The sequence below is a fragment of the Vombatus ursinus genome, unplaced genomic scaffold (genome assembly GCF_900497805.2).
Source record: "Vombatus ursinus unplaced genomic scaffold, bare-nosed wombat genome assembly UNPS02014779.1, whole genome shotgun sequence".
In the NCBI taxonomy this organism is placed as follows: domain Eukaryota; kingdom Metazoa; phylum Chordata; class Mammalia; order Diprotodontia; family Vombatidae; genus Vombatus; species Vombatus ursinus.
Genome location: NW_020954557.1, coordinates 37,581,309 through 37,645,755, shown reverse-complemented (window position 1 = coordinate 37,645,755; position 64,447 = coordinate 37,581,309). Strand labels below are relative to the sequence as shown.

At 37.4% G+C, this 64,447-nt stretch overlaps 1 protein-coding gene across 3 annotated transcripts; it reads left to right on the top strand.

Annotated features, from left to right (window-relative positions):
• Window positions 1–4,818: 4,818 nt before the first annotated feature.
• On the top strand, window positions 4,819–24,959 carry RBM45 (RNA binding motif protein 45). 3 transcript variants are annotated; one of them, XR_003569443.1, is made up of 11 exons: window positions 4,819–5,200; window positions 8,626–8,748; window positions 9,118–9,244; window positions 10,207–10,329; window positions 12,038–12,217; window positions 19,492–19,621; window positions 19,821–19,914; window positions 20,188–20,351; window positions 21,256–21,456; window positions 24,498–24,579; window positions 24,703–24,959. XR_003569443.1 is itself a non-coding variant. In XM_027866195.1 (10 exons), the coding sequence occupies exons 1-9, from the start codon at window positions 4,901–4,903 to the stop codon at window positions 21,446–21,448; spliced, it is 1,434 nt and encodes a 477-aa protein (XP_027721996.1). In that variant the 5' UTR covers window positions 4,821–4,900; the 3' UTR covers window positions 21,449–21,456; window positions 24,703–24,959. The 3 variants fall into 3 exon arrangements, 2 of the variants coding, with proteins under 2 accessions (XP_027721996.1, XP_027721997.1); XM_027866195.1 differs by lacking the exon at window positions 24,498–24,579 and having other exon boundaries at window positions 4,821–5,200; XM_027866196.1 differs by lacking the exon at window positions 24,498–24,579 and having other exon boundaries at window positions 4,822–5,200; window positions 12,041–12,217.
• Window positions 24,960–64,447: the final 39,488 nt, after the last annotated feature.

Genomic DNA, 64,447 nt, shown 5'->3' with positions numbered 1-64,447 from the left:
TCTCTCTCTCTCTCTCTCTCTCTCTCTCTCTCTCCCCACCCCCCCCCAATACGGATAGCACTGTTTCTTCATGAATCCTTTGGAACTGTTCATTGTGTTGATCAGAGTTCCTAAATCTTTTAAAGTTGATTATCTTTACAATATTGTTGTTGTATAAATTGTTTTCCTAGTTCTTCTTGTTTCACTTTGCATCAGTTCATACAAACTTGTCATGTTTTTCTGAAACTCTTCCCTTCATCATTTCTTACAGCACTTATGGTTTCTTATACCACATCATTTCTTATATTATTTCATCACATTTGTATACCATAACTGATTTAGACATTCCTTAATTGATGGGCACACACTTTTTCTAATTCTTTGCTACCACAGAAAGAGCTGCTATAAATATTTTTGCACATATGGGTCCTTTTCCTCTTTCTTTTATTTCTTTGAAGTACAGAACTATAGCACAGTTTATAGCACACTTTTAACTGGGTTAAAGGGTATGCACAGTTTAATAGTGTTTTTGCTCCACATATAGTCAATGGTCAACAAACATATATAATTGCCTACTATGTGCCAAGTACCAAGCTAAGCTTTGGCAAAACAAATATGAAAAAGACAGGCCCTGCCCTCAAGGAGTTTATGATCTAATGAGTAAAGGCAACACAAAAAACAAAGCTGAAAAGTGGGTGGACATGGGACGTGATGGAAAGTCAAAGAAATCTAAAATGAATGTTGCAGGATGAGAAATGAGATGTCTGAGGATGTCCATTCATCTTCAACTTGTCTCATTAGGAACTGAGTTCCTTAAGTCTAATAAAATGATGATGATGATGGCAATGATGATGATGACAGTCTTTTTATATATGATAACAATCATTTATAGTTTACCAACTGGACTTGATGAAATGACTTTTATAGGTTACCTTGAGGCATTCTTCATCCTATCTCTTGTATTCTTTCTATATCACTAAAAGGACTAATTTATGCCTCAAAAGCAGGTCATCTTTATCACTCCTATGGCATAGCCTGCATCTTTTAAGGTTATCAGGCCCCCTTTCTTTGTTTATTCCCTATGCTTTCAAGGACTGTCTCCCACTTATACAAACTCTCCCATAAAAGATGCAAGTTATTATTCATCCATTATTGCTTATATTGTGCAACTGTGCATGGATAAGAGTTGGAGCAGCAATCAACTGTCTCTTCCTCTTAATATGTGGCTGACCTGACTCTCTGACCACACAGTTCTGGTGACATGAGTTTCCAATATAATTGAGATTTTTGAAAATATAGAAATAGACTTAATTTCTTAGTATTTTATAGTTGGAGGGAACCTTAGAGATCAAATATTTTGTTTCAGATTTTCCCTAAGCAGCATTTAAGGGTTCTGTTTATATATTTTAAGCCCCCAAATATCCCATGTTGAATTAGTTTGGGAAACTTTAATAAAAGAAATCAGAGACTACTTTGTATGACTTCTTAATGCATTTTCTGGGTTGAATTGTGGTTACAGATTTTTTAAAGCAATCTTTCACTTAGCTCATAAAAAATTAATTCATAGCCAATCTAAAACCCTCTCATACACATTAGTTTTTAAAACAATTCATTGTGGATTTGTAAAAAGAAAAATACACAAAACATATGCTTTTAAAATTACACATATTCTCCAGCAGAGGTCACTAGCATATGTGTCAATTTACTCAGTATTTCTTTTCATTTGTATCTAGGGTTAGGGAAAAGATTTATGGATATGTTATTTTTTCTTTCATTAAGTAGATCACAGATCTTCAGAGCCTATCTCTTTCCCACCTTCCAGTCCTCTCATTCCTTACTTCCTGCCACATATGGGATTCTTTGATCCAGTGGCATCAGCCTCTTTGCTGTTCCATAAATAAGACCCTCCATCTCTCTGCTATATGTGTTTTCTATGTCTGTCCCCCATGATCGGAATGCTCTCCCTCCTCATTTCCACCTACTGCTTTCCCTGGTCTCCTTTAAGTCGCAACTAAAATTCCATCTTCTGCAGGAAACTTTCCCTAACTCCTTAATTCTAGTTCATTCCCTCTCAATTATTTCCTATTTATTATCCTATACATCATTTGCTTGAACATATTTGTTTACTTGTTCTCTCCCATTAGATTGTGAGCCCCTCCTTGAGGGCAGGGATTGTCTTTTGCCTTTTTTTTGTATCCCCAATGCTCAGCATAGTGCCTAGCACATAGTGTTGTTGTTGTCTGCCTGTTTTGAAAGAGGACTAATGACAGCACAGGATGATGTCTTAACTTGTACATGAATTGGATTTAAGTGAGGCAGAGTTACACAAAGTCATCAGCCTCACTCTCTCTTCCAGAGTCACTGAAATCGAGCAGCAGATCAAAAGTCAGGATGGCTGACTGTGGACCTGGATGCAGTGGGTGACCTTGGCATCTTTGATGTCTGACTAAGCTCTAGTCTAAGCACTCCACAGCGCCTGCTTCAGCCACCTTCATGGCCCACTGGAACAAATTGTTTCCATCCACCATTTCACCAGGGAAAGTCTATCCATACTTAGGGTAGACATCCCCCTAAATCACTGATGGGTTAAGGCCTTTTGGTTACACTCAGGTTTCATTTAATCATTCAGCATTGGACTAACTTTTACAAAGGAATATTTACTTCAAAAATATAGCAAGAACAAACATACAAACATTCCCTCCCAACGCCTGGTGGCACAATCCTCCTATAGTACCTCAGTCTAGGAGGAGGGAAAGATGAAGAAGAGGCTTATAGTTCCTGAATTAGCCCAGTTCCTAAACTCAAGCCCAAAGCCTTCAGTTCTGGATCCTGCTGAGCTGAGTCCCTACTCCTCTCCTCAGGGCATCACTGCTGGGCTGGCTGCAACACCAGCTCTAGGTTCATATACCCCTAGAACTACATGGTTCAAGCTCCAGGAGCAGATTAGAGATTCCATTCCCAGGACCTACCACAGAAAATAATTAAATGAAAAGTCAAAAGACCATCCCATTGGCTACATAGCCTGGGGATGAGAGGAAGTGGGAAGGAAGGAGGTCTGAGGACCCTCCCCTATTACTGTATGATCTCATTGATCATGAGTGAAGGATTCACCTTCACCCTTAGACACAAATGCAGCAATAGCCACCACAAGTGCAGTCAAGTATTTAAAAGATGCAAGCAGTTCTGGCCATTGGAAGGGAAAAAAAACTCCCAACCACATGGTAAGTCAACACAAAATGTTTATGAGTACTCTAGTCCTCCAGGTTCCCAAGGCAGGTCCAATATCTTCCATACGGATGGTGCAGCCTTAGCAAATAGACTCATACTTAATTGTCTCACAGTTTTGTGACATGTTTTGAAGACCTTATATATTCAGTAGTTGTTTATATAATGAAAAACTTCATTAGAAATAAGAATTCTGAGTAGGAAGGTGGTAGAATAAGGCAGGAAACCACTTGGCTCTCCCAAATCCCCCTGCAAATATGAAATATGATATATGGAACCATGTATTGTATAGTTTCACACATTTATCCATGTCAAATGTTGGCCTTCTCTAGTGTGGGGTTGGGAGGGAGGGAGGGAAAGATCTTGGAACTCAAATGGAACAAATATACATATACATACATACTATATATATATATATATTTAAAGAAATAGGGGTCCTGAAGTTATTGATTGACAGGGTAAGGCAGAACAAGCCTACTCTGTAATTGCATTGGCTTGCATTAATAATGACAAATGCTTATTTAGGTCAGTAAAACAACCTAACAACCTTCATATCCATGGAAATCTCTATTAGCAAAAGTCTATGCTTGGTTTACTCATGCATGAATATGCTTCAACGGATTCATGATCTCATTCATGTGAATTTACTTGTGTCTGCTCATCCTGTCAATCAGGTGATCATTTTTTAAGGGCCTACTAATTGAAGGCACTGTTTTAGGTCCTAGGGATATAGGTGTAGAAGCATATTTTTAAAAATTTAAGTTCAACTAGAAATATTAAGAAATAATATTTTTCTGATTAAAAAAGAAATTATTTTTAGACTTTTCCCTTTAGGAAAATGATTAGAAAAAAAGCTAAGTCTTTTCTTAGGGAAACGAATTGAGTGATAACCAAGGAGCTCACAATCCAATGAGGAGATGACCAGGAAGTAGCATAGAGGACTGATTCTGGGCAAGATGTAGGAAAAGGGGTTACAGCCCACTGTCCTGATGATTGGATTTAATCAGTGGTTGTCCCCACTTCCCCACTCCACCCTACCTCTGCTTTGGGTCATGAAGTCTGGGGCTCTAGATGCAAATGTGAGCAGTGAAACACACTACCTGTCTGACCTCGGTTAGGCAAGTCACTTTCTTGAAATCAGGGACCCTTACCCCTAAAGATAGAGGAGGAGATGGTCCCTCGTGGTCCTTCCAGCTCTAAATCCTTTAGGGGCAGTCCACTGGTTTTATGACTGCAGAGGGATAGTGGTGGCCAAAGTGGAAATAGGGAGGTAGACTTTTTAGGGTCATCCAGGCCGGAGATCCTGTGGGAGGTGCTATCAGGCAGAACAATGCCAAGGCTCTCCATCGTTTCCAACAAGCTGGACAGATCCAGTAGGCGACCTGGAGGCCCCACGTGGACAGCGCCCGGCACCGCGAGGGGCGGCCGGGAGGGGGCGGGCTGAGTGAAGGCTCCTCCTCCTCCCGCCCTCGAGGGGGCGCAGCACCCCCGCCGCTCCCGGAAGCCGCTCTGGGCGGCAGCGGCAGTGGCAGCAACGGCCGAGCCGAGGAGCTTTGTCTTTCCGGAAGTGTCCGGCTGAGCCCAGCAACGGCGGCTGACGGCCGTAGGTATCCAGGGTGAGGGGAGAGTAACGGCCACGGCGGCGACCACGGAGATCGAAAGGGACTGGTGGTGTTCGGGCGGCGTTTGGGGCGCCATGGACGAAGCCAGCAGCTGTGGCAGCGGGGGCGGCTTCCGCCCCGGGGTGGACAGCCTGGACGAGCCGCCCAACAGCCGCATCTTCCTGGTGATCAGCAAGTACACTCCGGAGTCGGTGCTGAGGGAGCGCTTCTCGCCCTTCGGGGAGATCCAGGACATCTGGGTGGTGCGGGACAAGCACACCAAGGAGTCCAAGGGCATCGCCTTCGTCAAGTTCGCCCGCAGCTCGCAGGCCTGCAGGGCCATGGAGGAGATGCACGGACAGTGCCTCAGCCCCAGCGACTCCAAGCCCATCAAGGTGCCGCTCTGAGAGGGAAGGAGGGGGCGAGGAGGGAGGCCGCCCATCGCCGGTGCCGCCGGTGCTCCCCGGGAGCCCGGGGGGGAGGCGGGGAGCTCAGAGGCCGCCCTGCCCCTGCCGCCTCCCCGAACCTGCCCCTGCCTCTGCCTTTCTCCTTCCCCTTCCCCTACCACTGGTATTGCCCCTTCCTCTTCCTCCTTGCCTCTGTCCCTGCCTCTGCCCCTTCTCCTGCCTCCACCTTTCTCCTTTCTCCTTTCCTTTCCTGCCTCTGCCCATTCTACATTCCAGGCAGCTTTGGCAGATGACAGTAGTGGGCTGGCCGTTCTTATTCAGTAGATGCTGTGCCTTCTTTGGGCACTAGTCGACCCTGAGGTCTTCTGTGACCCCAGCAGATCTTTGTTGAAACTGTTTGCCCATAGGCAAAAGTGAATAATTGTGATTCCCACCCACACCCCTCACTTTCTTACTCTCAAGCCTCCTGACAATTTTGTGCATTGAAATTGTGGCCTGGTAGTGTAAGTCATTTTTTTGTAGGGGGGACAAAAGTAGCAAATTTGACACGTGGTATTTGACAATAGTCAAATCATACCCATTTTTTTTAGCCCCAAGGTAAGGCAATTCCTTGGTGTCCTGAGCCCTTCTCACCTTTGGGGGGGGGGAATTCCAAAGCAATTGTCATAATTTTTTATTGTTCTGGAATCTTTCAGATTTTTACGTCATTCCTCTGAAAAAGTGGAAGGTCAGGGAAAACGTGGCAGCTCTAAGGGTTTGATTATTATGGCTAGAGAACAAGTCCTATGTTAACAGAGTGGCTCCAAATTATGATCAGGTAGTTATTGTTTACTTAGTGTACACCAGTGGTATTAACTTTGGCCTCACCAGTTACTGGTGGTCAGGATTTTGGTCAGGCCAAACTTTCTCAGTTTCCAATGCTCTTCTCATAATTTCTCATCTGAGAAATTGCAAATGCTGAAAGCCACCCTTTACCAACTTTGCAGAAATTTCTGTTATAGTGTCAGTCAAGCATTTAATAAGTGGTGCTGTATGTAATGGTACTGTGCTAAATCTGTGGATACAGATAAAGACAGAAAATAATCTGCATTCAGAAGTATCTTTCATTCTAGTGGAAAACATGTAAATATTGAGATACTTAGGGGCTACACACACACCTCGATATAAAATATCTGAAGATTATCCAAAATGGAATCATATGTAATATATTATTTGTATTAAATTAGAAGTTTTCTAAATTAAATGCGTTTTCTTTCCCCATTCTCCAGGTTCTTACGTTTTTGACATGTTAACTGTGAATCTTAACATGCAGTTATAAATGGATAAGAACCTTTTTGTGTGTGTCATGGACCCCTTTGGCAGTCTGGTGAAACCTATGTGCTGCTTCTCAGAATAATGCTTTGAAATGCATAAAATAAAACCGATAGAATGAGGTTAAGAACCTCTGGTCCTGACCTTTGGTGTCCTTCACATGACTCTTCCTCTCTCCCAAAAGACAGGAGCCTGAAATCCCATTGGAAGATGTGGGTAGAAATAGGTATGGTAGAAGAACAAAATCTAGGATCAGTCTTGGTAATTGTTAGAGAGGTTCAGTGACAACTGTCAAAAACAAGATGAAATTGAGAGTAATAAAAGATCAAACAGTGGACAGTAGAGTTCCAGATTGAGTTGTCTCTGTGACACCTGGGGAAACCAGAGGTAGAGCTATCTACCTACAGTGGCTAGAGTAGAAATAAAAGCCATTTGTGAAGGAAACTAGGACACTATCTCCCCAGGTTTGTCTTTAAGAAGAAGCAAGGAGACTAGTGAGTTCAGAGAGGCTAGGCCTAAGGTCTGGTCCTTTGATCTGCGTAGGTCAGCAGATGAAAATTATGAACCTAAGACAGATATTTGGAGAACAAGAACTCAGTAAAATATTTATTGAGCACGTACTCTCTGCAAAACACTATGTTAAATGCTGAAGAAGGTAAAAAGAAAATTAAAACTTTCCATGTCATTGGAGTTTACAGTTAACAGTAATACTAATAACTTAAAATTATGTAGTGCTTTACAGTTAGTAAAAACAGCCTATATTTTTTATTTGCTTCTCAAACAACCCTGATTGTTAAATCACATAAGTGCCTTAGACTTTCTCCTTTACAAATATAGAAGCTAAAACTCAGATTAAGTCACTTGCCTAGGTAAGAGCTAAACTTGAATCCAGGTCTTCTAACCACAAGTCCAGTGCTCTTTCCACAACACATACCAAGCTGCATTTTCTAGGATGATCATATCCATTTCTTTGATGACATCCTTTATACTTCTTCTCTTGTTGTTTCTTGTTTGTAATAATGGTGTTGCAGTGTACTTATGCCTATCTTGCAGTTTTAGTCATTGAAATCTGTTAAGAAATTTGCTGTGTTGGTATTACTGGTTGTTAAATTAAAAATTATCTGTCGAATTAAAAATTAGGAGCTTAATAGGATTGTTGCTAATCAGTTTAAGTTTTAGGAATCTTTAAAACTGGCTCTTATTCAGCACCACTACAGTCTGATAAGCATATATATATATATATATATTCTATGACCATTTATCACTTTTTTAGTTGATGAAACTATGCAAAGAAAAAGTGGCAACAGAATATAGAAATCTACAAATGCTGTTTCCAGTGATAATTTTATTAGTTTGTAAAGATTTCCATTGAGAATTGATGAGAACCTACCAAATTTCATTACGTTAATCAAATACATATGTCATTACTTCAGAGATCTGTGATTTCATTGATGTGTGTACTCATTTCATTAATAAAAAGCATAATCCCTTTTTGACTTAGTGGGTGATAATACTAATAGTTTATATAGTGCTTTAAGGTTTGCAAAATGCTTTACTTGTAATATCTCATTTAATTCTCAAAACAGCCCTATGAAGTACGTAATGTTAAATATTATTTTCATTTTACACTTGAGGAAACTGTCTGAGAGAAGCTAAGTGACTTGTCTAGGGTCCTACAACTAGTAGGTGTTCAAGACAGAATTCGAACCTTGACTCTGAGTCCACTGCTCTCTCTATCTATTATACTATACAGCCTGAAGGATTGCTGTAGCTGAAAAATTCATCATCCTTTGGTCAGACTAGTTATCAGCTAGTTTATGGTACAGAAAAAGCAAATAGTCAGACAGCCTTTACAGTATTTTTAGAACAGTCCTTTTTGGTACCCATCAGAACTTACATTCCAGTGGTATTGCCTTTGAGAATCTAGGGTCACCTCAACACCACAAGGAAGCATCACATTAGGACATTAGTGGATTAGAACTACGTTAATATTTATTTTGTACTATAGAACTTTAGGAGAAAACATAATAATCATAAAAGTACTGGGGATCTAGAAAAGGTCATGGACTAGTTTTTCATATTTAACTAAATCTCTTTCTTAGGTTTTCATTGCCCAGGCAAGATCATCTGGGAGCCACCGGGATGTAGAAGATGAAGAACTTACAAGAATCTTTGTTATGATACCAAAATCATACACGGAAGAAGATCTAAGGGATAAATTTAAGGTATTTTTAGTCAGCGTCTTTAATAAACTCATTTTCCAAAATTTGCTTATTTTGTTATTTAATATTCAGAGTAGAAGTTGTTAAAAATATTATAGGAAATATTCCAAAACCTTTTATATTCCTACTACATATACTATATTATTAGCAATAATATATTAATAGTAGTTACAATAATATATCATTTCCTAGTGTTTCCTAGCACTACATTCTATAATAATGTAGTTATGAACTCTAATTTCCATATCTGTCCAAGCAATTGGCATGATTACATTTCAGTCTTAATTTTCTCCAAAGGTCTAAGCTGTTGACGTTAAATTTTTAATATACACTTTGATTGTACATGCCGTTTTTGTTTTTTAAATCTTTTAGGTCTATGGAGACATTGAGTATTGCAGCATTATTAAGAATAAAAGCACTGGAGAAAGTAAAGGTTTGGGCTATGTAAGATACTTAAAGCCATCACAAGCTGCCCAGGCCATAGAAAACTGTGATCGAAGTAAGAATGTTTGATTAATACTTTTACTTTTGAAGATCTATCCGTGTTTGTTTTTTTAAGAACAACTCTCAATTCTGGTTTCACTTCGAATTTGACCTTAATCTAAGTAGTTGGGTTTTAGATATATAGAGCCCTGAGATGGACATTTTTCAGATCAATCTGCTAATAATTTTCTTTGACAACAATGTCCTAAAAACAAAAATGTCAGGACAACTGTTATGATAGATAAAATGATAATAGCATTAACTTATTTTTGAAAGTATTTATGTAGAGAAGAAAACAAGTCAGAGTTTTGTGGGCTTGGAAAAATCAGGCTGTTTTATTTCTTTGTATTAAAGACGTATCTTTGTGGACACAGTATTCATAAGTAAATTGTATTTGATAGTGTCTAGTTCCAAAATAGCTCATAGCTGAAGTAAAAGAATTCCCCTCTCCCCGCCCAAAAAAAGAAAAAAAAAGATGGTTAAGTATGTAGAGTCAAACATAAGTTAGGGGTTTTATAAGGGAAAAAATGTTATGTAAACAGTAAAGTTCTATGAAAATGTGAGGGGGTTGTTTCTAGTAGTTAAAGAATTAGGTAGTTTAGTGAGATGCAGCAGGTATATAACCTTTAAATTCTATTTCTGACATTAGTATATGCTAAGAGGCAAAGTGGTGTGGTTGATAGAACCTTATAGTTAGATAAATCTGATTCAGATTCTGACTCTAGCATATACTAGCTTTCCTTTGAGTGCTATTGGTAACTCAAATACTAAATTCCAGATGATGTGTCAGTTTGTATCGATGAAGAGAATTTTCATGTCAGGAGTTCCCAGGACATTAGAAGTTGATACCAACAAGGGACACACACACACACACACACACACACACACACACACACACACACACACTTTAGAATGGAGCACTGGTGGAACAGATAACCATTTATGTGAAACTGAAAATGTTTGAGCTATCTTTTTCAGGTTTTAGAGCAATCTTGGCTGAACCTAAAAATAAAGCATCTGAATCTTCTGAACAAGATTATTATAGTAGTATGAGGCAGGAGGCATTGGGACATGAACATAGAGTAAATATGTTTCCTTTTGGTAAGTAGTACTACTTTTTATGATAATATGAGTGATTATACCTTTGAAAAAACATATTTTATAGACAGTCTGTCCATGAATAAGAATTGTATAGGATGGGCAGACAGTTGTGATCTGCATCCTTGGATATAATACTCATATTGTAGCGAGATCACAAATTCTCTGTAGTTTTTGACTGTGTAAACAATCTCTAATCTGAGAGGTGAATGAAAATTAAAGGTGAAGTTGAAAAAAAATTTTAATATAAACCTAACAATCATCAAACATTTCAGTTGACAAGAACATAAAAAGATGATTGTATATGAAGCTGTGAGCTTTTATATACCATTTTCAAAAGTGTTTTAAATTTAACAGAGTAGTAACAATATTGCCTTCTTTGTGTCCCCTTCTAAACTTTTTCTTCTGTGTATCTTAAAAATATTTTAATGACTCTATTTCCTTTTTCTTTCATTATCCACTAAATCACCCTTCCTTATAACCAATAAGTATAGTTAGAACACATTGGCCATGTCTGAAAATGTTATGTCTCATTCTGCACCTGTAGTTCATCACCTCTCTGTCAAGAGGCAAGAGACAGGCTTCATTTTCAAAGTTGTTTTTCTTTACATTATTGTGGTCATCATATAAATTGTTCTATTTCTGCTCATTTCAGCCTGCATGAGTTGATACAAATCCTTTCAGGTTTCTCTGAATCCTTCATTATTTCTTATAACACAAAAATAACCCATTATATTCATGTACTATGATTTATTTGACCATTCCCTAGTTGATGAGCACTCACTTTGTTTCCAGACCTTTGCTATAACAACAACCCCCCAAAATGCTATTGCAAATATCTTTTTATCTATGGGTCCATTCCCTCTGTCTTTAACCTCGGTAGACAATATATTTAGCAATGGTTCAAAGAGTCTCCACTGTACAGTTTAGTTACTCTTTGGACATAGTTTCACAATAGCTGGACAAATTCATAACTTCCAAAAGCATATCAGTATTGTATAGCTTCTCCAAAGATTGCTGTTTTTATTAAAAAGTAAAGGTTTAGAAACAGCACTTATAGATGGTTAGGGCATTGTAGAACTTGCTGCCTCAGACACATCGTACCCACATTCACCTGCTCCTTGATGTGCTCAACATAGTGGAAGCAATCTGTCAGTCTTGAACATCTGCCTCATGAATATACTGTCTTTGGATTTGAATCAGAGAAAGGTTTTTGGAGGACAGGCAGAAGAATGGCTAGTGAGTAAGAATTCTGAGTCCCCAGAAGTTTGGGGAATATATTTTCCCAACTGAAATTCATGGAAGAGTATGAAGTTTTCTAAACTATACTTATATATCATTGAATAAACTAAACACATTCTCTGCTTATATTGCTCTGTGTAGTGAAGAGCTTTCTGTCTCTTGTTGTTGGTCTCTTATTACTGCAAGCAAGAGAACAAACCTAGAGGTGTTCCAAACAATCGAAATTATTTTTATACTTGCATGTTTTAAATTCTTTAGAGGACTCATTTTATTTTAAGGCTTATGTATATTCCATATGACGCCATTTATGTGGGACACTACATAGCATCCCAATCTCACATGACTACTTTTATTTAAGAAGTCTATCATTATATACCAGTTTTATTTTCTTGTACCTAAAACTTTAAGGATGTTTTAAATTAATAAGTGAACAAAAATTTGATAACTTATATTTGTTATTTTGTTGGAGAAGAACAGCCAGAATTTCCCTGTTTTGAAAAGAATGATATCCGAGGCCAAGAGACCATCTCCAAACGCTTGTCAGTGGTGTCACGCGTTCCTTTCACACAAGAGCAGCTCTACAGCATTTTTGATATAGTCCCAGGCTTGGAATATTGTGAAGTCCAACGAGATCCTTACTCTAACTATGGTAAAAATAATTTCTAATTTTCTTTCTTAATTAAGCTCTTATTCTGTTTAAAAATAACTTCCTATAATTGTTCCTTTTGTGATCAATTTTTTTAATGACCACATGACAGGATTTGGAGTTTCTCTTTCTCTGAGTTTTAGAAATATCGTATTGACCTTGATTCCCTGTAAAAGAAGCTTCATTATGTTGTCATCCATATTAATCAAGCAAATAAGAATTATATAAACCTTATATATAGTCATTTCTTTAAAAAAAAGAATTACATAAATCTTATGAAGCAGAGCTTCATATTTGTAACTATGAAACAAAAAAAATCTCAGTGCCTAACTTGTAAATATCCCTACCCAATTGAAAGTAGTCAGGTGAACCCTGGGCCAAATTGTGTTGTCTGAAAAGTCTGTCTTCATTCCTAGCTTCTAACTCTTGCCAGCTTCTCCCTATTTCTCCCACCCTACCTCTTGTAGCTTATTTCAGATCCCAGTGACTCCCTCTTCTCTTTATTCTCTTCTTGAATCAAAACAGGAAAAGATCTGATAAGTTTTTTGGACTTTTTGAAGGATTGTTTTTAGTTTAATTGGAATTAAATCACACTGGATTATTACCTTAACCAGGCATTTGCCTTTTAAATATTGGGAATTGATTATCTGATTGTGGAATGATTTCCTTTGACAAGGGGAAAAAAATACTCAATACTCTTTCAGTCTTGAGGTAATACTGATCTTGTCCTTTTAGGGTGACAGGTCAGACAAGCATAGTCCCTAGTCACCCACACAAGCCATCTTTGGTCTAAGTCTACTAGAATTCTACTAAGAAGAACTGCTAGGGTTGGAGTCTGTATCCTGTCATCATTGATTTTTTTTTTTTCCAGGGCCTGAATCTGTTTTTGCCTATCATAAAAGAAAGAAAGTAGTCTTATAGGTACAGTAACCCTATCTGCTCTGACTGAGTACAAATTGGGTCACACTTTAAACCTTAACACAACTTCAGTTCTCTTTTCCCTTTTCCCCAAAATTTCTAAATACCTATTTTAAGTTTTCTGACATTTGATGTTTTTAATTAGGAAATCATTGTTTCTCCCTTTTATCACTGTATAGCAATAACAATAATAATAACTATAGTAACAAAAATAATATATTAAGGTTTGAAAAGTACTTTACATACAGTATCTCACTTGATCCTTCTAACAGTCCTGTTAGGTAGGTACTATAAATGGTACTGTTCCCACTTTACGGATGAAGAAACTGACACTCAGAGATGTTAAATGACTTGCTCATACTAACAAGTATCAGAGGTTGCATTTGAGCTTATGTCAAGTCCCACTCTTTTCCACTGTACTGTATTGCTACTATATCCCGTATGGATCCTTTTGCCTCCTATGTTGTTTCTGTCTCTGATTATGAAGTTTCTGACAAAGTTTACCATTGAAATATGGCCTCTTCATTAACAGAGTTATTGCTATATATTTAGAATCCTGTTTTAACTAACTTAACAGGACATCAAAATTTCTGACTTAGGCTTAATGTAAGGAAAAACTTCCTAACAATTAGAACTATCCAAAAATGGAATGGGCTGCTTCAGGAGGTAGTGGGTTTCTTCATTGGAGGTCTTCAAGTAAGGACTGGATGACCACTTGTTGGGTATGTTGTAGACAGGATTCTTTTTCACCTATGGTTGAACTAGATGACCATTGGCATCCTTTCCAATCTGAATTACATTGAAATGGTGATCTTTTCCTAGATGGTAGAAAAGGAAATATTACAGCAGAGTATCTTCCTCTAGTGCATGGGCATAGTCATCTCAAAAACAGATAAAGAAGAAAGGTAACTGCTAATTGGACACTAACTCTGAACAAAACCCCACAACTAGTTGGTGAAATGAAAATGAGGATGACGTAGGGACAGCAGTTGTGTCATGCTAGAGTTTGTCATAGCCAAGGAGGCAAATAAATGCTGGGCACAGTCAGTCATGAGCTCTGGACTTCACAAAAAGAGAGTAAAAATAGATGTTATGCCATTGCCAGAGATTCTGAAAGGGAAAGTTATTCAAGAGAGGTAGAAGGCTCACAAAGACAAAAAACTGGTAATATGATTCTGACTGAGCCATATAAAGCAAAGAAGAGGCCTTTAAAGTAACCACATTAGTTTCACAGGGAACTCTCTGATGGACTCATGCTGAAAAAGAACACCTGGTAAAGCTAGAAACTGGTATGTAGCCAAGAAAAAATAAAGAAGAGTGGCACATACTTCTGACAGTACTGTTAGAAAGGTTAAAGCTAACCAATGGAGAATGAAAAAATGTTAAGAACAAAAAGAGATTTTTTTTTTGAAAGGTCTGTTCAAGACAAAAAGAAGATGGGATATATGGTGCAGGTAGTGTGATGTCAACCACCACTAGTTAAAAAGTGAGCACTCAATGAATTTCGTTAACAGTTTTCTCAGTTGAGAAAAATGATCCTCAGACTGGAAAGAGTAGGACAAATATGATTAAGAAGGAATCAAAGCTAAATATAGATTTAGCATATTTGATTCCAGCAGCTTTGAACTCAGATCTCCGAACTTGGACAGATTGTACCATAAGGAAGTAGTAATGGCTAATATTAATGTAGTGCTTTATAATAAATCATTTTCCAAGGATCATCTTATTTGATTCTCACAACATCATTATAAGGTATGCAATGCAAATACTATTTTACACAGGATGAAACTTGAGGCTGGGTTACTAGAAAAGCACAGCTATTAAATAGCAAGGGTAGACCTTGAACTAAGCCTTCAAATTGAGTCCAGTACTTCACTGTGCTGCCTCTCCCCGCAAGAACTTGTAGCTAGGAGCACTAAACTGCTGACTGTGTGACCTTGGAGAAACTGTGTAGAAAGGAGAACTTTCTAGAAGACATTTGCCTTGATTTTCACAAATTAGAAGAAAGTAGATTTTGTAAATGAAAGGCCAATATTCCTGACATTTAAGAGAGATGATTTTTGAGCAGCTTAGGGAAGCAGTAACTTCTTTTCTTCTTTTACTAAGCAGTATCATTTTTTTATAGGGATACTAGATTGGCAGATCAAGAGAATAGTATAAACCAGGGGTGGGGAACCTCTGACCTGGAGGCCACATGTGGCCCTCTAGGTCCTCAAGTGCAGCCCTTTGACTAAATCCAAACTTCACAGTACAAATTCCCTCAATAAAAGGATTGTTTTGTAAAATTTGGATTCAGTCGAAAGGCTGCACCCAAGGACCTAGAAGGCCACATGTGGCCTCGAAGCCACAGGTTTCCCACCCCTAAACATATTCTCTGAATGTGAGCAAGACATTTGGCAAAACCTTATGATATTCTTGTGGACAAGATGAAAAAATATAGCTTAGATGAATTTGTAACTGGATCACTGTAACTCCCCAAAGTGTTGTTTTATAGAACAAATATCAATGTGGGATAGTGTCTCTTTATCTCCAATTCTTACTTTCCTTTAGGGCTCAGTTCTGGTGCTACCTCCTCTGTGAAGCCTTCCCTGATCTCCTCTCCCTCTCTTTCCCTATTGTTAATGCTTTCTCCTGCTTCAAATCACCTTGTATTTACTTATTTGTGTCCATGTTGTATCACTGCAGTACAATGTGTGCAATTTAATATTGGGGATTATTTTTTTCTTGTCTCTGTATCCACAGCACCTAGCATAGTGCTATGCACATACTAAGTGCCTAATGAATGTTAATTGAATTGAATTGAAAGGTAGATGAATAAGTATGGTGTAGTAGAAAGAGCATTGGACTTGAAGGTAGACCCAGATTCAAATGTAGGCACTCTTAACTAGCTGAGCACGAGGAAGGTCTTTCCTGCTGAGCTTCGGTTTCTTCATCTGCAAAATAGAAATAATATTTGCACTACCAACCTCAGATGGTTATTGCTTTGCAAAACAAAGTACTATAAAATGTTAACTGTTGAGTGTCCTTTAAGAAATGATTATGCAAAAACCCAATCTTATGCAGATAAAATGTGAGTAATTTAAAATTTTTATTTTACAACAGAATTTAACATAGATTTCCTTAAAACAGCTAATTCCAAGTGTGTTTAAAATAAACATCAAAACCAGATGTTATTGTTAATTTTTTAGGAATGTAATTTACTAACAGTATACAAAGTGGCTTGCTTCTCAGTTATTGCTGTAAACTTGCCTCATACTAAGGCTAATGTTTTCTCTAATTTTTTTCTTAAGTTATAAGCAGAAAGCCATGGTAAATGTGCAACAAACTAAGATGAATGAGCATATGTGGACAGTTTAGTTAGTAGCTTATGGCTCTGCTTTTAATCCAAGCTTCCAAAAGCAGATGCTTCTCACCAGATAGGATTCAGTCAAGATACTATTGGGCCAGAGATGGCTTTTCCACAATTGGATTCTCAAGGAAAAGCTACATATTTCCTTAGACAAAAAGAGACCTGGGACTGATGACATGAAGTAGTTAAAATCCAACCTCCTTGATTATATTAGAACTAAAAAAGACATTTGATGTTATTTAGTCTTTTTTTTTCCTTAATAGGTGAAGAAATTGGAGAACAAAGGTTTGTGACTTACTTGAGGCCATATAAACTAATTTAGTAGCAGAATCAGGAGTTGATTTTCTCTCTCCAATTCTCCTGATTTTCAGTTCATTATTCTTTTTACTATATTGGCCTAATCAGTCAACATAAACCATAGAAACCATAAAGTCTGTGGAACTTATACTATAAACCAAATGAAATTGATGGTGTCTTAAGAACAGTGGAAAAATTGACACCTCAGGAGGTTCAGATAAATATCTTATTTCTCTGCCCTTACTGCTACCATTCACCTTCCATTTCCAAAGATGCCTCAGGTGCAAGGGAGCTAAAAACTAGACGGATGAAAAGTGCATTTCAGGGCAGGAATTAAAAGGCCACATTTCTGTTTGGAGGAAACAAATCTAGGCCTTGAGATGTGGCAATAATTTCTGAGGTATGCTAGGGATAGGGTTAGAGGGTAGAGTGGAGCTTACCAAAGCCAAAAAAAAAAAATGTATTTTGTGACCTATCATTTAATGTGTAATTGAGACACAGGTAATTATCCTTCCTACCCTCTAAGTTGTCAAATAATCACTCTTCCTGGAATTCTGTTTATAGCTTCATTTGGGATAATAAAATCTTGTGAAGTGCAGGAGCCTTGAAGTTCTATCAGTAGAGTGTATCATATTGCTTTATTACAAATACCTAGCCTAAGTCAGTTCTGTTGAATGATTGAAGGTGTGTAAGCTTAGTGGGTAGAGTGCTAGACTTTAAGTCAGGAAAACCAGAGTTCAAATTCTGCCTCAGGTGCTATAATAGCTAGCTCTGGGAACTTTGCTGACTCTCTTAACTACTCTTAGACGGTTTCCTCATCTTTGAAATAGGGATGATAATAGCACCTACCTTAAAGGTTTGTTCTGAGGATCAAATAAGATGCTTATATAATGCCCTTCGAATCATAAGATCATAAATTTAGAACTAGAAGCGATTTGAGAAGCCATTAAGTCCAGCCCCCTCATTTTCTGGATGAGAAAACAAGCTGATAAAGTTAAGTGATTTGTCTGGAGTCATACAATTAGTATGTATCAGAGGCAGTATTTGAATACAAGTCTTCCTAACACCGAGTTCAGCACTCTGTCCACAATACAACCTTACATAGCTGCCTTCAAGTATAAATTTGGTGTGATAATGATAGGGGAAGTGGTATTGCTGGAGTATTGAGTGATCATTTTAAAGCATGTGCAGTGTGGGGGAAGTTATGAGGGCACGGGAAAAGAGGGTTCTGGGAGAGGAGCAAATAAAGCTCGAAAAGTGGCAAAGAATGTCTAAAATTTTTGTGAAGGACTAGTACTGTACTGTTCCATTTTCTCAGATACTAAATATGAAATAACTTAACTTTGAAAGCAGGACCCAAGAGAAGATGGTTTCACAACCATATATGCCCATGTCCAGTCCTTGAAAACCCAGAGTTGAGCTTTTCTAGTCCACCCAGGGTCCAGCTCTATGGAGTAGGAATTTGCCTTTGTCCCCAGACCTGCTGCTTGACCCCATATCAGAAACTTTCTTTCCTGCTCCAAAGTTGATGAGAGCCTGGGTAAGGCTTCATACCAGTGGCTGAATTAACAGGCAAGCAAAAGGTGTGTGGAGTGAGGGTTTTACACAGCTAAGCTTTATTAATTGAGTGGGGAGTGGGATATGATTAGTTATTTTTTTTAATGTTTTGTAGTTTCCCTACTTTGGATTAGGTTTGGATAGTAGATATGGTTGTAAATGATAGAATATTAGTTCAGTCAATGAAGGTGGTTTCCTGAAAGCATTTATATTTCTTTACCACTGAGGATGGATTGAGAGGAAATAGACTTAGGATATAGTAATAGGTATGAACATTAGCTGGGGAAAATTCTTAAATAGAGTAACAACACCCTAAGGAACAAGGTGGAAAATTTTCCTTCCCTAAAAATGTTTAATAAGAAAATAAGCACTCTTCTGTCTCAGATACTGCAGGTAGTATCTATTAATCTAAATAACCTTTTTACAGTACAGATGTTTTAATCTGACTTGATCATATTACCCAGATCTAACCCAGATCTACAAACTGCTTAAGTTGGCTCATTTAACTGTTAGCTTTCAAGGTGACTACATCTTTCTCTTTTTTTTTCTTTTTTTAAGTTCCTTTTTTATTATGAGCTTAACATAGATCAACAAATATGAAATTTCAATATACAAAGAATAGAAAAATAAAACAACTTCTCTTCCATACAATTCTAAATGTATGTTAAATTTAACACAATAGTAACAGAATCATCCTGCCTGTCTAGTTCTCCCTTCCGAGCTTTCTTCTGTTCTTTTCTTTGTATTTTCTAAAATGTTTCATTGATTTTTTCTTTTTTTTTTTAAATATAAACATCACTACACACCCATTCCCCCCACAGCTCTTTCATCACCCTTCAGATCAAAATAGAAAATAACTACTTTTTTCAAATTTGTTATTCCTAGTTAGTTTTTATCCTTCTCTTCTTAACTAAGGAAGAATACTATAAACCTTATTGGTGAAAAGCCGTAGTAAACTTCATGTAAGCAGACTGGCAGGATGAAGCCGTTTGCAACCAATTAGGCTTTCCTTTTGTAAGTATCAATAAAATGGGAAATATTAAATCTGTCAACTCTAGATATCATGATGGATCTGTTCAGTAAGGGCTTTTTAACAATTATGTTTTTCAACAAATTTTTCATTTAGGTTTTGTGTGTATTTTCTGCTTTATTAAAGGTCATGGAGTGGTTCAATATTTTAACGTAGCATCAGCTATATATGCAAAATACAAGCTACATGGATTTCAGTACCCTCCTGGAAATCGGATAGGTGTCTCTTTCCTTGATGATGGAAGCAATGGAACAGAGTAAGTAATATTCAATGTATGGCTGAGACAGAGTTTTGAATTTATCCGAGGGAAAATAGGAAAAATTTTAAACATATACCTAAACATCTCAAGTTTGACTATTTCATAGAAAAATAAAATAATAGCGTTGCTTACTAATCATATTATTACAATTTCTCTAATAACATTGTGTGACTGACATCAGGCGTTACATTTTCAGCCTCCTTAGAAAAATGGCAACCCAGATGGTCGCTGCACAGCTTGCATCAATGGTGTGGAATAACCCTGGTCAACAACAATTTCTGGCATCTTTGGTAAGGAGATATGTTGCCTGTTTTCTTCTTTCTTCACACATCAAGAAACTAGAAGAAAATTGTTTTAAGAGTCACCTTGACTTGCATTACATTTGTTACCTTTTAAAGACAGTTAGCAGAGTTGTAACCCAGAAAAACATCCAAGGTAATAAAGGCGCTATCAGAAGGCATGGGTAAAATTTTAGCAGCATCTCTTTTTATTAAAAATCCTCTCTGACTGAAATCACAGCCTTCCAGTTCACTATCATTTTCTCATTATGCACTTCTCAACAGCAATTTGGAGGAAGTTCTGGGTCTCAGTTGCCTCAAATTCAGACAGATATTGTGCTTCCATCATGTAAAAAGAAAGCCCCGCCTGAAACTGCTGTGAAGGAAAGACTTTTTATTGTGTTTAATCCTCATCCCTTACCTTTGGACATACTGGAGGATATATTCTGGTAAGACTTCAGTTCTATAGGGTCATGATCAATAATAAATAAGGATTAAACGTGAAAATATTTAAGTATTGGGTATTTTGTTACCCAATAAGCTCACAGTGTTGAAAATTCCCCATTGTTATATCAACGAATCAAATACAATTATTTCTTCTAAGAACCTTTCCTTATATTACCTCTCTCAGAAACCTCTGCCTTTTTGCCTATTCCCTTTCTATGTTTTGATCCTATATTCCTGTAATTCTGTATTCCCACGGAATTAACTTTTCTTTTGTTTCTGAGTTGTTCATAGAGTTGTCTTTAAAAGTTAGAACCTAGAAATAATTGACCAGTACTTTGACCTGGGGTGAACCTGTACTGTTTTTCTGTTATTGTAACATGTTTAATTGTATATGTATAATAATTATATAATTATAATGTATAATTAATTTAACAGGTGATTATTGAGCACTTCCTGTGCTAAGTGCAGTGATGGGCACTTGGAGGATACAAAAGAAGCTTGTAAAGCTGCCCCTACCCTTAAGGAGCTTACAGTCTCATTGGGAAAACCCGACACAATCATGCTAACTCTAAGAGATATGCTAAATTAGGTGCTAACAGAGGACATGATTTCTGTGCTTTCAGAACCTTTGATAACACAGAGAAATTTTTAAGGGACACTTTTGAGGTCCTTTGGTAATTTAATTGTGTGTACTTTTGATATTTAATCCTTTCCTTTCTTTTCAGTGGCCATTAGTAATGAATTAAGGTATATAAAAGGTTTGGTAAGGAGCCATACAAAAGATTAGGTTTCAGGAATGTTAACAAAAGTATTTTAACATTATTTAAACTAATTAGAGTAATTTTAGGCTCCTTTTACAACAGCTTTATTTACATGTTTCACTTAAAAGAGCTTATTTTGTTTCAGTCGTTTTGGGAATCTGATTGAAGTCTACCTTGTATCAGGAAAAAATGTGGGGTATGCCAAGTATGCAGATAGAACAAGTGCTAATGATGCCATAGCTACTTTACATGGAAAAATTTTGAATGGCGTCAGGCTTAAAGTTATGTTGGCAGATTCACCCAGAGAAGAATCTAACAAAAGGCAAAGAACGTATTGATCATACAGGTAAGTACTTTGTAGTCTGTGACTAAATATCGACTAAATAGTAAAACAAAAACATGTGCTAGCACTTTAATTATGAACTTTGTTTTTAGGGATTTAGAAGTTGGCATTACCAAAAAAACACTTCCGGCTGAAATTTGGCTGATAAAGTCACAGCCCAGTTGGATAATCTTGACAGTACATTTTCTAAAAATAAAACTTTTAAAAAATCGTTTTAAAAAGTATGCTGGCTTGATGCCTTTTGCCCTTCTGTAACTCAAAAACAAATTCAATCTAGAAAATTAGAACTAAGCATATTGTTTTATTTGTGTGTTTTTTAATAAAAAAAACCTCTTACATTACAACTTGACCTTTTTCTTTTGTGCTTACATAAACTTTTAAGTTTCTACAAAATTTTAGCACACAGAATTCATGTCCTTGCTTATTAAATGAGACATTATAATAGTCCTGTTGAAACAATTTGTTTCTCATTAATCAAGTACCTAAAAATAAGACTGGATAAGAATATTTTGAAACAATTAAGCTTTTTTAACATTGGTACCAAAACGAGTGTAAGTATGTATGTGGTCATAGGTTTATACCTTCATCTTTTAAAACTGCCCATGTGTCCTCTGAAAGGCAACCAGTGTACATTAAGAAAACTGCAATGCAATGAACCAACTTCAGTAGGTGCATAAGGATTCTTAAATGAATATTTAAGACAAAAGTTGACTTAACAACTTACCAAAAGCTATTTTTCTTTAAATAATATTGTATGTATCAGAAAAGGAAATTTGAGTTTTATTCATAGTAAACTATTATTTTTGTCCATTAATAGTAGGAGATTAATTTTTAATTTCATCGTGTGTGAGTGGTTGTATCCCTACCATTCCTGAATGTGTGAAAGATTTTTGGTTTTAAGACAGATCTTTGACAGCTTTGCATTTTCTTTTTTTTTTTTTTTTAATTTGTTGCCCAAACAATGGACTTTACAGCTTTTTAGATCTAGAGTAAGGGGCAGGTAGGTGGCTCAGTGAGTAGAGCTCCAGCCATGGAGTCAGGAGGACCTGAGTTCAAATTCTGCCTCAAACACTTGACACTTACTAGCTGTTTGATCCTGGGCAAGTCACTTAACCCCCATTGCCTCATTTAAAAAAAAAGAAAAAGGAAAAAAAAATTCCTCAAAGATCTAGAGTAGACAGAGAACTCACTGTCCTCACAGCCCACACAGAGATTATTATCACCACTCTATCCTTTCCTGTGTCTTGTCGCCACAGGTACAATAGCAACATTATAAGAAGTACCTTGAATCCAATTTGAAGTCACCAGTTTGAAACGAGTTGCTTGTTATATTATTTTATTTTTAACTAGTTATGAGAAAAAAGGATTCTATAGATTTGAGATGTATTCTATTTTGCTCCAAGTAATTATTTTTAAAATGAGGAAGTTAGCAAAGTGAGCAATATCTATTTTGCCCATCATGACCTTTGTTTGAGGACCATTATACATTTTACTCAACGACAGAGATTAGAGACAATGTGTTATAACAACGTTTTAACATTTTTGTCTTTTGAGACCTTAAATGTTAGGTGAAAATAAATTGTTTAAATGATTTTAACCCTTCATTTCTATAGTAAAAAAATTCTCAAAATACCATACCAGTATTATTTTTAAGAACAAAATATCAAGGACAGTTATTTTTAAATTTGTTAAAATTATAATAGCTTATTTTTGTAATAGTATATAAAATGTGTTGCCTTTAATTGCAAATATTTTAATATGTTTAAAAAAGTTGGTTTCTGCTTTTGTCTAAAGATCCTTAAGAAAAGAAAAGTAAGAATATAAAAAGCCTGACTTCACAGTTTAAAAAGGCAGGTATTTTTAAAATCTCTGTATAAAAGAAGAAAATTTTTATTTAGCTTTGAATTATTTTTTTTTTAAATCATGCTTGTGGCTCAGGTTTTTTCCCTGTTGTTTTCTCAGTGGAGGAGAATGGAGTCAATTGAAACTCCTGTCTCATCCAGGAACCAATTAGTAAAAAATTATATGAGGTACAAGTGATCAGAAGAGTCAGATACTGAGATGTACAGTTACTAAAGATGTAATAACACACCTTTTTGCTTGGTTGCCAAGCTCTGCCTAGAGTTATAAGCTTTTGATGCTATTTTTTGCTCTTAAGAATAAGTTACATTCTTTTTCCTGCATTAGAAGAATTTTACATTCTTCAAGATGAGTGGCCATAAAACTTAAGCCTTTTACCTTCCCCGTCATTGAAGCATTGCACATATCCAAGGCAAGGACGGAATGGCTTAGGGATTGATTGAAATTGTGGTGATATGAATGGGAAAATTTTGGCTATGATTTATTCTTGTTTTTAAGATCTTCTAGCTGCACCATGTACCCTACCTTGATCAGCTAAAAGGTGATTTTTTATAACCTTTTACCTACTGCGCCCTTCACCATGGACATCTCAAGGGAAATCTTAGTAGGCTCATGAACGATTTTAGCCTAATTAGAAATACAATAAAATTGTATGAAAGCATTCTTCAATTTTCTTGAAGTGTTTTTGTTTCCTTTCTTAATGTAAAAAAAGGCACAGACAGACATAAATAAGTCAGTAAAGGTTGGCTCATCTTTATGGAACATCTTTAGCATTAAATAAGCTTCTCTAAGGAAATAGGAGCAAGGATTATCCTATATTAATTCAGCATCTGGTTTATTAATTTTTTTTAAAACATACTAAAAGCAGTTGGATCCATTTTAAGGGTAAGAGGACCCCTAACACAAAAGCCACCTTCTCTCTGCTACAGGAAAATGGAATTACTCACTTAAAGGATGGAAATTAAAATTTTCTTAGAGCATTTTTCACTTAGAAATGTGAAACAGCTCTTTAATTTTTCTTTTGCAAATATTGAATGAAGGATGTGTAAAATTGTTTTGTTGGGGATTCAGGATTTCTATCGACTTTTAAATACAGTGAAAGAACTCATTTTTCTTTTGAACCTGACCATCTAAAATATTACTGAACTTTGATTCTGTAGTAATCCACAGCCTTTTCCCTTCAGAAATTCAGTGCCCTGCTCTTGTTTATTACCTTTCTGACCTCTCACTTTGGCTTCACTTGTTTGGGTTCCATCTAGTTTTCAGGTAAGCAGATAAACAGATCCATTAAAATACAGTTACATTTAGGTAATGATAGGAATACTAAATAAATGAGCTGTTTGCCTTTCAGGTGATGATTTTCATACTTGTGTTGTGTTCTTTCTACAGAACAGATACTAAATATTGACATAACCCTCAGCTGACTGACTGAAAAATGTGACTGGACGCACTCCCTGTGGACAGTTGACAGCTTTTTTTGTATAATTTGCTAGTTTGTGCACAACGTTGTCTTGTTGGGGGGAGCAGAGTTTGCAGATATGTATTTTAAATCCACCCATTTATGCTAAAAGTAATACAGTAGTTGTTTGAAGAGAAATGTGTTTTGTTATGTTTAGAAGAAATAAAGTTTTCTTTGTTTCACTAAATCATGCCTTATTAATGTGGAAATGATAATGAATGGAGAAAAATAAAGAAGGCAGTATTTAGGGTTTAACAGAATGAATTCATCTTGTGGTCACAGAAAAATAGTTGCCTGCTCAAGTACTTTAAACTGACTTTGAGGACAGGAACCCAAAATATGTATCAATAGAAATATATCTATACTAAATTTTTAAGACCTTTCCAGGATTTGTTACTATTTATATGAAGTTATTTTGTTTACAGACTAACTGTACCAAAAGTGAAATAATCAAGTTACTTATAGGTTGAAATAAATAATTTGGAGGGCATTTTTCCCAAGTTAAAATGGAAATTTGATGAATACTGCAAAAAAAACCTTGCCACATTATATATTATAGTTATTTCAAAAAATAGATTTAACAGAAATTCATTTTAAACAGATTTAATGAATTTTAAACAGCAATTTTAAAATTGCTATTTTTTAAGTATTTTGCTTATACTCAGATGTAAATAAGTAGATTGGATGGTTTGGCAGCTACCTAACTATACCACATTAAATTATGTGACCTCTAAAGATGTATCTTATCCTTTGTAATTATAGAATCTAGAAAATTTTTAACTAAAAAGTTATTAAGGAAATTTAATAAATTATTTACATTACCCAATTTATTGAACTAAATGGACTAATAGACCAGAAATTTTATTAAAACTTAATTACATAAATTGGGGGGAAAATAAAATTATTAAAAAAAAATTTTTTAAACTTGATTACATATTAAACAGAATTGTGCACCTGAACTGACCCATAGTAGCTAGATCATTGCTGGTCTCAGAGTCAGGAAGATCTGTGCTCGAATCAAAGATCTAACACCAACTGTGTGTGTGGCCATGGTCAAGCCATTTACCCTCTCTCAGACTTGTATGGGGAATCTATAAATTGAAGGGTAACATCTTCAGCGGATTTCAGTGCTAGCACTTTGCAAACTTAAAGTACTGTTGAAATGTTCATTATAAGTCACATGTTTTTAAAGAAATAACTAGTTCTTCTCACAAATATAAATTTTCAATCACAGACATGCATAAAGTCTAAGAAGTCCAATATATTGGGAATTATGTGGATTTAAGGTTATATCACAGGGGTAAAAATGTCAATAAGACTTTTTTTTTTCCTTAGATATACCCCTGTTAAGGACTGGGCTGCTTTTCAGAATTAAACTTTAATTTTTTTTATGAACCTAATACATTAAGGGGCATAGATGCCACTTAATCATTTCATTACATTTTCTAGGTCCTGAATTAAACTATGATTAGTGAAATATTCAATCTTTGAACCTAATAAAAATACTTCATATTTGAAGAATAAAAAAATCTTTGTAATATCATAGTTTTAGCTAGGAATATTTAAAGAAAAAAAGATACTATCTTTTGAAACTTGTCTGCTTCATACTCCCTAAACCAGTGTCAGGTCTGATATAGATGTGCTTTATTGTGGACCAAAATGGTTACAAGAACCCATAGCCAAAGGTGATGGAAGACCACTTGTATATATTTTTCACACATGCCTAGTCTTGTCTTATTTTATTGTGTCTCAGTGTATTACATAAGAAAATAACTGTTTTCCTTGGCTTTGTCAGAGGAGTACAAGCTTTGCCATGGCAGGTTCTACCATCCTGGAGAGGTTCTGAGTGTGGTCCCAGTGACAAACTGAGTTTGCTGTCCAAAAACCACCTGTCTAAGAGTAGAGAGGTTATCACCCACCAGTAAGTTGTCCATGTGAATGAGTCAAATAAAAAGACTAGATAATACAAGGACAGAAAAGGATTACTTAATATTTTCTGTTAACACCCACAATGTACGCTTCTCAGTATCTGTTTCTCCTTTATTAAAGGGCATATTTAGTTAAAATAACATCTTTTTAAGAAAACTCCATATTACAGAAGAAAAGAAAGTGTGCATAATGATAATCATTTGCATGAATGTAGTGCTTTCAGGTTGGCAAGGTACTTTGTTCTTAACTCTGTGAGATAGGTTTTGGTTTTAGTTCTATGATTCCATTGATGTAGGCAACTCCCCTGTGAGAAATTCCCATCACTAATGCTGATTGGCTGCTGTTTAGTAATTGATAATATTGGATATTATTATTATAATAATAGATAATATTAGAATTGCCTAGGGTGCTGAGAAGTTAAGGTGTTTGGGGTCAGGCAGTCAGGATGTGTCAGAATGACTTTGAACCTGGGTGGTTTTGATTCCAAGACTAGCTATCGATCTGTTATGCAGCTCTGCTTCTCTCCTGAGTTATAGATGTTGTAATATCCTCTTTTCATGGAAGAGGAAACTAAGGCTCAGGGAAGTCAGGTGACTTACCTGTGCTCACACAGTAGGTGTCAGAGGAAGGAACACTGTACAACTGTGGTCTTCTGACAATAAGTCAAGTGCTCTTTATTATGCTATGCTACCTCCAGTTAAGGCATTTCTCCTAACAAACTGACAGATACTCAAATATTTTAGGACTGTCTACCTACTTTTGGCTTTTATTGAAGCACATATGTGATGTTTTATATATTTAAAAATTGGATTAATATATAATTGTGTTGATTGGAAAGCTGTACCTTGAAAGGTAAAAAGTTTCCATGGAAGGTGTTTGTTCAGAAGAATGACTTGAATTTTGTTTTATTCACTGTAACATGTTTCTTCATGAATAAGAAATCCAAAATTTAAAAAAAGAAGCATTCTAAAAGACTATGATATCCCTTGAGTATACTGAGCCATATTAATACATAAAAATTCACATTTCTAAAAATCTTGATGTGGTTTTAAAAAAAAATTCTTTCGTCACTTCTAAATATATTTATAAAACATTATATAATTTAATGCTGTTTCTAAAAAGTTTTAGAATATTCTCTTATATCATTTTTTTATCTTCCTATTATATCACCTGACTTCTGTCTCACCTCAAGATATGTGTTTGTTGTTATTCAGTCATGTCCAACTCTTCATGATCCCATTTGGAGTTTTCTTGGCAAAGATACTGGAGTGCTTTGCCATTTCCTTCTCCAGCTCATTTTACAGATGAGGAACTGAGGAAACGGGGTTAAGTGACTTGCCCAGGGTCACACAGTTAGCAAGTGTCTGAGGCCAGATTTGAACTCAGGTATTCCTGACTCCAGACTCTATCCACTGGGTAACTTCTTTTCATTCTTCATGGGCAGAGTATACTGAGAAAATTAAACTGCTGATTGATATTAGGTACTATGGGTTAGTGTTGTGGAATAAGGTTCTTTAAAAGAGAAATAAAGACAGTGAAGGAAATGTCCCTTTTTAAAAAAGCATTCACCTTTGAATAATTGCTTTTACTCATTACTTATTCATCTGTTTACACTTTTCAGAAAATAATCCTAAGAAAATAGGTTCTTGAAAGGAGCTATTGTCTATTAACATCCATATGCAACATCTACTAGAACAAATGATATGTGCAAATGACAACCTTTTAATGGAAGTTTTTTATGGAGATCTGTTGAACAAACAGTAAGCATCCATAACTAAGCAGTCTTTTTTTAGTTGTATTGATATATAGACATAGCAAAATTACGGCTATAGAAAGTGGGAGTAAAGGAAATTGGCTAATGATTTAAATTTACTCAAATTATTATTATTTTCTCTGCAGCAATAGCACTCCCTCAAATCCAGTGAACTTTTAGAAATAATATGTTTCAGATTTTTTTTTGTTTAGATTAAAAGGAAAAATTTTTATTGGCCCAGGTTTAACTGACTTAAAGTTATTCAAAGCAGTTTTTAATTCTGTGTTTTAAGACAACGTGGCATTTTATGTATAGTTGCAGATTGTTCCAGGATAGTGTAATGTAAGGATTGCAGACCATTTCTTACCTTGCTTAGAGCTGTGTAAGTTTCAATATATTGCATATTAGCATAAGATTAGTGTAAGTAGGAATTTTGGGGAAGTTTTGTGGAAGCCACAGATTAAACTCAAAGGCCAGCAGATGACCCAGAGCCTATGACCAACCAAATAACCCAAATTTTATAATAAGGTGATGTAAAAACCCCATAAAAGAAAAAAGTCAGCCTGGTAGTCTGGTATGAAGGGAAAGCCAAAAAATTTTACACAGATTATCCAGATCACAGGGGTGCTATGCCCCTAACCCTCACAACGTGGAAGGGATAACTGTAGTCAGTGTTTGATAAAAGGAGTACCGATGCTGATGGAATAATAGATTCTTGGAAGATCAAAATAATTCATCCTATATTACTTAAAGAATTCATAGAAGAGTTCCAAACTAGATTAATGGTGTTTATTGGTACAAACAGAAACTTACAACCTAGCAGCCTTACCTGCCTACACTGTGTTTAGTTGTGTGATGCTAATTTGCTCTTATTTGTTTTGAAATAAGATCACTTCATTGCTGACAGGAAATAAGTTTATTCTGCCCTATATGCATAGAAAAGTTCTTAAAAATAAAGAATTATTACAGTTTTCCCCCCTGATTTGGTCCCTTGTTTTTTTGTTTGAAGGTTCAAATACATAAAAACCTGATGGGAAAATGGAAATGTGTAGTTTTCCCACTAGGTGGTGCCAAGTAATTGTCACTCAAAAACATCTAAGTGTGGGAGGGAGAGAATTTGGAATCCAAAGTTTTCAAAACAAATGTTAAAAATTGTTTTTACATGCAACTGGAAAATAAGATACACAGGCAGTGGGGTATAGAAATCTATCCAGCCCTACTGGAAAATAGATAAGGGAGGAGATAAAGGGGGCGGTGATAGAAGGGAGAGCAGATCAGGGGAAGGGTATTCAGAATGCATGCTGGCCTGGGGTGGAGGGAGGATAGACTTGGGGAGAAAATTTGGAACTCAAGATCTTGTGGAAGTGAATGTTGAAAACTAAAAATAAGTAAATTAATTAAAAAAAAAAACATCTAAGTGTAGCACTAAGTTATTTGAGGCAGCTGGCAGTCTGGCTATATAGTGCTACAGTTTGAATTAGCAGTCCAGTATCTAGGTTTTACAATATTTGACGTTGCCCCACAACACTTTCCCTAGGAATATCCTGGTTCTCTGGCTGTACTAGGAGTTCTTTTACTTTAAATAATTCTTGAAACAAATGGGACATTGGAAACCATTCATAATCTAGATTTTTTTTTCCCATAGAATTTGGCCTCTATTCTTTCTGCAGTTTAGTTTGAATGTAAATGAAGTGCACAAAGAATGAAGGAAGTCTGCATCTGCTTCAAGGGAGACAACACTGCTTATATAGTAGAAAGAGCAAAAGTCTATGAGTCAGAAGATTTGGGTTCAAGTCCTGACTGACACTTCTTAGCTCTGTGACCCTAGGTGAATCGCCTTTCCTCTCCATAGCTATGCTTATTTATAAAGTGATCATTAAACTTGCATTACCTACCTCACAGGTTTGTGAAGAAAACTTTATATAAATGAACTATTAAAGCAAAAAGAATATTCATATTGTAGGCATAAGAATCATGGGCTATGTCAAGGAAGCAAGGACTAAGTAATTTTTCTTATATCTGTGACTTTAAAAAGTTCAAGAGGCATAGTTACTGAGTAATAAATCATTTTTATTAATAATTCTGGCATTTTATTAATATGAAGAATGGTCATTTGGTCATCTCTCTCTTGGACCAAAGACATGTCATGGCAGTGGACTCTCAGTTTATATGCCCTTGGAAGAGTGGGTATTCCTGAGGGTGGCACCTCTGATTGATTAACAAGAAATAAGAGAATGAATATTACAGTGAAGGGCTGGGCTATATCCCACTGAGGGTCTTGAGGTATGTGACACTGAACACTCAAATCATGGTCAAAGAGATTTATCAATTTCCATGTCACTCTTCTGACAAGAGGGAGAACCTACATTTTCCAGGTCTGAGTAAACACAATGAGCAGGAATTTACCCATTCACTTAAACTTAGAACATCTTTACTGTCTTTGATTTCTTAGCTTGGGTAAGTCTTTGCCCAAGATTTCCACACTGGTTGATTTCTGGATGAGAAAATTGGTCTTAATTCAATAATTAGTTATTAAATACAAGAGAGAAATAATAATTTCTCCTGCCATACCAATAAAACTATCAAAAAATTATTTTATGGAGCTAGGAAAAATAGTAACGATTCATTTGGAAGAACAAAAGGTCCAGAATGTCAAGGGAACTAATGAAAAGAAATGCTAGGGAAGATGGCCTAGCCATACCAGATCTTAAATTGTATTATAAAGCAGCAGTCATCAAAACTACTTGGTACTGGCTAAGAAATAGAGTGGTAGATCAGTGGAATAGGTTAAATAGACAAGACACAGTAGTCAGTGACAATAGTAATCTATTATTTGATAAACCCAAAGACCCCAGCTTCTGGGATAAGAACTCACTCTTTGAAAAACAAAAAAACTGCTGGGAAAACAGGAGAAAAGAGTATGGCAGAAACTAGGCATAGACCAAAATCTCACACCATATACCAAAATAAAGTCAAAATGGGTTCATGATTTAAATATAAAGGCTGATACTATAAGCAAACTGGGAGAGCAAGAAATAGTTTATCTGTCAGATTTATGGAGAACAGAAGAATTTATGACCAAACAGGAGATAGAGAACATTATGAAATACAAAATGGATAATTTTGATTACGTTAAATTGAAAAGTTTTTGCACAAACAAAGCCAATGCAACCAAAATTAGGAGGGAAGCAGAAAACTAGGAAAGAATTTTTGCAACCAGTATCTGTGATAAGGGTCTCATTTCTAAAATATATAGAGAACTAAGTCAAATATTTAAAAATACAAGTCATTCCCCAGTTGATAAATGGTCAAAGGATATGAACAGGCAGTTTTCAGATGAAGAAATTAAAGCTATCTATAGTCATATGAAAAAATGCTCTTAATCACTATTGATTAGAGAAATACAAATCAAAACAGCTCTGAGGTACCACATCATACCTATCAGATTGGCTAACATGACAAAACAGGAAAATGGTAAATGTTGGAGAAGATGTGGGAAAATTGGAACACTAATGCATTGTTGGTGGAGTTGTGAACTGATCCAACCATTTTGGAGAGCAATTTGGAACTATGCCCAAAGGACTAAAAATGTGCATACCGTTTGTCACAGTAATAGTACTTCTAGGGCTGTATCCCAAAGAGATCATACAAATGGGAAAAGGACCCACATGTACAAAAATATTTATATCAGCTCTTTCTGTGATAGCAAAAAATTGGAAATTGAGAGGGTGCCCATCACCTGAGGAATAGTTGAACAAGTTGTGTATAGGAATGTAATGGAATACTATTGTGCTATAAGAAATGATGAGCAAGCAGAGTGCAGAAAAACCTGGAAAAACTTGTATTGATTGATGCTGAGTGAAGTGAGCAGAACCAGGAGAACGTTGTACACAGCAACAGCCATGTTGTGCAGTGACTAACTTTGATAGACAGCTCTTCTCAGCAATGCAAGGATCTAAGACATCTCCAAAAGTCTTATGATGGAAAATGCTATCCACATCCAGAGAAAGAACTATGAAGTTTGAATGCAGATTGAAGCATACTATTTGCTGTTTTTTTTTCTTCTGTTTTATTTTGTTTCTTCTTTCTTGTGGTTCCTCCTATTGGCTCTAAATCTTCTTTACAAGACCCACCTCAGCATACCAGGAATAAATCCTGAAACTCAGGTGGTGGAGTAGGCAAACACCAACACCAGGACTCCCGAGTGCCTCACTGAGAGCAGGAGAACCAGTGGAAACCAGCTTGGAAAACCACCAGTTGCCTTGGCATTCTACAGCAACCAGGTCTCCCAGTGCCTCAGCAAAACTAAGGGAAGCAGTGCTCCAAGGGGCCCCAGGTGGATAAACACCCTACAACATTCATCTGAAAGGAGCTGAAGAAAGCTAAAGGAAGGAAAGGCCCAGGTGAGCAGGAAATCTCCAGGAGCCATACTACCCAGTCCTACCCCTAGAGTTCCAGTGCTGCTGATTCCAGCCCAGTACCAGGTAAGCTGCCAGAACCCTACAGCCTCCATCTGCCAGCATTGGAGGCCCCAGCACACAAAGCCAGTGACCAGACCCTAGGCTCCCAACACAAGAAGCTTGAGTCAGTGCCCTCTGCTGTCCAACAGGAAATAAGCAAACACCATGAGCAAAAAGGAACATATGATAGATTCTTATTATGGGAAGAGTGAAGATCAAGGCAGAAATTCTGAAGAGGACAACATTGTCAACAGACCCACATCTGGAACCTCAAAAGTGAATATGAACTAGTCTGAAGCCCAAAAAGCCTTCTTAGAAGAGCTCAAGAAGGATTTTAAACGTCAAATAAGAGAGGTAGAAGAAAAAATGGGAAAAGAAATGAGAGATGCAAGAGAGAGTCAATAGCTTGGGAAAAGAATGACAAAAATTAACAGAAAACAAGTCCTTAAAAAATACAATTGGCCAACTGGAAAAAAAAAGTACATTGAAGAAAACAAGTCCCTAAAAAATACAATTGGCCAAATGGGGAAGGAAGTACAAAAACTAATGGAAGAAAACAATTTGTTAAAAATTAGAATTGGGCAAATGGAAGCTAATGACTCTATGAGAGACCAAGAATCAGTCAAACAAAAACAAAAAAATGAAAAAATAGATGAAAATGTAAAATACCTCTTTGGTAAAACAGCTGACCCGGAAAATTGATCCAGGAAAGACAATTTAAAAATTATTGGTCTACCTGAAAATCACAATGAAAAAAAGAGCCTGGACAGTATCTCAGGAAATCAGAAAAAACTGCCCTGAGGTCCTAGAACCAGAGGGTAAAATAGTCATAGAAAGAATCCACCGCTCACCTCCTGAAAGAGATCCCAAATTGAAAATGCCAAGGAATATAGTAACCAAATTCCAAAATGACCAGGTCAAAGAGAAAATAATGCAAGTAGCCAGAAAGAAACAATTTAAATATCATGGAATCACAGTCAGGATTACATAGGACCTTGCAGCTTCTACATCAAAAGACTGTAGGGCATGGAATATGATATTCTGTAAGGCAAAGGAGCTTGGATTACAATTAAGGATCAACTACCCAGCAAAAATGAGCATGATCTTTCAGGGGAGGAGATGGATATTCAATGAAATAGGGAACTTCCAAACCTTCCTGATAAAAAGACCAGAGCTCAAAAGAAAATTTGATCTTCTAATACAAGACTCAGACATAAAAAGGTAAACAGGACAGAAAGAAACAACATGTTATTAATAAGGGCAAACTGTTTACATCTCTGCAAAGGAAGATGACACTTGTAAACCTTTGAGAACAGTATTATACCATGTTAAAGAGGTACACATAAAGGGGGTGGGTATAAGTTGACTTTGATGTAATGATAAAAAAAAATCTAATCAAGTGGGTTAAATGGATCCAAGTAAGTGGATTAATCTGATCTAACTAAGAAAATGTACTGAGAGAAAAGGAAAGGAGGAGGCAGACAAGGGTAAATTACATTACAGGAAAAGGCACATAAACCTATTTCAACAGAGGAAAAGAAGGGAGGGAGATGAGCATAGTTTGAACCTTACTCTCATCAGATTTGGCTCAAGAAGGGAATAACATAATCAGTTAGGTACTAATATTGATAGACTTAACCCTTCTCAGCAATACAGGGATCTAAGAAATGTCTAAAGGCCTCATGATGGAAAAAGCTGTCCACAACCAAAGAAAGAACTATGGAGTTTGAATGCAGATCAAAGCATACTATTTGCTATATTTTTTCTTCTGTTGTGTTTTGTTTCCTCTTTCTGATGGTTCCTTCTAATTCTACTTACAACATCACTAATGTGAAAATGTTTAATAGGAATGTATATGTATAGCCTATATCAGATTGGGGAGGGGGGGGGAGAAAAATTTAAAACTCAAAAGCTTATGAAAGTGATTGTTGATAAATCAAAATAAATTAATTTAGAAAAATAAGTAAATCTTCTTTACAACATGACTAATGTGAAAATATGTTTAATAAGAATGTATATGTAGAACCTATATCAGATTGCATGCTATCTTGGAGAGGGAGGTGGAGAGGGAGGTGGGGAGGGAGAGGGAGAAAATTTAAAACTCAAAAGCTTATGGAAGTGATTGTTGAAAACTAAAATAATTTTAAAAGAGAAATAATCATTTCATGTCTTTCATGTTTTGTATTATATTCATTTTGTATCATGCTAAATTGTAAATTCTTTAAGGATAGAAGTTCCATTACCTTCTTAATCTTCCCTCAACTGCTTCAAGTAGGCTTGATACAGGGTAGGTGCTTAGTAGATATTCATGGAATGTTGAGCTGGAAGAACCTTAGAAACATGGGATCATTTTATGTTTTTCCAACTTTTTTAAAGTTTTGCGTTCCATGATGGAAAATGCTATCCATATCCAGAAAAAGGTCTATGGAGTCAGAATGCGAATCGAAGCATATTATTTGCTCTCTCTTTTTTTTTTTTGTTTCTTCTTTCTCGTAGTTTCTCTCATTGGTTCTAATTCTTCTTTACAACATGACTAATGTGAAAATAGGTTTAATATGAATGTATATGTAGAGCCTATATCAAATTGCATGCTATCTTTGAGTGGGGGGAGGGGAGGGATGGGGAGAAAATTTGGAACTCAAAATCTTATGGAAATGAATGTTGAAAACTAGAAATAAATAAGTAAATTTTTCAAAATGTTTTGATTTCCAAATTCTATCCTCCCCTTCTCTTTTCCCCTCCTTGAGACAGTAAGCAATAGCTTATACATGTGCAATCATGTAAAACATTTCCATATTAGTTATTTTTTACAAAATGACTCAAAAAAGGAAGTGAAAAATAGCATACTTCAGTCTGTATTATCAGTTCTTTCTCTGGAGGCAGATAGTATGCTTCATCATTGGTCCATTAGGATAGTCTTGGATCATTGTATTGCTGGGAATAACTACGTCATTAACAATTCTTCATCGTACAATATTGTTACTATGTATAACATTCTTCTGGTTCTGTTCACTTCACTATGCATCAATTCATATGAGTCTTTCCAGGTTTTTTCTGAAATCGTCTTGCTTGCCATTTCTTATAGCATAATAATATTCCATTACAATCATATACCATTGCTCGTTTAGCCATTCCCTAATTGATGGGCATCCCTTTGATTTCCAATTCTTAGCCACCACAGAAAGAGCTGTACAAAAAGGTCCTTTTCCCTTTTTTTGGCTGTCTTCAGGATATAGACCTAGCAGTGGTATTGTTGTATCAAAGGATATGCATAGTTTTATAGCCCTTTGGGCACAGTTCCAAATAGCTCTCCAGAATGATTGGATTAGTTTACAACTCCAGCAACAGTGCATTAGTGTCCCAGTTTTCCCACATCCCCTCCAACATCCAACATTTTCCTTTTTTGTCATATTAGCCTCTCTGATAGATGTGAGGTGGTAACCTCAGAGTTGTTTTAATTTGCATTTTTTTTATCAATAGTGATTTTGGAGCATTTTTTCATATGACTATAGCTAACTTTGATTTCTTTGTCTGAAAACTGCCTGTTCATATACTTTGACAATTTATCAATTGGGGAATGACTTGTATTTTTTATGAATTTGACTCAATTCTCTATATATTTGAGAAATAAGGCCTCTATCAGAGATATTTGTTGCAAAAAAAATTCCCAGTTTTCTACTTTCCTTATGATTTTGTTTGCATTGGTTTTGTTTATGCAAAAACTTTTTAATTTTACATAATCAGAGTGATCTATTTTACATTTTGTAATGCTCTCTCTACCTTCTTTGGTCCTAAATTCTTCCCTTATCCATAAAGCTAACAGATAAACTATTATATGCTTTCTTAATTTGCTTACCCATTTTGACCTCATCTTGGTATATGGTGTTAGATATTGGTCTATACCTAGTTTCTAACATACTGTTTTTGTGTTTTCCCAGCAGTTTTTGTCAAATAATAAGTTTTTGTTCCAAAAGCTTGGAACTTTGGGTTTATCATATACTAAATTACTATGGTCGTTTACTATAATGTAATTTGTACTTAATCTATTCCACTGATCTACCCCTCAATTTCTTAGCCAGTACCTGATTTTTTTGATAATTACCACTTTATAATACAGTTTGAGATCTGGTACAGCTAAGACCACCTTTCACATTTTTTTTTCATTAATTCCCCTGATATCTTTAAGCTTTAGTTCTTCTAGATGAATTTTGTTATTTTTTCTAGCTCTATAAAATAATTTTGATAGTTTGATTGGCATGGCAGTGAATAAATAGAATAATTTAGGTAGAATTGTCATTTTTATTATATTGGCTCAACCTACCTATGAGCAATTAATATTTTTCTGGTTGTTTAGATCTGACTTTATTTGTGTGAAAAGTGTTTTATAGTTATGTTCATATAGTTCCTGGGTTTGTCTTGGCAGGTAGACTCCCAAGTATTTTATATTGTCTACAGTTGTTTTAGATGGAATTTTTCTTTCTCTCTCTTGTTGCTGGACTTTGTAAATCGAATCATTTTAAAGATGAAGAAATGGAGGCTTAAAAAGAAGTGATTTACCTAAAGATACACTAAGTTTAATGAGTGGTGGAGCCATTACATTAGCTCTGCTTTCCTGATTTATATTAATGCTCTTTTCATGATTAAATTGTACCCACAAGGAACTGATAAGAGACCATTGGCAACCAGGACTTCACACCCTTCAAGCCAAATTAACAAACATCTATTAAGTACTTTAAATTCAACTACTGTGCTGTGCTCTTGGGTTACCAATAAAGGTGGAAACAATGTTTGTCTTCCAGGAACTCACGTTCAAATGGGAGAGAAAACATGCAAAATTGTACATGGAAGATCTACGGAGTGTAAATGGAAGGTAATCTAACCAACTGCTATTGCATTAAATTCAAACTCAAGAGTCTTATATTTTCACATTACTATCCATCCTCTTTGTAGAAGATTTGTAGAGGAATATTGATGAGACCTGGAACAATGTTGTGATTGATTCAATTCAACAAGGATTTTTAAGTGCTTGCTGTGCATTAAGCACTGTGCCAGGTGCTAGAGTTACAAAAGTTGAATTTTCTCTTCATAACTTTTCATTCTCTTCATAAGCTCTTCATAGAGCTTACATTCTAATGATTAGTCTTTGTCTGTTCTCTTTTACCTCTATCTGATTAATCTCGACTTTAACTTTCCAACATTAAAAACATTTAGTTCACAGTACATGCTAGCATAGAAGATTTAATTTCTAGTGAAGGAAGTTTAAAGATAAATTGAAGATTGCCCTAGCCCCTATAGCACTGACCTTTTCAATGGTCAATACAAACCACCAATTCATTTCTCAGTAATTCTTGAGATAGGTGGAAGATGAGCACTACTCTGTTTCTGAATTGGCAGGATTTGCATTAAACTGGTAACCCATTCCTTCACTGTAGAACCTGGGATTGTCAAAAGAACAATTCTTAGTTACTAGATATGGAATTCTACAGTGTTACCTCCTGCTATTGTTAAACCAACCACATAAAGCACATTGCTAACCTTCTACATTAAATGCTGAAATAGCTAGAAGTCTGTAGTGGCCGATGTGACCTTTTAGGGGTTATAGAAAGGATCTCACAAGAGGAGCCAACATGGTGAGGTAACAACAAGAACTATAGCAAGCTGTCCCCTCCCTACAAAAAACAACCAAACATCCAAACAGATCTAGAAAACACACTAGACTGATGAGGAAATCCAAGAAAAAGTCACAGTAAGTCAGGTTTGTTTGTTTGTTTGTTTGTTTGTTTTTTCCAGGGAAAAAACAAGGAAACAGAGATCTGTGGACGCTAGGAACTGGGGCTGGATAGGAGTACTCTGCCTTTGGAGAATTCCAATGTCTAGGAAGAAGCTATGGACTGGGGCTAGAATAGGTCCTAGACTCATACCAGAACAGTCCCAAATACATACCAGAGCACTGCAATAGGAACAGGTGTCAACTGGCAGCATTGTCACCCTCTACTCAGTTGCTGATCACAGATCCTGGACAGACTTGAGAAGGGGATATATACCCACGAATAGCATTCTGAGATAAAGAGAAGTGGAAAGCCCTGGGCAGTGTGCTGAGAGGGAGCAAGTGCAGAATAAAGCAGCAGCAGTGTGCTGCAGACATCAGGAGCAGAGCAGGGTCTCAGTTCTCACTTCTGGCCTAGACTAAAGCATACAGAATAACCAGTGCAAGTATCACAAACCTAAAGGAAGCTTGCAGTCACTGTGAACCAGCAGAGCTTCTCAGCCGAGCCAAGTTCAACAGCAGTCTACTATTGCTCAGACCCAGACCCACATCAGAAACTTGCAGAGGTCAAATCAGGGATGTAGCAACCAGACTTTATCCTGGATCAGACCATGTTGGGAGCACTGAAAGCTTGCAAGTCTCTAGCCTGAGCTATCCCTGATATCCTGGAATAACATAATACTCCAAAGAAGGAGCAGGAATTGCACAAACCTTCCCTTCAGAAGGGAGTACAGCCTAGTCACAACATCAAGTTCAAAATCAGAAAGTAGGCTAGAAGAATAGCCACCCCCAAAAAAAACCCTCATCATAAAAGGTGATTATGGCAGGACCACCCATGATACACAGAAGAAAAGAACAGATCTAGAAGGTCTACAAAGCCTCAAAGAAAAATACACTTGGGCACAAATTCAACTTGAATTCCTTCAAGAAATGAACCAAGAGTTTAAAAAAATTTTTGTCAGTGAAATGACAGTGCTAGAGGGGGAAAAAATGGAAAAGAAATTAGAGCTATGGAAGAAAGAATTGAAAAAGGAATTGACAACTTGGCATAAGAGTTACAAAACCTTGCCCAAATAACAAACTTTCTGAAAATTAGAATGAGCTAAGTAGAAGCCAACAACTCCATGAAAAAACAAGAAATATCAAATAAAGTCAAAAGACTTTCTAAAAAAAATACAGAAGGTATCATAGCAAAAACAATCAACCTTGAAAATATATTGAAGAGAAAAAAATTAAGTCATTGTGCTACTAGAATAAGATAATGAAAAAAAGAGCCTAGACATCATATTTCAAGAAATTTTAAAACTGCCAAGATCTTTTAGAACTAGAAGACAAAGTGGAAATAGAAAAAATCCACCGGTTAACTCTTGAAATAAACCCCAAAATGAGAACTCCCAGGAACATCTTAGCCAAAATCCAGAGCCTCCACATCAAAGAAAAAGTACTACAAGAAGCCAGAGAGAAAAATTCAAGTACTGAAGAGCCAGTCAAGATTGCACATGATTTAGTAGCCACCACTATTAATTAGTGGAGAGTTTGGGATAAAGTGGAAGGTAAAATCTATAGGCTTGCCACCAAAAATAACTTACCTAGCAACACTGAGGGTAAACATCTAGAGGAAAATTATAACCTTAATGAAGTAGAGGACTTTCAGACATTCATGATAAAAAGACCATATCTGTGTTACAGCTTTGAACATCAAACACAGTCAATGAGAGAAATATGAAAAGGAAAACAGGAATGAACAAAGGGATTAAAAAGCTTACATTCAAATATGGGGAGATGATATGTGCCTCCTCTGAATCCTATCAGGGGTCGTGAAGGGAGTCTATTTAGACAAGACCTGGGAATAATTCTGTTATGTCTTGATCGTCTTAAGAGAAGGGGAAAAGGGGAAGGAGAAAACACTAGGAGTAAGGGAAAGTTAGCAAAAGTTATCTCATAATCAAGGTGCACAAGTAGAAAAGAGTAAGGAGAAGCAGTTGAAATTTGAACCTTATTCTCATTTGAACTGTCAGATGAGGGAAAAATTCATATGCACACAGTTGGGTACAAAAATTTCAATCAGTGGGAAAGTAGGGATGGGGAGAAGGAAGAAGGGGAAAGTAGAGGGAGGATAGATTAAGGGAGGGATTAGACCTAAGTAAAACAATCTCAAAGTTGTACAATAAGATTTTTTGCTCTTTTTGAAGTGGCAAAGAATAGGAATATAAGAGGGTACCCATAAATTGGGGGATGGCTGAGCAAGTCATGGCATATAAATGTGATGGAATACTATTGTATTGAAGTGGATGGTTTCAGAGAAACCTGAATAGACTTGTGTGAATCGATGCAAAGTGAAGTGAATAGAATTGGAACAACTTATACAATGACAACTATATGGTAAAAGACAAACAGCTTTGAAATTAGGAATGACTGATTACAAAGACCTAAGGACAGAGAGTTGAAGGACTCAGAGTGCACAATGAGATTTTTTTTTAACGTGGCCAATGAGGAAATTTGTTTTGCTTGACTGTAAAAGTTTATAATAGGGGTTTTGTTTTTCTTTTGTTCTCTCAGGGATGGGGGGGGAAGGGAGGTGTTCTGTGTGGGAGAGAATGAAGGCATATTTTTGTTGATTGAAAAAGATGTAATTTAAAAAAAAGCTTGCAATCTTTAGCTTTTAGGAATATTACCACCAGAAAGTGCTGTAGCCACTGAGAGCACAGGCTATCCTTCTGACAATCTTAGTGTCAATAACAAAGGTATGGATACTAGCTTGATTCAGATGGACATTTCAGACTCCTACCAGAGCCCTTCTCTAGGATTACAGAGCCAATGGGTGGTTTTATGTTGATCATTGGAAATGTAAGTGCTATTTGGGGCCTGATCAATTTTCTATCTTAGTGTTTGATCTTTGACAGGAACTCCAAAGGACCTTCTGTTTCTCACTGATCCCCAGTCATATCCTCAAAGGTTAGAGTGATACACTGAACACTCTAACTTAAACAGCCTATGTGGAATTCATCATCTATAAATTAAATCTCTTAGAAAAAGCTTATTTTCAGTCACTATAATAACCTCTTTGGGAAACAAGTTACCTGAAGTTGTAGAACTTCTCCTGTTTTCAAAAACTACCTCCTCCTAGCCTCAAGGGAGTACTTTCTAGTTAGAAACTTCATGTGTATCATGTCCATCCTACCTATACATATATTTTAATAATTTTACAACCAGTCAAATACATTTCTTCATCTTTCCATATTGACAGGTCTTAATACTATTTTTATTATAAATAAATCACTTGACTCCCATAATGATCTTAGTTACCCTTCTGTGGACCTTTTGCAATTTAGTTACCTCTTTCTAGAGCAGGGGTGGAAAACCCTGAAAAAACAAACAAACCAGAAACCTTGTTTCTGTCAAGGATATTGACATAGAGAATTCAAACACAAGTCAGACAAAAAAATCATTTGAAGGAAAAGAGGAAGTGTTGAGAGTAATCATCCAATTGCTTAAGAACAAAGGACATAAAACTTTTTTTTTCAGTTACTGTGACAAATAGAAATATTCTTTTAGTTTCACCTTATGGCCAATTAAGAGGGGAAAAAAAAAACGACTTTAGCAGTGATTCATTGGCAGAAGTGATATTAGAGCTTGACTCCATGCTGTGGTATTCTATCTACTAAGTCACACTGACTTCCTTGTTAACCTTGTTCCGTCCTTTACAATCTGCTATACAATACAAAAATCTAAACCTTTTGGTTTAGACTGTGAAGAATCACAGAGATCACTATTCCCATTTTACAAATGACAGAACTGAGACTGAAAGAAGTAATTTTCCCGTGGTCAAAAAGCTACATTCATTAGATGCCAAGAGGAGGATTTTAGCCCAAATCTTCAAGGCATTGTGGTGCTGTAGAAAGAGTGCTGGATTTGAGTCAGGGGACCTAGGTTCAAGTCCTGCCACTGACTATGGGCAAGTCACTTAACCTCTCTAGGCATTGAACTTTCTCATTTGCAAAGTGAGGGAGCTGGAGTAGGAAACCTCTAAGGACCCTTCCAGCTCTATACCTAATTCAAAGCCAATCCTCTTTCTACTGCACCACGCTGCACTCCCCTTCAACTGTGTGATTCTACAAAAGAGGTTAAAAAAAAACTGACTCCTACCGCTGAAGACTTTATAATAGGGAACTCGCCGCTGAAGAGCTAATAATGTATAATACATACCTACGTGAAAAAACTAGAGAAAAATTCCAAAGCACATGTACAAACCAGCGTGAGACACTGTGGTGTAGAGGGTATAAAATATAAACTCAGTTATTTTACTTAATATTTTCACATGTTCCCCATCTGTTTGGGGAAATAAACAAAGAACAACTCCTGGATAACTGAAGTTCTCAGAGGGTTGGAAGGAGCACAATGTTTGGTAAGTCTTAAGACACTCTAAGTAACAGTAACATCCCACTCCTCCAGAAAAATAGGGGTCCACCTTCAGTACAGTAAGTCCCTGGTTTGGAGAGTGGAATAAATGGGCATAGACATTATTGGACAGCTAGGTGCTACAGTGGAGAAAGTGCCATTCCTGGAGTCAGGAAGACTCATCTTCATGAATTCAAATCCAGTCTTAGACACTAGCTGTCTTACCCTGGGTAAGTCATGCAGACATGTTTCCTTATCTGTAAAATGAGCTGGAGAAGGAAATGGTAAACTACTCCAGTATCTTAGTCAAGAAAACCACAAATAGGATCACAAAGTTGGATATGACTAAAAAAATGACTGAACAAGATATTGGAAAAAGTGGAATCATCAGACCCTCTGGCTGAAGGGAATAGGGCAGTTCCCAGAATCTCATCCCAAGTGACTGGGAAAGCTGCAGAAATCTCTGAATAGCTGAATGAAAGTTCTGTAGTAAAAATAACATTGCCAGCAGTGAGAAGAGAATAGGTACTATACCTGGATTCTAGTTGTGAAGCAGGAAACTGAGACAGATTGAATTAACCATGACGTTCCCACGCTACCCTCTAGCACTTTGGTGAACACATTTGGTGCTCCAAGATGTTTAGAGCAGACCTGGTTTAAATTAGCTTTGCTCCCAGGTGGATTGATCTTGAACCAGCTATGAGCCCAAGGCAAGGAATAGACATTTCCCAGACTTAGGCAGAGAACTCCTTATATTACAAGAAGTTCCCAGTGAACTTCCTTGCTGGCTGCTTTTATCTCCTTGTCAGTGTCTTTTGTTTTTACTTGGTGGATTGTTTTTGTCTGGAGTGGGGTGAGGGTTGGATGTTTTTCATAAATGGAATTGTTTATCTGAGGCTCTCAGGCTCTGAATTAACGAGTGCACCATACATGGAACCACTATGGGGATGTGAGTATTGGCCATACCACTAATTGTGTGACTTTGAGCATATCAATGACTTTTCTGAGCCTTTTGCCTTTATTGTAAAACGAGATAGTTGGACTAGATGGGGAGTTTTTAACATGAGGTCCACAAAACCCCAAGGGGTCCATGTATAGATGTCAATAGGTTCATGAACTTGGCTGGGAAAAGAAATTACATCCATTTTTCAGTAACCTTTGGTTTCCTTTATAATGCTAAATATTTTATGCATTTCAAAAATAGTTTGACAGAAGGTCCATAGGCTTTACCGGATTGCCAAAGTGGTCCGTGATATGAAAAAGGCTAAGAAGTCCTGGACTAAGTTGATCTCTAAGGTCCCTTCCCATTCTAAATTTTCTGTCCTCTCTGATTATGAGGAAATTTCTCCTAGTTGGACCCTGTCTCAAGTTTCAGTTCATCCTCTGTATGAATACCAAAATAGTTTTTTCTGAAATGCAGACCTGAACAGGTCACTCTGCTATTCAAACTCCAGTGGTCCTCTGGAATCAAATATAAGCTTTTTAGCTTTTAAAATTATAACCTTGCCACAAACTATTTTTCTAGCTTCATAGTTCATTTTTCTTCCTACCCCCTTCAAATTGCCTTCTTTCTTCCTCACACAGAACATTCCATCTTCTGTTTCCATGCATTTGTACTGTCTGTCTTACATGCCTGGAATGCACTCCCTCTTATACTCTACCTCATAGAATCTTTCTCTTCAAGATGCAGCTCAAACACCACCTATGTGAAGTCTCTTATGATCCCCTCAACTCCCTCTTAACTACCTCATATTGAACTACTTTGTATCTATTTGTATTTATTCTCTTTATATTTATTCTGTATGTACTTACATATGTCATTGTCTCCCTAGTTAGAGGGTGAGTAGGGAATGTTTCATTTATTGTATTTATTTCCCCACTGTCTAGCAAATAGTAAGTGTGTTGATTAATAGAAGGCAGACCTCCCAAAGAGTTCTCCTCCAGGAATTTTAAGTGACAATGGGGAATACAGTGGAGCATTACATCATTACCACTATTAATTTTAGATAACATTATCTATCCTCAGGAATGTGTCAGATAAAAGCATTTATTTGGTTAGAGAGTCTGGGGGAAGGGAAGTGAAGCCAGGTTGTAGCCTGTGCATTTGATACTGATAATGAGCCAGTCTTTCCAGTGTGGTGGATTGCTTGGATTTCTGGCTACAAACTTTGGCGCATTCCTTTGTTCCCTGACTCTATCTAATATAAAGGTGATGTAAGTGCTGAGGGAAATTAAGCAAAACATAATTATGGAGCAATCACATGACCAACAACATGGCGGAGTATTTTATTTCCATTGCCTGAAGCACCCTAAAAACCTCAGAAAAAGAAATTATGACCCAAGTATAGTTACAGTTGAATCCACAAGATAAGAAGATCAAACTCCAAACAAAGTAAAAAACCTCAATAAGAGAGAGCTTAAATACTTTGAGCTACAATTCAGCATCCCTGTACCCAGTGCACTCCAAATGCTGTCTATCATAGGCACAAGCAAAAGGATTCCTCATAGCAGTGACTCAGTCTGAACTCCCCAACTCTTTACCCCACAAAAGGCAGCAAACACTGATTCTGCCCACCCACCCAAAGGAAAGAGACAGTTACTAGAGGGGAAGGAAGGGTGGAAGATTGGGGCAGAGCAGAAGACAAGCTAGAGGGGAGTGTTGATGCCTAATGGAAAAGGAAATGAGGTTACTTCTCTTCCCCACAGAGTTTACTGACACAGCCGCTGCAGTGATGAGCATGAGACCAGCTCAATGCTCTGTAACCCCGAGACGCATGGATGAGGCAGGAGACAGCAAGGTGGCAGAAGCTCTGTTTATTGAGTGCAGTTAGCTGACTTTTATGGCCCTAGTGATGCATGTTCAAAGCGTGATCCCCCTGTGATAGCCAATCATCAGGTCTGCTGGAGCTCACGTCAGGACTCCTCTCCCAGTGAGAGGAGAGACGAACCAACCGTGGGAGCTGCATGTCAGCAAAGGAGAGGTCCTGGGAGACTTCCTTATTTTTGCCACGCAACTATGTTGTGACCCTCAGCTTCTACTGATAGAAGCTAGAACTCCCATGGGAAAGTTTCCTCAACAGAGTTCTCATGAGACCGTGAGACATTCACCCTAGCAGTTTACTCAAGTTCTCTCTTCATATTCCCCTATGTAAGGAGGCAAAGAATGCCCACAGCCCACTCTAAGGTTTGGGGATGAGGGAAAAAAGTCTGTACAGCAGAACAAGGAAGAGGAGCCAAAAAATGATGAGGGACCCTAGACTCAAATGACTAGGAATATAAAAAGATGGCTGGAGGAAAAACATTCCAGAGAAAAAGCCTGAATAAAAGCCTAGTTCATAAGCATATAACCACCAGAGAGAGTCATAAAAATAAAAGAATAAGTAAGACTTCAAAGAAAAATCAGAATACATTTAACAAGTATTCTAATATGAAGAAAATTGAACCAAAATAACCCTATGAAAGAGATGACATTATCTCACATGAGATAATGCAATATCAAGAGACTCCAGAATTGTTCAAAAGAAAAATAAATTTTTAAAATAAGCCACTGGGGGGGCAACTAGGTGGCACAGTAGATAGAGCAAAGGCCCTAGAGTCAGGAGGACCTAAGTTCAAATCCAGTCTCAGATACTTACTAGCTATGTGATGACCCCAATTTCCTCAAAAATAAATAAATGAATGAATGAATACATAAATAAACAAATTTTACATCTTCCAATAGGTCTTGTATGATGCTCTGCTATTAAGTAGGGTAGGCATTTAATAACTATTCTAAATAAATAAATATATAAGCCATTAGGAATGAATTAGGTAAGAAAAGGTTCATTGTGGTGTGTAGTCAGTATTGGGGGTGGGGCTTGTTGTGGTCCTTGATGTATTGGAAGAAAGCAACAAAGTAAGAAAATAAGTAATAATATAGGGGAAGAAATAAGCCAGGGCCTTTAATAAGACATCCATAGTGCCTGGATTAGAGGGAAGTTTTGTTGCCAAGTATTGAAAAGAGATGTCTAAAGTGGTAATCAGGAACTAGTTGATATAGAGGCTTGACTGCCAGCCTGAAGTGTTTAGATTTAATCCATAAGATCAATAAGGAAATAAACTGTCATTGTAGGTTTTTGATTGGGGAGGGTGACGTGATAACCATTAGTTAAAATGATGTTAAGTTCTTATTTTGTGTTTGGAAGCTAGGATGGCTGCCTGCAATCCATCAGTCATATTTTTTTTGGGGGGGGGGGGGGAGCAGTTACTTTGTGCACGACATTCTAAATGCTTCTGGGAACTATAACAACATATAAAATATGGCCATTGCATTAAAACAAACTTTAAATCTACTTGAGACAGTCTGTGTGTAAAACTGTATATGTAAAAATATGTGTAAAACATATATGTGTACCTGTGTGTATTGTATATACATATACTGTATATACACACACCTTACAGAACTGACAAAGTCTAGGGTTTCATATGAAGAATTAGCTCAACACCATGGGAGCTGTCTGAAGTGTTGAGAAGTCTTCCTTTAAAACTAATTTTGTAAGGTTTCCTATCTACAAAAGTACTCTAGAAATAATAATAATAATGTATTATTGGTAGCAATAATTATTATCTGTTTGCTATATTTTTGCTGGAAGAGTATACTGTGACAGCTTGAAAAACCTGCTTTAAGTGAGCTATACATAGTACTTGGAAGTCTCTTGATGAGCCTGTACTTAGAAATCTGTTGAGTACTGCTGGACATCTACCAACATACTTATTTTCACAGTTTCCTTTTGAAGTCACAGTGCACTTATGTAATAGTCTTCTTTCCTGTATTTTATTTTGGCATTGAGTACCTTCAGGAAAGGGTTTTTTTTTTCTTTTTACAGCCCTGATTCTTAACTCTTTAGGTTTATTTAAATGTAGTTGGGCCAGCCCTAGGCAAAATTGAGAAGTAGGCAACATTTGTTTTTGCCACCCTTCTCTTTCTTCAGCCCGTGTGTCACATGCCCTTGTGCTGCTTGAAGGTAAGCTGTCTGCTAATTGCCAGGCCATCCACTGTTAACATCAGTGGCTGATTTTAAAGAGAAAGCTATCCATTGGAAACCAGGAATAGAGATTGCAAAATCACGAAAAATATCAGATACTGAGCAACAAAGTGAAGGAGTTGGAAAGAGGAGTTACTATTACTCCACCAGTGACAGCAGAAGGAGGAAAGAGAGGGTGGGATCCAGAATGATTTCACAGAAATAGGTAGTCATGACTAGAAGCCAGGCCAAGAGAGAAGTGTCAGGGAAGCCAAATGAAGACAGAAGCCAAGTTATCAACTCAACCATAGCTTGCCATACTAATGCCTGCTGTAAGTATATCATCCTTTCATGCTGGATCTGTGTATAGCTGTTTTCTAAAGGGACAGTGAGGCCTAGCAGCCTTTCCATTCTTTCCTCCTTTGTTCCAGTCTATTATTCCAGTCTATTTTTCTTACCATGGTGTTTTTGATTCAATCCCTTCTATTCTTTTCTGAGAACTTTTCCCTTCAATCATTCCCTCTCTCATTCAATTTCTCTTTAGCCACTGACTCCTTCCCAACCACCTACAGAAGTCCTCAACTTAATGTAACCTAGTACTCAAGCTCATTTGCATAAGATTCTCCTCACTGGTGGAGACTAATGAGTCTGGCTCTGCAGAGCAGAGCTCTAGCATAAACTTTGAAAAAGGAAAGATCCTTATTGTTCTGGCTTCTAGCTTCAAGAGAGGAAATATATGGTTCTAGGTCCTCTTCAGAGAGAGGCTAAGAAACTAATAATCATATCTCTATTCCCACCTTACCACACTAGAAACCTTGGGGAATTTCCCCTTGGGTTAGATGAGAGATTTTCATATGGTGGAGCTGAGTTCTCACTCCCCATGGAAGAGTTCATTCATTCTGTGTATTGGCTGGTATGATTCTGTTTGCTATCCACTTGGACAAATAGGTTCATTTGCTATGTGTGATGGGTCTTTGTGTAACTGGTACTTGGTGGGAAGGGAGCCAAATCTTCAGACATAAATTGGAGCATTCCCTTTCCACTAAAGGGATAATGATCAAGAGAGTGGCTTGAACCTAAAAATTATTTTCCCTAAACTACTAATATTTAAGGGGCTAAATAGATATAATTCTAGTCTAGTACCCCCTCTCCGAGGAAAGCAGAGTGTCCAGCCTTATGACTCCAATCTCCTGCTCTTCCTAGCAGGAATCAAAATCTGTCTTAGAGAAGGGTGACCCTAGAGGAGACCCTAGAGATATCTGTTCATACCTCTCTGTGAATCAGACCTAGTGAGATCCATGTGGACACACATAATCCACATAGACAACATGCACACACATACACACATACCCTACACTTAAAAAAACCCCAACAACCTTCACTTGACTATGCAATTCCCTCCTACTATCATATTCTATTTTTCACTGCCCTACTCCCTCAAAAGTGTTACCTATGTTCATGTTCCCCATTTCCTCTTCTCCCACTGTCTTCTTAATTCCTTATAATCTGGCTTCTAAGCTAACAGCCACCATTTGACTGAAACTGCTTTCTCCAAGGTTACTGCTAAATCCAATGGCCTTTTCTCAGTCCCTATTCTACTTAATATTTAGTTTTTGATATTGTCTTCCACCACTCCTCTTCTCCTGGACACCTTCCTCTTAGCTCCCATAACACCACTCTTTCCTGGTTCTCTTCCTAATTGTCCGGCCAGTCATCTTGATCTATATCTTGCCACTGGACCCAGATGACTTAGGAGGAGAAAGTGAGGCTTTGCACAGCCCTCCCTCACTTAAATCCAATTCACTCGAAGGTCATGGCATCACCTTCCTGATGCCATGGCCCTCTTGGAGAATGAAGGACAAACAACCACCTAATTGTCTGACCATTCCTTCTCAATCTTCTCTACTGCATAATCATCCCACTTCTGTCCACTTAGTGGACCTCCACTAAGGCTCTCTCCTGGATTCTCTTCTCTCTTCTTTATATATTCTTTCCTTTGCTGAATTCACCAACTTCCATGGATCTTGTTATCAGTTATGTGCAATTGATTCTCAGATCTATCTAATCCTAATTTCTCTCCTGAGCTCTAGTCCTGCATTACCAACCATCTTGCTAGGCATCCTACAGGCATCTCAAGTTCAAATAGGACCAAAACAGAACTCATCTTCCCAAAACCATGACTCCACTAAACTTCCTCATTTCTGTTGAAGGTACCACCATCCATCCAGTCACTCAGCTTCACAATCTTGGAGGCTTCTTACACTCTAGTCTAAACCATGGGGGCAGCTAGGTGGTGCAGTGGATGAGCACTGGCCCTGGAGTCAGGAGGACCTGAGTTCAAATCTGGCCTCAGACACTTAACTAGCTGTGTGACCTTGGGCAAGTCACTTAACCACGATTGCCTCACCAAAAAAAAAAAAAAGGAAAAAAAAGTTTAAACCAGGGGTTGGGAACCTGTGACCTCAGGACTACATGTGACCCTCTAGGTCCTTCCAAAAGGATTTGTTCTGTGAAGTTTGGATCCAGTCAGGGCTGAACATGAAGACCTAGAGGGCCATGTTTCACCTCTAGGTCAAAGGTTCCCTGCCCCTACCTAATCACTCCCTCACCTCCTATATCAATCAGCTGTCAAGTCTTCTTGATTCTGCCTCCACAATCTCTAACATCTTTTTGCTCTTTACTCAAACAGCCTCTTCACCCTCATCCCGGCCTTCAATGCATCTCACCTGGGTAGGTGGCAACTAGGTGGTATCGTGGATAAAGTGCTAGGCCTGGAATCAGGAAGACCTGAGTTCAAATTCTACTCAGATGCTTACTGGCTGTGTGAGACTAGGCAAGTTCCTTAAAGGGGAGGGAGGGTGGCCAGAATATCGAGGAATAAACATTTATATAGCACCTACTTTGTGTCAGGCATTGTGCCAAGTGCTTTACAAATATTACCTTGTTTCATCATCACATAACCCTGCAAGGTGGATGCTAATATTCCCATTTTACAGCTGAGGAAACTGAGCGAACAGAGATTAAGTGATTTGTCCAGGGTCACACAGCTAGTCATTGTTAGGTTGTATTTAAACTTGGGTCTTCCTGACTCCAGCCCCTGCTTATCTACTGCACCACCTAAGTTAGCTCCTGTCTGTTGCATTTTCCTTACTTGTAAAAGAGAGACAGTAATAGCACCTACCTCCCAGGACTGTTTTGTGAGGATTACATAAAATAATATTTGTAAAGTGCTTAGCACAATGCCTGGCACACAGTTGCTTAATAAGCTTGCTGCTTCATACTATTTGCTCTTTTTTTTCTTCTTTGTTTTTTTTTTGTTTGTTTTTCTTCTTTCTTGTGGCTCCTTCTATTGGTTCTAATTCTTCTTTACAACCTGACTACTGTGAAAATATGTTTAATAGGAATGTTTATGTAGAGCCTATATCAGATTGCGTGCCATCTTGGGGAGGGAAGCAGGGAAGGAGGGGGAGAAAATTTAAAACTTAAAAGTTTATGGAAGTGAATGTGGAAAACTAAAAATAAATTAATTTTTAAGAAAAGGAAAAAAAGAAGCTTGCTTCTTCCCTCCCTCCTTTCCTTCCTAATTGTAATAACCTCATACTTCTAGCTTCTTTCTTTTCCAATAAATATATCCTACAAAATCATTATTACCAAAACTCAGACTGACCATGTCACTTAACCTGCTGAGGAATATTCAGAGGCTCCTTATTTCTTCTACCATAAATTATAAGTAACATTGGTGGTGGTTGCTATGCTATGGAGGGTGGAGTTATCCAATCAGTACTTGATATTCCCCCTCACACACACAATCTTCAGCTTGGCCTTCAAGGCTCTCCACAACATAGCTCCAACCTACCTTTCCAGTTTTATTTTGTGTTATTCTTTCACACTTTCTTAATTCCAGCCAAACTGACCTGCCAATTATTCACCACATGGGACATATTATGTTGCCTTTTTGTCCCTTATCCCAGGTGGTTCCCTGCATCTGCATAGCATACTTTCCTTGCCTCTACCTTATAGAATCTCCACTTTCTTCAAAACTTTTTCTTCCAAAAGCCTCCTTCACAAGGCCTTTCCTGATTGGCCTGGTTGTGATGCAACCTCTGTTTTGACATTCCTTTATATAATCTTGTATGTATTTTGTATTGACTAATCTGTTTACTATAGAATGTATGTTCCTTTAGGGCAGGGACTATTTTATTTTTACCTTTGTATTCCCATTGCAGTCAATTGGTCAACATGCGTTTATTTAGTGCTTACTATATGCCAGGCACTCTACTAGCTGGGGATACAAATTAAGGCAAGAAACAAGTTTCTGGTCTCAAGGAACATACACTGTCATGGAGGAGATGATGTGGGAATTATGATGTATACAGAGTAGGCGAGCACAATCTGAAAGGGAAGGCATTAACAAATGACGGGGAAGACCTCTTACTAAAATCTGACTTTGAGATGTATCGAACTAGGAGGCAGAGTTAGGAGACCAAGCATTCCAGGCACAAGAGGAAGAACATTCCAGGTATGGGACACAGCCGACAGGAAGGCATGGAAATGAGAATTGGAATGTTGTGTTCAAGGAACTGTAAGCAGGCCGGTATAGCCAGATGGTATAGTGTGGGCACTAAGACACAAGGAGACTAGAAAGGTAAAGGGTGATAGGGAGCCACTGCTGCTCAATGAGCAGGGAAGAGACATGGTCAGACCTAGACTTAGAAAAATCACTTTGGTAATTGAGAAGAAAATGGATTGGAGGAGGAAGAGACTAGAGGCAGGGAAATCAGTTAGAAAGCTATTAAAGTAGTCCAGATGAGCAATGATGAGGGCCTGGACTAAGATGGCTGTGTGAGAAGAAAGGGGGACACATACAAGAGATACTATGAAGGTGGAAACAACAAATATTGTAGGTGCTAAATAAACACTTGTTGAATTCTACTGAATTGAATTCTAGGATGTTTCTCAAGGGCCCAGGGTAGGGATTTCATAAGGCATCTCTTTAAAAAGTTCTTTCCAGGGCCAATTCATGTAGGTTCCCAGCTGGAACACTCATCAAGTCTATGGGTTGCCCAGTCGATTTGTTGTTTTATTATTCATTCATTCATTTATTTATTTCTATTCATTAATTCACCTTTTCTGTTTGTTCATTCATTCATTAATTTTTCTGTTTATAGTCTGGGTTTCTCGGTCTCTCTCAGGTTGCAAGTTCAAGAGATATTCACAGGCCCAATCTCATTATCGATGGGCACTGGAACTTGGACCTGCCCCATTGCTGAGCCAGTTAGGTTCTTTCTTACTTAGAAAATCTGACTGGCCACTCTGCTCCTGGGATCTCACTGTACTGTAGATGCCCAATCACTGCTGTCTTGGGTTGCATGAAGGGGTTCCTCAATCCAACATCCTGTCTAGCAAGATGGAATTCAGCTTCTCCCCATTTGTCATCAACTCCCAGATGAATAAACTCATGAGTAAGTGGATATGAGTTTCAAATCCTGAAAGTTCATTGGACTACCTTGATAATTTTTCTGAAGAACTGATGGGACAGGGATACAGTGAGGTAGCATGCGCTATTTATTTGCATAGCTGCTAGATTTTCTTTATCAAGTGATACCTACTATGTGCCAGGCATTGTACTAGGCACTGAAGATACAAAGGCAAATGAAACAGTGCCTGTCCTCATGGAATTTACATTCTACTGGGAATAAAACAAGTAGTACAGAAATAACAAAATGAAATACTCAGACTGGACCTATGATTTTATCTGTACCAGGAGCCCCCTGATACCCCAAATCAATTAGTGTCATCCTCAATTCCTCAACTTCCAGGGCTTAACATAGCACCTGGAACATAGTAGGAGCTTAATACGTCATTATTAATTGATTTGCACTCACCTTGCATAACAGTTGTCGAATCATGTCATTTTTACCTTTGCAACATTTCTCATATGTGGCTCTTTCTCTTACATGCCACCCTGGTACAAACCCTCTTCACCTCTGATCTGGGTTATTTTAATAGCTTTATATTTGGTTTCCCCAGTCCATCTCTCCTTGGTCCCTACTCCAGTCCATCATCTACTTGCCTTCCAAAGTGATTTTCCTAAAGCACAGATCTTATCATGTTGCTGCCTATTCAATGAAATCCAATGGCTTTCTATTACCTCCAGGACTAAACAGAAAATCCTCTTTTATACTTAAAGCCCTTACCACCTGGCCTGTAATGCTTTTCCTACTCAACTCTGACCCCTCACTTCCTTGACTTCCTTCAAGTCATAGCTCAAAGTCCATCCTCCATGTGAAACATTTCTTATATTCCCTTTCACCCTCACTCCAGCCCCTTGCCTCTGAGGTTATTTTTCATTTACATTGTATGTACATAGTTGTTTGCATGCTGTCTCTGCCATTAGAATATGAACCTCTTGGAAACAAGGACCATATTTTTGCCTTTCTTTGTATCCCCATTACTTAACAGAATGCCTGACCCATAGCACTTAATAAATGTTTGTTGCCTGACATTCCTTTCTAGATTATACTCCTACTCCACCTAGGGTATAATACCCCCAGAAACCTCTTATCCTGGAAGTTCACTCCAGACTTGAAATTCACATCCTGGGAACAGCCTATTTCCTGCCCCCCTCCCTCTGATTGGCTGGTTCCTCCAGGACCTCCATTTTAAGATGGAGGCCCAAGGGCAATTGTGTCTTCATTCCTCTCCAGGCTACACTCCTGACTCTCCTGGACTTTCTTTACAATATCTTGGTAGAAGTACCTTCATCTCTTTCCTGCCTCCCTTTTTATGTGTTGTCTTCCCCCATTAGAATGCAAGCTCCTTGAGGGCAGGGACTGTTTTTCTTCTTGTATTTGTATTCTTAGCACTTAGAACAGTGCCTGGCACCTAGTTAACCTTAATAAATGTTTCTTGAATTGATGTGACTCACCAATTGATAGATTCATGATTCTGAGGCCAGTTTTCTATCCACTATGATAGTTTCTCATCAAAATGAAAATTCAATAAATACAAAATAATTTCAGTCTGGAGCACTAACAACTGGGACAGTTAGTCTTCTTATAGAAGGCTCACTTTATCTGAGCCTCCACGTAAGGAGGGAGAGCTTCCTATTCTTGGAGAATACCAAGTGGACTGGTTTGGCTAGAACGCAGTGGAGGGGGATAGGAGAGGGAAAGGCCAGAGGGCAGGAGTTGGGGATGGGCGAGAAGGATGTAGTACCACCCTGTAAAGATAGGTTTTGAGCTAGATTGGGAGACGAAAAGGAAGAGATATGTGTGTGTGTGTGTGTGTGTGTGTGTGTGTGTATAGGTATAGGTATGTATGTGCATATATATGGGTACATATGTATACACGTGTGTACACATGCACATATACACATGTATGTATGTGTGTGTGAATAGATATGCATATATGTGCCTATATGTCTGTGTGTGTATGTTGTGTATATATCTATACGTACATGCACACATACATATATACATGTATTTCCTACATTGTGTCAGACACTGTGATAAACACTTTGTAAATATCTCATTTGATCCTTACAACAACCCTGAGAAGTAAATGTAATTATTATTCCCATTTTAAAGTTGAGGAAACTGAGGCAAACTTGCCCAGAGTCACACAGCCAATAAGAATCTGAAGCTGGATTGCAATTCTTCCTGACCACCAGGCCTGGTGATCCTAGGCCCACTGTGCTACCAGCTGCTTCTAAAAGGTTATAAATGCCCCTCCCCCAAAAAATAGAAAAGAAAAGCTTGTTTTATGTTTTGATTTTTAATCCTAGAGTCCACTAAAATTTCTCAAGCAGGGAGTGTGCTTTAGGAACATCAATTTGGCAGCTGTGTCAAAGATGGACTGGAGAGGAGAAAGACTAGATGCATGAAAGCCAATTAGGAGACTTTGGCAATGGTCCAGGCTAAGAGATAATGAGGTCCTGAGATACATGGAGGTGCAGTATGAGAAGAGAAAAGGAAACTGGCACATGAGATATTGAAGAGGAAGAATCAACAAGATTTGGTGTTTGTATGGAAAGTGTTAAGTCAGTCAACTAGCATTTATTAAACATTGGGAACACCAAAAAAAAAAAAGGCAAAAACTCCCTTTCAAAACTACCATTCATTCAGAACATCATATCTAGATCATCTAAGCTATTAGGTTATCAGATCAACCAACTCACATTAAGGCTTGAATGACTGGAAAATGAAATGGGTTGATCATATAATAATACCTACCATTTATATATTACTCTAAGGCTTGCAAATTGCTTTACAAGTATTACCTTACAACTCCTGGAGGCAGATGAGGAAACTGAAGCAGAGAGAGGTTAAGTGACTTGTCTAGGGTCACACAGCTAGTAAGTACCTGAGGCTAGATTTGAACTGAGGCTGTCCTGACTCCAGGTCCAGCCCTCAAGCCTCTGTACCATGTAGTTGCCTCCATAACAAGAATGAGACAGTAGATGGACAACCCAAGGGTCACATTGTCTCCCTGCAATATTAAAGAAACAAAGGCTGGCTTCTAGCACATTAAGTGGCTACCCCATGGAGGAGGTATAAAAAGACACAGACAAGAATTATAGAATGAGAAGTCATGGAGGAGTTATAATCTGCACTGGCGAAAGGAATTCCCACATCAGTAAATTCGTATCTCAATATCAATCGCGGCTGGTGGACTTAATATTTTAGCTCCTGGGTAGTTTTAGGTTGTTTTTGTTTTGTTTCATTTCATTTTTGCTCCTTTATAGTTTTAACACATCCTTAGGCCCACAGAAATACTATGTCCCACAAAATTTGTATTAGTTCCACCTTCAATTACCAATATCATTATTCTTTTCCACATCTATTCTCTTATGCCCTTGATCCCACTAAGAGCCAGAAATACAACCATGTGACTGCTGTGGACAACCTTAAAACTATTAATGGACTTAAACTTTCTTTGAGCCCACTCCTCATACTTCTTTTAGGCTAGAGATATGGATAATTTCTTACTTTTATGACTACTACAAATCTATGTTTATTCTGTAAATGTTATTATGGAAGACTGGTTAGATCTGTTTTATAAATCCTCATTTAAAGTGAATTATGGGGGGGAGTTCTATTCAAATCTTAAATTTTGATTTTAATGAAATCCATCTTTAAATGATCATGTTAAGCCAACAATAATCCTTTTGTAATGGAAGTAATTTCCCACTAGTTTATCTCTTTTGTAAATTTGTATTTTTACATGTGTAATCAGTTTCCTATCTAAATATTTTCTATATTTAAGTAATATGGAAGCAGCCCTGATTCTTGAGTCTGAAGTCCCCCACCTTTACCTAGGATACTTCAAATCAGGATGATTGTAACCCCTCAAGGGTCTAGAACTACAGGGAAATGGGGAAAAGAAAAGGTTTTTAAACAAAGAAGAAAAAGAGAAAAATGAAAAATGAAATTAAATGAAAAAGAAAAGAAAGGAAATGGAAAGGAAAGGAAAGAAAAAGACCAATGACTCATCTGTACATAATCTGGAGGTAATAGTTAGGAAAGTCTGTCATGGAAGAGAAATAAGGGGACCAGAACTGGCTAGCTGACAATTACCCCTTTTTCCCACACACAAACCCCCTTGGCCCCTTTGTGATATTCCACTTTTGATGGTCATTTTAATTAATTAAAAACATATATGTGTGGGGATGGGAGAGATTCCAACGTGGTTCACCCTGAGGGATTATCCTAGTTCAAATTCAGGGACATATACTTTCTAAGTGAAACCCATGGAACAAAGAGCTACTTTACTAATTGGCCTTTATAGCTAGGCCACTTTTATCACCAGAAACAAACCAATTCAGCAAAATCCAAAGTTTTACCAGGAAAGCTTCAGGAAGATTTAGAGCATAATAATGCAAGATACCTTTCATTTTATCTAATTCTTTTTCACTAATGAAGTCAGAAGCATTTAATAACTGTTCAACTGATCTCTGAGTAGGGATATCATTGCTACTTTATCAAACCAAATAGTTTCCTAAGTCAGAAGAACAAAGTGCTAAATTGTCCATCAGGTTCAGTATTTCTGTGCCTGCAATAAATAAATAATCCACCAATCCACACAAAACAAAAACCCTTACATATCAACTGTATGTTACCTGACCCTTAAAAGGAAAAATGCTTGCAAGATCAAGTCACCATTTGGACAGTTTCTGAATATTTTCATAATAAAAAATATGGTCAGTATACTTTTTGACTTGACCAGGACCACAAAGCAAGCAAATGTCTAAGGCAGCATTTGAACTCAGGTCTTCCTGACTCTAAGGCCAATACTAGCCACTGCACCACCTCACTGATATATGATTTCATTGGTGGGAATGACGTTAGAGAAGATGCCTTGCAATCTGCTTTGCCACTGTATCTAAAGGACCATGAGACCTTTCCTACTGATTTACAGTTGAGATACTCCATGTATGTTGTTTTCTCCTACTAGAATATCACTTCCTTGAGAGTAGCAGCTGTTTTACTTTTCTATTTGTATCCATTCACAAAATCATACCAAGTTTAAATGCCAGCAATTATTGATTATTCATGAAAGAACTGTACTTAACACAGTACTTTACACATTTGTTGTTGTTTTGGCCATTTTTCATTGTGTCCAACTCTTCTTGACTCTTTTGGGGATTTTCTTGGCAAAGACACTGGAGTGGTTTGCCGTTTCCTTCTCCAGCCTATTTTAGATGGGAAAACTGAGGCAAACAAGGGTAAGTGACTTGCCCAGGGGCAAACAGCTAGTAAATGTCTGAGGCCAGATACTAAGTGCTTAAATAAATGCTTTTTCTAGGTGGTGCAGTGGATAGAGTGCTGGGCCTGGAGTCAGGAAGATTCATCTTCATGAGTTCAAATCTTGTTTTGTCTTACTATGAATGTTTGGTACGATGTTTTTTTTTCTTTTTCAATGCAGGGTGTGTAGGAGGTGAGAGGGAAAGAAAACAGATGTTTATTAATTGAAAAATTAATATAATTAAATAAAATTTCTGGATTCGATGACCTCTGAAGTTCCTTTCAACTTTAAATCTCTGATCCTATGACTAGTTTTTATTTTATTTGTGTCCCTTTTGTTTATTCACTTTTTTTAGCAGGCTGGTTCTGTAGTCCCTTCATCTTTAATATCCTATAAGCACTTTATCCTTGAATAGCCTCAAAGAATAAGATACTTAGAATACAGTACCAACCTCAATAAGTGAAAATAGTACAGTCACCAAAGGAGTGAAAGAAAACTGCAATCAGAGACTTAATAAAAGGTCCATGAAAAATCTAGCTTTTAAGTCTGTCATTTCATAAAGGCTAAATGTATTGATTTCCCTTCCATTCTCATTTCCATATTTTTAAATTTCATTTCCTATCTGTTCCATTCTCTCTGTCTCTGTCTCTGGGTCTCTGTCTCTGTCTCTTTCTGTCTCTCTATCTGTCTCCATCTCTGCCTCTCTCTCTTTCTCTGTCTCTGTCTCTATCCCTGTGTTTCTGTGTCTCTCTGTCTGTCCCTGTTTCTCTGACTCTGTGTCTCTCTCTGCCTCTCTGTCGTTCTGTCTCTATCACTGTCTCTATCTCTCTGTGTCTCTATTTGTCTCTTTTTATTTGTCTCTGTCTCTTTCTCTCTCTGTTTCTGTTTCTCTCTTTCTGTGTGTCTCTCTGTCTCTGTCTCTGTATCTCTCTGTCTCTGTGTGTCTCTATCTCTGTCTCTCTCTGTCTTTCTCACTCTCTTTCTGTCTGTGTCTGTCTCTGTTTCTGTCTCTCTGTCTCTTTCTGCCTCTATCTATCTCTCTGTCTCTGTCTATCTCTATGTCTTTCTCTCTGTCTCTGTGTGTGTCTTTATCTGTCCCTGTCTCTGTCTCTGTCTCTCTCTTTCTCTCCCTCTCTTGCTATCTCTCTATCTCTCTGTGAGGGTCTCTCTCTTTGTCTCTCTCTCTCTCTGTCTCTCTCTCTCTCTCTCTCTTCTCTTCTCTTCTCTTCTTTTCTCTTTCTATCTTGTCAAAGCTTGTCAGGCTTGTCCTATTGGGCTGGTTCATCTCTCCTTAGGTAAATTGGTGGCCTCCCGCTGGTCTCAGAGGATTCACCACATTAATCCCAAACCATGTAGATCCCTAATCCATTGAGCCTACTGCAGCTGAAAACTCTACAACTCAAGAGAGCCACCAGCCTCAGCCGCCTCAGTAACTGAGGTTACAGGCAGGCACCCTGACTCGACTGCCTCCATTCTTAATGGGTACTTTCTATATAGTTTCACCTGATCACTCAAATAGCAGCTGGAGAGATATACCAAGTTACAAGGAATTATAATTTTTAAATGTCAGTGTTCTTTTGACAGTAGGGGACCCTGAATACAGAAGTTATTTAAAAGATTTTTCTTTTCTAGTCACCATTTATAGGCCTTTTCACATAAATGTAAAATGTTGAATGTTTGATTATAGGCTCCTCACTGATTCAAGTCAAGTCAACAAACATTAATAAAGGACCTACTATGTGCTAGGAATGTGCTAGGAATACCAAAAAAAAAGATAAAGAAAAAAGAAAAAAATCCCTACCCTCAAGGAGCTCACTAAAATATGCTGAAGATGTGTATTTAATGTGGACAACAGAGGAAAACTTGCAAGTTCAAAGGGTACAAGTGAAACTATCTGATGACCTTTGTAAACTCTTCTCATTTAAGAAAAACCATTATTCCTGCGTTAGAGCAGAACTAGAACCATAAAGCTTCACTGGGGCATGAACTCAATATTTTCAAAATGTCATGAAACATAGAATGCAGCTGAGTAGATCTTAACGAAAGCTCCCCTATTTCAAGACCTTATCACCTCTTCCCTAGATCATTGATGTTCAAGGAGGACAAGCACCTCTGGTGTGAGGGCTTGCCAAGCCCTGGGCAGGGCTGCTCATCTACTTTTGGTGTTTCCCTGCCATTCAACTCTCACCTGTGGCTCCAAGAAGCTGTAGCATGTAGCCACACTCTAGTAAAAACTGCCTTGGCAGACAGGCTAACCAGGTTGAAGGTAACCAACAGGCCAAAAACCCATCCGTGAGTTAGTAGGATGTTTACCCCAAGCATGTGAAAACTTCCCCAGTGGAATGGGCGGATGAGATCAATTTGTTCCAACTGCCCTGAAGGTAGTTGAAGCAGGTGCTATGGGGCACTTAGAACTTGGTTAGACATTGAAGATGCCAAAGTCATCCACTGCATCTTGGGCCATTGCCAGTCCATCTTGACTTTTGTCCTGCCATTGGACTTCAATAACTTTGGAATAGAGTGAGACTGACAACTTTGTGCAACTCTGCCTCATTTAAATCCAATTCAGGTGCAAGTCAAGACACCACCCAGTGATGTCATTGGTCCTCTTCAAAAATGAAGGATAAACAACACCAACAATAGCAGGCCTCTCTGACTGTAAGGAAAGACTGTCTGGACAGCCATATCTAATCATAAGCTATTATACCTGACAGTGACTCAACCTCCCATATGTGCAGTGACTAGTGGAATCCTTCAAGGGAATCCCATTTTCCCTCCCAAAAATCACAGAATCTCAGGGAGATAAGGGACATTGAGATTCATTTAGTCTAAACCACACACAAACAAAATCCCTGTACAATGAAGATTCTTATCTTGGGATCCATGAACTTTTGTAAAAAAGTATTAATACCTGTACTTTGATGTAATTGTTTTCCTTCATAATTCTATGTATTTTATTACATGCATTAAAAACATGATTCTAAGAAAGGGTCCACAGACTTCACCAGACTGCCCAAGGAGTCTATGATACACTCAAAAAGGTGAAGAATTCCTGATCTATTTCATACCTGACAAGTGGCCATCTAAACCTTGCTTGAAAATCTCCAGTTAGGTGAACCCCACTAAACCTTGTAGCTCATCTGAATAACTCTTTTTGTTAGGAAATTATTTCTTACATGAAGGTTAAATTTTTCTCTTTGTAACTTTTACCTGTGGCTCCTAGCTCTACCCTCTGAGGCAAAGCAGGATAAGTCTAATCTCTCATCCACATGACAATCTTTCTAATACTTAAACAAGTATATCCATAATGCCCCCCTGAAGTCTTTTCTTTAGCCTGTACATCCCCAGTTCCCTCAAATGATCCTCATATAACATGGCTTTGAGTCTCTTCATCTGTTCAGGCCATAGGTCAAGTAGCATTTATTAAGCATCTGCCAAATGCTTACCATCTGCTAACTGGTAGGGATACAAAGAAAGACAAAAAATAAAAAATAAGACATCCTCTGTTCTCAAGAAACTCATAGTCTAATAGGGAAGAAAACATGTGAGCAACCACACAGCAACAATGTATAGACAAGATAAATTGGAGTCTTAGAGGGAAGGAGGACTGGGAGAGGCTTCTTCCAGAAGATGGGACTTTAGCTGAAGGTAGCCAGAGAATTCAGGAGGCAGAGAAGAGGAGGGAGATTTCAGGCTTATTCTGGTCATCTTCTTCTGGATACTTGTCAATGTTTTCTTAACCTATATGTACAAAAATATTAATAGCAGCTCTTTTTGTGGTGGCAAAAAATTGGAAATCAAAGGGGTGCCCATCAATTTGCAGAATGGCTGAACAAATTATGGTATACAATTGTGATGGAATACTGTTGCGCTATAAGAAATAATGAGCTGGATGGTTTCAAAAAAACCTGGGAAATCTTATTGAACTGATGAAAAGTGAAGCAAGCAGAACCAGGAGAACATTGTACACAGTAACAGCAATATTATATGATGATCAGGGTAGCTAGGTGGCACAATGAATAGAGTCACTATTGGTCTTGGAGTCAAATCTAGACTCAGACACTTAACACTTACTAGCTGTGTGACCCTAGGCAAGTCACTTAACCCTAATCGCCTCACCAAAAAGCAAAAAAAAAAAAAAAAGAGATGATCAACTGTGAATGACTTAGCTATTCTGATCAATACAATGATTCAAGACAATTCTGAAGGCCTTATGATGAAAAATGCAATCTATATCCAGAAAAAGAACTGATGGAGTCTGAGTACAGATTGAAGTATATTTTTTTCACTTTATTTTTCTTGCCTTTTTTTTTGCAACATGACTAATATGGAAATGTTTTTCAGGATTTCGTATGTATAATTGATATCACATTTCTTGCCTTTTTAATAGGTGGGGGGGGATTGAAGGGAGAGAGAGAATTTGGAACTCAAAAAAATGTAAATGAATGTTTAAAAAAAATAAATTGAAAACAAATTACACCTCCAGCTGTGATCTAACCAGGGACAGAATGAAGAAAGATTATCAGTCACTTCTCCAGTTCTAGGTCTATGCCTCTTTTAATATAGCTTAATATCACATTAGCCTTTTTGGCTGGTACATTGTATTGACGACTTATATTGAACTTCCAGTCTATTGAAACCATCAGATCTATATAGGCTATATAGGTATGTCTCCCCATCTTATACTTTTGAGGCTAATTTTTTTAATTTTTTTAAATTTTTTTTACTTTTTTTTGTTTTTATGGTAATTTTTATTTATTTTTTTTTGTTTTCATCATTTACTTCCACAAGATTTTGAGTTCCAAATTTTCACCCCATCTCGCCCCTCCCCCCACCCCAAGATGGCACTCCTTCTAAATATCCCTTCCCCTAGTCTGCCTTCCCTTCTATCTCTCCCTCTCTTCTCTTATCCCCTTCCCTTTCAATTTTCCTGTAGGGCAGGATGGATTTCTGTACCCCATTTCCTGTATTTCTTATTTCCCAGTTGCATGTGAAAACTTTTTTTTTAAACATGTGTTTTTAAAACTTTGGATTCCAAATTTTCTCCCTTCCTCCCTCCCCACCCACCCTCATTGAAAAGGCAAGCAACTAAATATAGGTTATATATGTGCAGTTATGCAAAACACTTCCATAGTAGACATGCTGTGAAAAACTAACTCTATTTCCCTTAATCCTATCCCGCCCACCCATTTATTCTATTCTTTCTTTTGACCCTGTCCCTCCTCAGAAGTATTTGCTTCTGATTACTCCCTTTCCCAATGTGCCCACTCTCTATCATTTCCCTACTCTCTTGTCCCCTTCCCCCCCTATTTTCCTGTAGGGTAAGACAGATTTCCATACTCAATTGAGTGTGTATGTTATTCCCTCCTTAAGTCAAATACTATGAGAATAAGATTCACTCATTCCCTCTCACCTTCCCCCATTTCCCCTCCACTGTAAGAGCCTTTTCTTTTCTGGTTTTGGTTTTTTTTTTTTTGGTGGGATAATTTACCCCATTCTACCTCTCCCTTTCTCCTCTTCCTAGTATACTCTCTCACCCCTTAATTTTATTCTCCAGATATGACACCTTCATTTTCAACTCACCCTGTGCCCTCTATCTATATCTATATATATGTACAT

Coding starts and splice junctions, on each gene's coding strand:
- RBM45 (XM_027866195.1), top strand. CDS start 4,901: ATGGACGAAGCCAGCAGCTGTGGCAGCGGGGGCGGCTTCCGCCCCGGG. Junction 9,245..10,206: donor CATAGAAAACTGTGATCGAA/GTAAGAATGTTT, acceptor TATCTTTTTCAG/GTTTTAGAGCAATCTTGGCT. Junction 19,915..20,187: donor AACAATTTCTGGCATCTTTG/GTAAGGAGATAT, acceptor ACTTCTCAACAG/CAATTTGGAGGAAGTTCTGG.